General features: G+C 48.7%; 2 long non-coding RNA genes across 2 annotated transcripts; both read right to left on the bottom strand.

The window, feature by feature from the left end:
• Nucleotides 1-19,532: 19,532 nt before the first annotated feature.
• On the bottom strand, nucleotides 19,533-31,017 carry LOC131910588 (uncharacterized). The gene is made up of 6 exons (XR_009379175.1): nucleotides 30,736-31,017; nucleotides 29,705-30,189; nucleotides 22,442-22,531; nucleotides 20,393-20,468; nucleotides 20,205-20,319; nucleotides 19,533-19,630 (listed from the first exon to the last, which is right to left on the bottom strand). It is a non-coding gene; the product is annotated as an uncharacterized LOC131910588 (long non-coding RNA).
• A 1,661-nt stretch (nucleotides 31,018-32,678) lies between these two features.
• LOC131910587 (uncharacterized) lies at nucleotides 32,679-34,155 on the bottom strand. Its single transcript, XR_009379174.1, has 2 exons — nucleotides 33,990-34,155; nucleotides 32,679-32,895 (listed from the first exon to the last, which is right to left on the bottom strand). It is a non-coding gene; the product is annotated as an uncharacterized LOC131910587 (long non-coding RNA).
• Between the last annotated feature and the right edge of the window lie 37,934 nt (nucleotides 34,156-72,089).

Here is a 72,089-nt window from a genome sequence, read left to right as displayed (position 1 = left end):
ACTATCCTCCAGGAGGGTTCCTACTCCAGGACAGGACTCCTGGGAAAGAAAGACATTTATTTAGGAACCTACGTCCAAGGCACTAAAAAACAAAACAGTACATCAAAACATAGATTTTAATATTTTTGAATATATGTGTGTACATCAAAAGGCTTCTCAGAGGCAGTTGGAAGGTGCCCGCCTGAAAAGTTTATCCAAGTGAAAGCATCCCCATGTGCTTCACAAATGCCTTTATTTCTTCCTTCGTGTGTATATGTGTGTGTGTGTGTGTGTGTGTGTGTGTGTGTGTGTGTGTGTGTGTGTGTGAGAGAGAGAGAGAGAGAGAGAGAGAGAGAGAGAGAGAGAGAGAGAGAGAGAGAGAACACGGATGTGGAGGCAGACATATCTGCAGCTCCTTTCCTGAGGGTAAATCACAGCCCTCGGGCTAACCAGGTAGGTGCTGTGAAATCTGGCTGACAGGTCAGACTCAAGGTGATGTGCCTGCTGAGTCTCCTCTCTGTTCAGCTAAGCTCCCATCACATGGCTGGTGCCGCCGAGGTAAGTAATTATGACTAAGTGTGTAAGCAGGAGGGTCTGCACACTGTAATTACTCCCCAGCAAGTTCTTGCAGAGCCTGGGAGTTCCCCCAGAGGCCTGTTTGGGCTATTTCTGGAGGGGGTAAGTCAAGGTGGGTCTCCTAGACGGGATCAGCCCAGGAGAACCCGAATCAGAACTTAAGCAACTGCATGGACATTTTGGCAGGAAGATTCAAGTCAAAGTTCTCAGGATCTTAAACTATTAAAAAACCAGTTGAAATGTTCAGACATCTGTAAATGTCTCAAAACACACAAACCACTGTTACCTTAGAGCAATCATTGTGTGCGTGTGTTTGCATCCATATGCAGGTGTTTGTCAATGGATGTGGAGGCCATAGGTCAAGTTCAGATACCATCTCGCCCCAGCCTGGAGCCGACCCCATAGAGAGGGCTGGCTGCCAGCAAGCTCTGGGCAACTCTCCTGTCTTCAGTCTTCCAGCTCTGTAGTTACGGAAGCACACAGCTCTGCCAGGGTTTTCATGTGGGTTCTGAGGACTGAATTTGGGTCTTCATGCTCCCGTGGCACACAACCTGTGACTGAGCTATCTCCCTGGCTCTCAGAACTTTCCCACAGAAATACAGCATGAGCCACATGTGTCCATTAAGATTTTCTAGAAGCTGCATTAAACACACACACACACACACACACACACACACACACACACACACACACACGTAAGATTAGGTTTCGTGATATCTGTAACCCAACTGACCTCAAATACCTCATCGCTCGATCGGTATAAATGTTACTAGTTTTTAAATTTATTTTATTTGTATTAGAGATACTTTACACACTTTTTTGTGAGTGTGTGTGTGTATGTGTGTGTGTGTGTGTGTGTGTGTGTGTGTGTGTGTGTGTGTGCTTTCAGGGTCTTCTAGATCTGGGTGGGTATCACACACGGGTTGTGATTACAAGGGTAAGAGCTACAGGCCAAGTGTGTGAGGCACAGTGTAGCCCCAGAGGCCAAAGTTCCCCTTTATATGTGCTGAAGGGTGTCTGGGCCAAGGTAGGGTCTCCAAAGCATGTCTGATAGACTGAGCTTGTACTATGGGAAATTTGTTTTGATTTAAAGTTCCTGGCTGGATGTGATGGCATGCAGTTAGGTATAATACTAGCTTGGGAAATGGAGGCAGGAAATGAGCAAGCTCGAAGTGAAAAAAGGCTACATGCAGAGACCTGGGGTGGGGGGAATCTAGTGCTTTTCATGACAGAAAACTTTCAAAAACATTTTCAATTTTTGTATTACCTTTACTCATATACAGGGGTATGCATGTCACACCATGCATGTGGAAGTCAGAAGACAGCTTGTAGGAGTTGGTTCTCTCCTTCTACCATGGAGTTCCTGGGGACCAAAGTCAGATCATCGGACATGTCTCCCCTCCGATTGTTTTCAAGTGATCTCAGGTGGGTGTGAAGCCTCGACAAGGTGGGTACTAAGGTGCTCTCTGCAGCAACCAAAATATCCTGACTTAGGTTAATAATTTATTGCCTCCCACAGTGGAAAAATAAATAAGACCAGATTCTGGTCCTATTCGGGTCTGCTCCGCCCTTCGGGTCACTCACCTACTGTGGGCGAGCATACCTGCGGACCTGTACACTCTGCTCTGGTCACAAATACTGTCCTCAGGAACAGAATAGCCTGGGGACAGCCAAGTGGACAAAAGCCTCTGAGGCAGTGTGGACAAGGATGCTTCCTGCATGGGAGGCGCTAGCTGTGGGTCCTGAGGGGTAGCCAGGAGCCCCTGAGAGAGCAGGGCGGGAGCATGTCACAGGGGGTAGAGAATCCTACAGCTGCCAGCAGGCAGGGAGACCTGGGGGATTAGAACCAGCCTTCAGCAGGCCACAAGCTTGGAAGGGACCACGTTACTGTGGGGACAGTTGTCAGGCATCACTGTCCAACTGAAATACAACACCAACCACATAGATGGCATATTCTAGTAGCCGTGGTTATAAAGGTCAAAACACACAGGTGCAATTTATTTTTAGATCCTATTTTATTGAACACATTTCCTCCAGAATATTATTGTTTCAACAGGTGAGAGTGCTCACTTCTTTTTTTTTTTTTTTTCCTTTAGGAACTCTTCGAAATCCATCCCACGGCTGGCACAGTTGTCCGTCTCCATTGGCACAGCTGTGATTCAACTGCTCTGAGTCACATGGGCTTGAGGCTGCCACGTCTGGCTGCACAGACCCATATGTGGGTATACGTCATGAGTAGTAACCTCTGCTCCAGCTCTGGGTCCAAAAGAGAAGTCAGGCCAATGGAAAGGGAAGGGGCCAAAGATCAACAAACGAGGCAAAGCCACCCACCTCCTCCAAGGGACTGCAGGTTGGGCAACCAGGCCCTCTAACCAGGGCAGGGCAGGGGACAGAGAGAGAGCAGCTCCCCTGCCCCCGTGGTCCCAAGGGTGTCAGTGTGAATAGTGTAACCAAGAGACAGAGCCCTGAAGAACATTTGCTAAATTCTGCCAAGTGCCTGGACACCAGATCACAAGGCTGACCCAGAAAAGAGCAATTGTACCTGCAGGGAGGCCGGGCAGGCGAGGCCACCCCAGGTCAGCAGGCGCCTCCCCCGACTGCCAGGGAGGCGTGCAGGTGGCCTAATGTGGAAATGTTTGAATGTGGGGCAGCGAGGCGCGCTTGGGGCTGGCGGGAGTCAGCCAGGGTGACAGGAACCAGTCACACTGGGGCGGGACGATGGAGGACACTTGCCAAGACCCCGACAACATCTTTCCTAATAAGTCTGGCAGGCTCCAGGCCTCGGTCCCCCTCTGAACGACCTCTCCCCTCCACTCCAGCCCTCTCCAAGGAGGAAGGAAGGCAAGCCAAACGGAGCAGGGATTTGGACCCGGGCCTGGTTTTCCCCTAGCCTGGGCTCTGCAGCAACTCTGCCAATTGCAGGAGGGGGTCTTTTTCCACAATGCCACTCTGGACACTTGGCTGTGCTGGCCACACTCCATCTGTCATCCTGGGCTCAGCTGCTGCAGCCCCGTGCCCGGAGAGACCCTGTGGGAGCACCCCGCCTCCCTCCTCTTCTCGTCTCCTTTTGCTCCCTGGACTGAAGCCACCACTCCATTTTAGAAGGAGGTCACCTCCCTGCAGTGGGAGCCTGGCTGCTGGCTGTGGCTCCTGGCTGCTGGGCCTGCTTGCTCAGGAGAGGTTTCCTAAGTCGGATGTCCCAGCCCCACTCGAAGGACAGGCACAATGACAACACATGTGTGTTTGGGTCGGGACACTTTGAACTATGACTCCCAGAAAGAACAGCTTGTACAGCCACTCCGAGTCTCCCGGCAACAAAGAATGTACCGTAGATTAGGCCTGGCTTGCAAAACAGTTTTTTTTTTTTTTTTTTTTTTTTTTAAAGAGGCACAGCCCAGTCCTTTTATAGGGTCCAGGAGCAACGGTGGCTAGGTTAAAAAGCACAGAACGCCAGCGTCACCCGCTGTTCAACAGTTTGTGACCTTGGTTGGCTCATCAGATCTCCTAAGGTTGGCTTTTTCGGGTCTCTAGACGCAAGTGTTGGTGAAGGTCGGCTGCTGTGGGATGAAACCTTTACGGGGAGCTTACCAAAGCCTGTAGATGATTAATGTGATTCTGTTAAGCAGAGTTAATCTTTGCTCGGAGCTCCCTTTGATAACGGAGGACTAGGAGAAAATGAATACGTTAACCATTAATCCTGGGAAACACCATAAAAATCAGGGTGGAAAATGGTGGATCTGGGAGAGGAATTCAGAGGCTGGAGGGGTCAGCCAGGGAAACCTGACCAGGCAAGGAGGAGGACAGGAAGTTAGATGGGCGACCTTAATGTTCATGCATGCTCAGAGCAGAGGGGCAAGCATGTGCATTTGTGTGCTGGAGCACTCGCATGCCTCTGTGTGTGTGTGTGTGTGTGTGTGTGTGTGTGTGTGTGCACACGTGTGTTGATGATGATGTTCGTTTGTTTTTCTTTTTCCTAGTTTCATTGCTCTGTGTAAATACACTGGGAAAAACAATATCACCAGCAAGCAGGGCACATTGCAAGAAAAGCTGATTTTAGTGGCCTTTTGGTTCCAGCTTCCCACAGCTGAGACCAGGACTCATTCCTGTGTAGGTAATACTCTCTGGCTCCTTGGGAGACCAGGGGGATCCCAGGTAGGAGGAGGTCAGTGTTAGTAGAGGCCACCCTGGGGCCACTCAGCTGGGCCCATGCACCATTGTCCCCTGGTTCCCACCTAATCACCTGCCAGGCTCCAGGGTGGCCCTCCTCCAGGTTCTGTTTGCTGTCCTGGAGAAATTCACCAGCACCCCCTCGCCCCAGGTTCCTGCAGCCAGACGAGAGTCGGGGGCAAAATTCCTGCCTGTCATAGACAGTCCCCAGGCTGGGGTGGCTTCCTGGCAGCCATAGCTGAAACCACTGAGAGTCTCTGCAGGGCAGAGAGAAGGCTTTCCTGGCGAAGGGTGTCCCTGAATGGGGACACATTCTCTCTGTGTGCATAGCCATGTGAAGAGCTTCCGGATCATGGAGGCTTGATCCCATTCTAGGGGGGCTTATCAGCCATTGTGGGAGAAGAGGGAGAAGTTTGTGATGGGTTCTGGAAATGTAACAGAAACAAGGAAATTCAAAGCCAAGAGAACTCACTACACCAATGGATGACTGAAGGGTTCACAGGGAAGGTCTGCTGTGTCAGAGACTGGCTCTGAGGCCAGACTGGGGCTTTGCCAGGGAGACAGGATCTGACTAAGTCATCCAGGATGACCTTGAACTCACTCTGTAGCCCAGGCAGCTCTTGAAATTTTGGTCTTCCTGACTCAGCCTCCTAGGTAGCTAGGGAGGCCACCATCAGACCCAGATGCAACAACCTCCTTGGTGCATCTTGGCAAACAGGCCGGAGGAAAGTGAGACAGGAAGAAGTTGACAAGACCCTGAGGAGGGAAAACAAAAGCCTGAACCAGGAGGGGAGCCGTGGGGAAAGAAAATGAGGAGGGACGAGGCTACTGTCTGGTCAAGGCCTTGTCCAAAGGTTCTGCTGTGGTGGTCCACGGCAGGAGATACCGGCCAGCAGAAGAGGATCGATCTCTGGGGGAGTGTTAGTGTTGCTCTAAAGGGCTCCAGGTGACCACCGCAACTCTCCAGTGTCCTCGAAATGGGATTCCTGGAGGTGAAGCACACAGTGGTCTTGTCCAGGTGGACTCTCCCAACGTGTTTCTTTCTCAAGCTCGCGATCTGGTCTGAATTCCCTGACCCTACAGACTGATGACGCGGTAGGGTTTGCAGCCTGATCTGCTTGGTGGGCTTGGGGACAGGACTGTACCCTCCAAGCTCCTGTCGGTACAGGGGAGGCCTTCTTTCCTTTACATGGGCTCAGAGGGTTCTTGTTCTCACTGGAAGTGGGGTGAGGATCAGAAAGGCAACAAGTCTGCTGCCCGTGAATCAACCCCAAGCAGTGACTCTTTCAACAGGACACTGCTTGCCCTGGTTTGTAAAATGAGAAAGAACCAGAATGGAAATGACCCCGTGATCCTGACTTCTGTTTCTTGGGATGACAGCGTTCCTCAAGCCTTCCCTCCTTCTGCCTTTCAAGGCCACCATCGGGAACAAGTGCTCGGTGGGGCTTAGCACAGCCGGCATTTCAGCTGGCCTGAAGGAACAGTCCACAGCCCGATGTACCCAACTGTGGAATCAGGTGTCTCCCCGGAGCAGGGGCATGGGGCCCATGTTAGCTAACAGAGCGCCTGCTACTGTACTCTGGGACACCATAAGGGACTCTGACCTGCTGGGCAGTTACACCAGCCAGTGAGGCCTCTTCCAAATTCAAGTTTGTGGCTTTGGGTAATGGACCTGGGAAAGGATTATAGCAAGACCCAGATCTGCATCTGTGAGAAGAGTGAGCAAAGCTGGGCAGGGTGGTGCATACCTGTAATCCCTTGGAAGCTACAGGCAGGAGGAACCAAAGTTCAAGGTCATTTTTAGCTACCTGATTGTTCAAAGCCAACTTGGACCACCTGAGATCCTTTCTCAAAAAATGCAAAAAAATAAGAATAAAAATAAAGAAGCAGTGAGGGTATGCCTAGAATCCCAGCACAGGTGGATGTGTAGCCTTGCTGCATAGTGAGCTCAAGGCCAGCCTGGGTAGCATAGTGAGACTGTGTCTCAAACAAACAAAAAGGGAAGAGGGGAGAAAGAGAAGGAAGAGAAAGATAAAGGAAAAGAAAAGACAAAGAAAAAAGCGAGATGTGAAGTAAAGAGTTGTCGTTCTAGCGTATCCTCACTGTCAGCCCACCATGCTCAGGCTGACTCAGTCATGGGGCAGAAGGTGGTCGTTTGCAGGCTGAAAAATAGAGATGGTCCCCGGTAGCGTCAAGGCACAGTAGTGGCCTCCACTGGGCAGAAATGGCCGAGGTTCCTGTTGGGCACGTCCCCACCCTCCGCCTAAGCGCGTTCACAGGCACAGCGCTACACAGTTGTTAGGTGATGAGTACGAGAGGCGCTCGCATAAAAGGGGTTTTATGGCTTTGGCCTGGGTTTGTAAGCTGAGCAAATAGAAAAATCTCAGGAATAAAAGGGGCAATAAAATAATTACATAACACTTTGAACTCACCCTAAATACCACCTTTCTTTCAAGGCTCTCGGTGTGTTTTACAGGCAAGTTTAGAACTGTAGACCTGTCCCTTTTTTTTTTATCAGTGAGGAAACTGAGTCACCGTAAAGGTTGGGGATCCTGCAGGGTTTGTTTCAAGGGAGAACTCTAGGAGAGCCACTCTGGAGCACTTTAGGGAAGGGTCAACTAGAGAGTCTCCCAACTACACCTCCTCCCTGAGCCTTTGCATGGCAATGTTCCCACACAGCCGGAGCCATGTCTGGGTGGCTAGGTTAGCGATGAGAACAGACAGAACCTTCCAGGATTCTTGTTTTGTATTTTTTTTTCCTCTGGTGGTGGCGATGGTGGCAGCGGTGGCAGCGGTGGTGGTGGTGGTGGCGGTGGTGTGTGTGTGTGTGTTTCATCCAACATGTGTTGGTCAGAACACAACCTCAGGTATTTTTTTTTTCTGAGACAGGATCTCTCACTAGCTAGGCTTGGAGAGGCCTGGCTTTGTCTCCTTAGGACTGGGATTACAGGTGTGTGCCACTACATAGTTGTTTTTTGTTTTTTTTTTTTTAACATGGGTTCTAAGGATTAAGCTCAAGTCTTTGAGGCAAGACAAAAACTTTACTCTCTAGTTCTTATCCTGGCGGTCCAGCAGGCTCTGTTCTCTACTCCTCACTTAGCCCCCTCTGAGGTTAGTGTCCTTGTCTTTACTCTGTAATGTGGACAGGGAGACAAAAAAAGGGCCAATCCTTGGTCACCTTCACTGGAGGTGATCTCAGTACCCAAATTTACTCTGATAAGGACATGGATATCTTTTGGTTCAAGACCTTTGTTGATCCAAGTCAACACCTTTTCTTGGAGGCCAGACACTTCCGTTTATCCCTCGATTCTTCATTTCAGCCTATGTTGAGGAGGCCTGCTTGCTTCACTAAGAGACTAAGAGCTGTTATGAAGACAAGCAGTGGAAGAACAAAGCCACGATATGGGCCAGGCAGGTGTGCCAAAGTCAAAGGCAGGAAAGGTTGTTAACACGGTAGGGACAATTCAAATACACCGTTTGTTCTTATTTAGTTTTCACTATTCATAATTTGAAAGCCAGCCTCTTGAGTGTATTTACATGGTCCAGTATGGGAAGAACTCAGGGATCCAGGGATGCTCACCACCAACCTCTCAGAACCGTGTGCTTTGACTTGCGTGGTACTCAGTCACTCCTTAGAATTGTCCACGTCCTTCCTACCTCAAAGGAAGCTTGGACAACTGTTTCCCAGGTCCTCCTGGGTCAGCCTAGCTCCCTTCTGCTACCTCCTGGAAGCTCATTGCTGCCCGGGAAGGAGTGCTGGCCGGAATGTATCTAACCAAGGTGCAGACTACTGTTGACCTGCCGAGCTTCCTGGGCAGATCTTCACTGTCCTCCCTGGGTATCAGTACCCAGGACCATCTCAGAAGACACATAGAGAAAATGGCTGACCCTCCATCGGCCTGGACTCCAGGGGATGAATAGAACCCCTCTCCCAGCCCAGGGCACCGACAGACACAATGGTATGACAGACGCGACCAACGTGTTGGCTGCTGTGCTGATGAATTCTGACACAAACAAGGAGTTTGATCCTGGGAGTAGAAGCTCAACATTTAACTACCTAGAGAAAGCCCATCACAGAACAGATTCAGTGGCCGTTAAACGTCACAAAATGTATAGCAACTAGCATTACCTTAGCAGTAGTTAGAATACACCTTCTCCAAGCTAAGAGCACAAAAGCCCATGATCACCCTCCCCCTCCACACACAGAGTAGAATGAAACCTGAAGCACAGAAAGGCCCCCATCTTCTCCCTTATTAGTAGCCCGTGATGAAGCTCGGCTTCTGCAATCCTCTTCCTGAATACTCTAGGCTGGGTGTGTGTGTGTGGGGGGGGGGTGATAGCTGATACTGTCTTGAAGCAGGCCTTCTCTGTCAAGTGTGCGAGGAGGTGGGGGGGGCGCTCTCCCTGAGCTTAGTCCACTGTGTTACCAGATGCCTACTTCAGGGGAAGTCTTTAAGCCTCACTTGGGATGCTGGCTGGTCATCCAGTCTCAGCCTCTTCACTGCCAAGGTTGACTAAGCTAAACTCCCCAGATGAGAACCCTGAAAATCTGCAACTTTACCATATTTTTTCATGGAATGTCAATGCACAAGCACAACCCCCTACCCCCCATCCCCCCACCCATCCCCCACCCCACCCTGCTCCGGATATCACCCAGGATGTGCCTATTCAGGCCCTGCCACAAAGTGACAGAAAATATGAGTTGTCCAGTTGTAAACCCTGGGGCTGCTGGCTGGGATAAGTAACTTCACTTTAGTATCTTGTATGTGAATTAGGTGTCATCATAATATCTTCTTCACAGGGACGTTAGGAAGACTGGACCAGACACTATGACGTATGTGGGAGGTCAGGGGACAACATCAGGTGCCAGTCCTTCTCTTCCACCTCCTCGACACAGGGTCTCTTACTTACCAGGGCACAGGCTAGGCTACCTGTCCCACAAGTCTCTGAAGCATTCATTGTCTTCACCTCCTGTCTCATGATAGCAGTGCTGGCCTTACAGAAGGGTGTGCTGCTATGTCCTGTTTTATGTGGGCTCTGAGGATCCAAATTCAGGCCCTCAAGCGTATGTGGAAAGTGCCTTGTTAAAGCAAGGCAATGAGCACCCTTCCCTGGGGCCTCTGCTTCAGTTCCTGCCTCCAGGTTCCTGCCTTGACTTCCTTTCCTGACTTTTCTCAGTGATGGATTGTGATGTGGAAATATAAGCAAAACAAACCCTCTACTCTCCACCCCCACCCCCCAAAATGAAGTATTTTTCCCCGCTGAGCCATCTCCTGGGCTTGATTACATCATCTTTTGGCGTCTCTAGGAGATGCTTCATCTGAATAGGTGAGTAGCACAGGTACAAACGCGGTTCCCTTGGTGTCCGATATCCTGGTCAGCACGACTCCTGCCTCAGCAGTGTAGATGTCAACGGAGGGCAGGGACTCACTCTGTGATGACTGATGCAGGAGCTGGGCCTCTGCTTCAGATCTAAGCTGGGGTAAGAATCTGGATGGGAAGCAAGGTGCAGGAGGAACCTGGAGGGAGATGGGGGATGAAGCATGTTGATGCTGACTTGGCCATCAATGTGAAGTTACAGTAGCTGGGATGGTAATGCCATGGTGATGAAGGTACATGGTTGTGATGGGATGGGATGGGGATGCTGGAGAGTAATTTCCTAGACCTCTCTTAAGTACCCTCCAGCCTTTCCAGCCTTTCTACTGGTCATCTCCATGTCTGACTCTAAGACTCTATCTCAGTAGTATGAGGAAAGAAAGAAGAAAAAGGATCCCACCTCCTGCCCCATCTGGTGACCACTTACATACAAATCAGCAGCTATCCTGACTCGTGACTAACACCAGAAAGAGGGTTGTCTTAGGGTTCTATTGTTGTGAAGAGACAGCATGACCATGGCAACTCTTATAAAGGAAAACATTTCACTGAGGTGGTGGCTTACAGTTTCAGAGGTTTAGCTCATTATCACATGGCAGGGAGCATGGCAGCTGGGGGTATGGCAGTGTGCAGGCAGACTTGGTGCTGGAGAATTCTACACCTTGATCCAAAGGCAACAGGAAGTGAATTGAGACATTGGGTGTGGCTTGAGCATATATGAGACCTCAAAGCCCACCCCAACAATGACATACTTCCTCCAACAAAGCCACACCTCCTAGTAGTGCCACTCCTTTTGGGGACCATTTTCTTTCAAACAACCACAGGAATAAATAGAAATAGCTGCTATGAACTTACAAATCAACTCAGGACTTTCTGATAATGAGTAAGGAAGCCAAGCAGACTGGGCTGCTGCCCCACAGCCAAGGTCATGGGCAGTGGCAACCTGGGAACAAGAGGTACATGTTCCCAGAACAAGGACCTCTTTGAGACCCTGACTCAGGAGTCATCCTGTGTTCCCACAGTACCACTGCTAACCAGAAAAGCATGCTGATACCTCCACCCCATCCCCCTGGGATCACTGGGTCCCTGTGCTGCTTCTTGTCATTCACCCCTCCCCCGCCCCTCCCAGAAGTCCAGGAGGGCCTTCCACCTGGCTGAGTTTGGGTTCCATGCTTATACTCTGCTGTGTCGGAGGCTAAGAAAGCAGATAGGCTCTTCCATTTCCCTGTGAGTAGCAGAGCTCATTGTAAGAAAGTCAGGTGGTTGGAAAGATGGCTTCACAGTTCAGGGCACTTGCTGCTCTTCCAGAGGACCAGAGTTCAGTTCCAAGCACCCACATTTCATAGCTCATAACCACCTATGACTCCAGCTCCAAGTGACCTGACACCCTCTTCTAGTCTCTGGGCACCTGTTCTCACATGCACATACCCACTCAGACACACACACACACACACACACACACACACGTACATAAAAATAAAACTTTTCAAAAAGAAAAATAAGAAGTGGATAAGAACGCAGAGTGTCTGCCAATAGATTACCCTGAGATGTTCTACACGCAGAAAGGCTGAACACACAGTCTTTCTTCTCAATCTGTGCATCTTTCCATGGGCCACACTAGCTAGGCACCGGCGGCCATGCAGCTGAGGAGAGAAAGCTGCAGGCAGATGATGGGCAGCTGCTCAGCTGCTTCTTCAAAGTGGAGCCTTTGACCTTGAAGTGTGGGCTCTTGGAAGCCAGGGAACCTCAGTCAATCCCAAGGAACCAAGAAAAGGGTTTCCCACAGAACCCAATAGCTCTGTGGGGATCTAGCCATAGGAGCCTAGCTGTGTCTGATCCAGCACATTCTATGGAACAGCTCACCCACTGAGGAGCCTGGAAGTCTGAGCTCCAGCTCAGGCCCTGCCCCTGCCCCTGGCATGGCTTTGAGCAGATCTTTCAACTTTCGTGACTCAGTTTACTCACCTGCCAAATGGAGATAATCATGTGGGTCTCAAAGGATTTTTGTAAGACTCTAATGAGTATTTATAAAGTGCTTTGCAGGAGTTTATGGTTATTTGAGCTGGGAAAGGATTTACAAATTATTCAGAAGTAAACAGTATTTAAAGTCTGGGTTTCCAACAGCCAGCAGGTTCTCCTAAATGTTTACAGAGACGGTTGTGACAGGACACGCCGAGCTGGTCCCCCCTCCGCCTGTCCTGGTTCCCTTCACTGACTCCGTGACCCGCAATGTGAGGCTCAGGAGTCCAAGAGAATGACTGGGCTCAGACTGTAAACCAGATGCTCCAAGTTTGTTTAACATTTCTTTCAGGGTTCAGGAGTGAAGAATTCGGGGATGGGGAATTGTTTTGAAAGCCTGGTAAACTCCATCCCTCCCCAACTTCCCTTTCTCAGATTGATGTCTGCTGTGTTCATCCAAGGGACTCTGTGTTGCCTGAGAGAGGAGCAAATTCTCATGTACAAAGGAATCCACACTTCCTACAGGAGTTCCAAGGAAAACACAGGAAAGACTAGTGTGCAAGGTGAGCCTTCGTGCCGGGTCTCTCCTCACGAAAAAAGACAAAAGAGCAGCCAGTACTATCAGGTATGGTGGCTTCACACTGTAACTGCAGAACTCAGGAGGCCGAGGCAGGAGAATGTTGCATGTTTGAGAGCAGACTGGACTATTCAGGGGTTCCAGGGCAGCCAGGGCAGAGCGAGACTCCGTCTTGGAACAAAACAACGAACAGATAAGCAAAACAGAAACAGAGACTGAGACTCAGTCAGAAAAGTGTTTGCCATGTAAGCATGAAGACCTAATTTGATTCTAGAACCCATGTGAAAAGACACGTGTGGTGGCCTTCCTTGTAACCCAAACGCTGGAAAGGCAACTTCAGGATTCCTGGGGCTTGCTCACCAGCCAGCCTAGCCTTCTTGGCGAGTTCCAGGCTGGTGAGGGATACTTCTCAAAACACAAGGAAGTCAGCACTTTCTGAGTGTGCCTGGGTGAGCTGGAGAAGTGGGGAGCTGTGGAGAAAGAAAGGCTTCCTGAGATTAGTGTTAGCGGAGTTCATCTCTGCTCTTTAGTCTGTTCTGAGAAACGACTGCTGTTGGGGTTCCCTGTGAACAGGAGCAGGGAAATCAGAGCCCAGGACTCTTCTCCCCAATTGTCCCCCCACACTCAGAAAGAGAAGCGGGGCAGCATCCCCCTCCACAAGTCATTTCAAAGGGATGATGCCGTGCAAAACTCAAAGAATCAGAGCTCCTGCAAACAGAGAGGAGATGTCACCAGAAGGAGTGGGTTGAAAAAAGCTTTCCACGAAGCTCACGGCTGCCAGTAGATGTCTGTTCTGCCATAGGTTGTCCGTTCAGACTCACCCCGCTAGCGTCTACTTGGAATCCCTGCCATATGGGTGTATGACAGGATGCAAGGGAACCAAGCCAGCCTCCTGGAAATAACGATCTAGAGGGGAAATGGAAAATGAGTCATTCCAGAGAACTGCTCTGCAGACCGGATGAATAAGGAGCTCCGTGGAAGAATGCTCAGTTCTGCTCACTAACAGGGCTCCTCGTCAATGCTCAAAGCACCACAGGTGATCTGCTCCAGGCCAGCCAGCTCAGCCTGGAATGTCCTCCCTCACAGCCCCCAGTGTTGACGTCTCCTCTACCCTTGGCATACCATAGCAATGCCCCTGCTCCAAGAAGCCCTCTGTCTTCACTGTGCTTCATGCTCTTAGCCAGTAGCTCCTCCCTGGTACCCTGATTTCACCACCAGTTACTTTCACACTACCTGCCTTGCACGGCCCCTCACGTGAGAGTGAGGGGTATGTCCTATACCCAGTAAGTGCTGTGCAGATTCGATCTGTAGGATTTAATTAAATCCAACTGGAAAATGTTATCAGACAAAATAATGAAAGTATGCACTTGTATTTGCTGGCATGGAAGGAAGGATTCCTAGAGGAATCACAGCTACTCAGGAAGCTGACACAGGATCAAAAGTTTGAGACCAGCCTGGGTAACTTAGTCAGACCTGATCTCTAAACAAAAATTATAAAAAGGGGGAGACAGATGGCTAAGTGGGTAAAAGCCAAGGCTGATGAGTTGAGTTTCATCCTCAGGCCCCACATGGTGAAGGGAGAGAACTGACTCCTGCAAGTTGTCCCCTGACCTCCACAAGTGCGTGTCCACACATACAGAAAATACATTTTCAAAAAGGAAATAATAGTATGGAGGAGTGTAGCTCAGCAGTGGAACACTCGCTGAGGACAGAAGGGCAAGTCAGTGCTCAGCACTGAAAACTACAAGGATCTTGTAATGGAAACTATTCATGTCAAAAAGCAGGCTATGAACTAGAATATTCAGGAAGGACTATTTGTGTCCCTGCGGATGTGTCTGTCCTAGTGACAGTCTGGCCAGGAAGTACGACTCATCAAAACAATCCATTTAAAGGTGCTTAGGTGAAAAGGGGGCCCCTTGACGACCAGTGGCAGAGGTCCCATGTGCAAAAAGAACAAAAGGCAGGAGTGTTTCCAGGCCTCGCATAGGTTCGGATCCTCCAGTGGAGACTGAAGCCAGGGCGAGCTATCCCTGTGGCAGAAACTCAGTTAGGGTGCTACTGAACTCCTCCTGACCTTCATTCCATGCTGGACATACCGAAAGGCAGGCAGTGGTACCACAGAGGGGTCACCTCTTGGGAGACCAGAGAGGGTGGAACATGGTTCAAAGTGTGAAGTAGGGACCTCAGAAGGACGTATTCTACAAGGTCGTGGAGAGGTGACTGGGAGAGATGCTCAGCTCTTGTCTTTGTCCTTATCACTTCGTTTTATTTTCACAGTGAGAGGCTGTTATTTCTATAACCAGGGAGAGGGAAGATAGGCATTTCACTTAGTTCTCTGACCCCCCCAGAAATCCACGCAAAGGGGAAACACAGAAACGGCGTGCCTAACGAACAGTGCCCCTGCTCTTTAACGACTCCTTGTTGTGTTTCTGTCTGCAACCTGCAAGATTAACCAACAGTTCTGTTCACTGAACACTTCTGGGCGTGTGCTAGGCAAGGCCCAGGATGTGAAGCCGTTCGCTAACGAGGTAGTTGCAGGCTTGGACCCAAAAAGCCTAAAATCTTGCAGAAAGCTCAGGCACAGGGCAGGGCATCACATGACAGAGAGGAAAGGTTTCCTGTGTCAGGGAGGTGGAGCGAGGGGGGTGTCCTAACACCCAGCAAGTGTGGCCTCTTCCCTCTGCTGAGAAGAATGCTTCCCAACATTAGAAGGGAGGTGCCACCTTTCTCACTGGAGAGGCAGACCCACAAACAAGCCAACACCCCCATTTAGCTCTCCAACTGCAGATTGGGACACTGAGGATGGGACTCAGTGGTAGGACACTTGTCTACATGCTTGAGGCCCTAGGTTCAATCCCCAGCATCACAAAGCAAAAACAAAAACAAAAAACAACAACAACAAACAAAAAACAGAAAAGAAAAAGAAAACTATCAGGGACTAAATAACATAAACATGAATTTTGGTTATGTTTCAGTCTAAAGACTCAGTCAACTGAATGAGTGTTTCATAGTAGGCTATGGTTCTGAGTCCTTATATGTGAATCGGCTGAGTTACTTCTGTACCCTTGACTACAACGCCGCTTGGAGATGGGCCTTGAATTCTGCATAGTATCAACCGTGGCTCTCTTCTCTATAAACGACTCTCATATTTTCAGCTATGGGGGATCCTTTTATTATCCCCCCAATAGGGCAGACTCCCAGGTGTCAGTGGTTATTGCTGTAATATTCCTCTAGATCGAGCTGAGAACACAGATACCACAGGGCACCAATGATAACAGCGAAAGCCTTCCTGGCCTGAAATGAGGTCACTCTTTTATACAGAAATGCAGTCTTCAGAGTGTATTTTGACACAGGTAAACATGTAAACTGTTTCTTGATTCAAAAATGTCTGCTGCAGGAAGAAGAAGACCAAATGCATTCAAGGCTGGGGAGCCTTCTGCTTCCGAGGAAAAATTGGCTTTCTGGAAGTGTGCCAGGTTGGATGGAGGGTGGACACATCCTTGTCTGTGACTGGGAGCATTTGAATCAACACAACCAGAACTAAAGGATTCAGCAGACCCCGCCAAGAGTCACCCCCTTCCCAGCCCCCAGGAAGATGCTGGTTTGGATTCTGAACATGAGCCAAGTATGCTCTTTATTGATTTTCTGTATCAGTCAGGACAGTTAGGTGCCGGCTCCTTCCTCTGTAAAAGAAGGCAGCCAGGGGCTGAGGACCTGCCTCAGTGGGGAATAGTGCTTGTTGTGCATGTAGGAGGACCTGAGTTTGAAACCCCGGTACCCGTGTATTAGTAAAAAGTCAGGTAATAGTAGTGATGTTGGGGGCAGAGATACGAGGATTGCTGGGACTTGCTGGCTGCCAGTCCAGACCTGGGTTCAGGAAGAGAACCAGTCTGGTGGGAATAAGAGGGTGATAGAACAGGACATTTGACACCCTTCTCTGGCCTCTGTGTGCACTGAGGCTCATGAACCTGCACATATACATGCCCACGCACTCACACAGCAAAATAAATAAAGGGACAAATAAAAATAAGGAAGGCAGCAAGTATTGGTCCACAGCCTTCGCGGTTATAAGGTCTGGAAGGATAGCACCTTGCCTGTCTGTGCCTCCAAGTTCACATTCTCTTAGTTTTTGGGTGAGAACACAATGTAACCTACCACCGCCTGCTGCAGTGTTGGCCTCAGCTTCACAATGGAGTCAAAGGGAAAAGATGCTGAAACACCCATAAAGGTATGTTCTGGACCAGCAAGATAGAATGGTGGGTAAGGTGCTTGCCAGCAAGCCTGGTGATCTGAGCTCAGTTCCAGGAATCCACATGCTGGGAAAAGAGAAATAACTCCCATAAGTTGTCCTCTGACCACTACACACATGTTGGGGTACGTGCATACACTTGTGTGTGTGCAAGGGCATGCCGTGTGTGTGTGTGTGTGTGTGTGTGTGTGTGTGTGTGTGATTGCATGCATACCCCTTCCTCCTACACACACACACACACACACACACACACACACACACACACACGCAATAAATAAAATTTTAAAGTGCATTCTGGATCTAAGATGAACAGCAATGCTTGAAGGTGTAGCCAAGAAGGAGGATACATTGAGGTAAAGACTGTTGACCCAAGATGGAAATGTGGCCCAGTGGGATCCAGTAACACAGTCCATCTTCCACCCACCAAGATGCTAAGTGTCAGCTTCTCCTCGAAACTAATTGCAGAGCCACCAAGATCCCCAAATTTCCACTATGACTGCCAAGGACGCCAAATGCATATCCAAGTACTTCTGGATCCATCTCAGATAATCTGTCCTCTGCTGCCCAAGCCAAAAAGGAAACCTGTTCACAGACCTAGCAGGGATTTTTAGAAACTAGGTAACTATTCACCAAGGAGACATTGAGTGCATTCGGCCTGCCTGCGAAATAATTGTGACAGAAAGGAATCAATTATGGCCCATCTGCAGTTCGTTAATACGATCTGTTGAAAAAGAGGCCAAATTCACCAAGTCAACCCAAAAGTCTAAAAATAGGCCCAATGTGAGCCTGGCCCGGAGCATATTAGGCAATAAAAAGATCCCTACATCTGCAGGAGGGAGAGTCCCCGGACACTTCCTTGGTCTTTACTACTTCTCCACAGAGGTAATTGGGAATGGAGACATTTTATTTTCTTTCCAGAAAAAGAGAAAAACATTCCATGAGGATCACTGTGGCCAAAAATAGCATCCTATGTGCATGAAGACTCGGCTCAGAGGCAGAGTTCACTCACACAAATTGTACACGTTCCAGAGATTGCTAGTGTCTCCTCTTAAATCATGCACAGCGCGTATGTCCTCAAAGAGAAGTAGAAGGTTCTAGGGCAGCAATTCCCAAAGTGGGACAGAAGTACTGACTGTGGGAGTTCCATCCACGGACGTCTGCTGGGGGGCGGGGGGCGGGGGGCGTTGCATGTCTTGTCAAGAGTACCCAAATAAAACCTAACTAACTAGCTCCGCACCTGTGACTCCAAGACACTATTCAGGGTGAGGATAGACCTAAGACACACTGTATTTTCATATGTGCAAGTAACTCTCATTTTGTGTGTGTGGGTGTGTGTGTGTGAGAGAGAAAGGGGGAGGGGAGACGGAGGGAGAGAGAGCGAGCTAGTACACACACAGAGGAGGAGAATGTCAGATGTCCTACTCTGTCACTCTCCACTTCATTCTCTTGAGACAGGGTCTCTCACTGATCTAGATTTCAGGACGGCAGCCAGCAAGCTCTAAGATTCTCCCATCTTCTCCCCCCACAGACAGACCTGGGGTTACAGACATGTGCGCAGCCATGTCTCGCTTTTTACATGGATGCTAGAGACTTGACCTCAGATCTTCATTCTTGTTCAGTAAGCACTCTTACCAATGAGCCATCTCCTGATAAGTGCACTGAGCCCTACCCCGTCCCCCCCCCGTTTTGTTTTTGTTTTTGTTTTTGTTTTTCGAGACAGGGTTTCTCCGTGTAGTTTTGGTGCCTGTCCTGGATCTCGCTCTGTAGACCAGGCTAGCCTCCAACTCACTAAGATCTGCCTGGCTCTGCCTCTTGAGTGCTGGGATTAGAGACGTGTGCCACCACCGCCCAGCGCACTGAGCCCCTTTTAAGTGCAGTTCTCCAAACATACTGATAGATGTTTAGGTGGTAGGCAGAGATACTAAACAGAGTATCAGAAGGTGGCCCACAAATAGTTAAGAATTGGAAAACTGTATTCTAGAACTGAAATCAGCTGGTTCCCATGGCTTGGAAACAGTGATGCTGTTCACAAATTCACTTTTGCAGCCCCAATGCCCTCATGACAAGGAGTTGGTGAGGATATACACATGAGGTAACTGAGGAAAACCACGGCATCTTGGTAGTTGTGTCTCCTGACAGTCAGAATGCACCTTCTTGGTTAAGGTGAAGCCTTGGATAGGTTCTTCTTGCTACATCTAAGACTGAAACATCAGGGACACGTGTACAATAAGGGTCTACATCTTCAGAACTCCTGAAATCAGTATAATATCACTTGCATTGTGGTTTTGACATCCCCTTTTTGTGGGATTCATGAGGGAAAAACTTACTCTAAAAAAGGCACTCGGTCCAGCCTGATTTGGGAAGGAAAAGGTCCACCTTGTCATGAATATGCCACCATCCCTTATAATATTCATTAAAAACTTCCTTTAGGTCCATGAGACAGAAGGAGGTGCCACCCTCTATCTTGGGGCAGCCCCCCTCTCTCTCTGTCCCCTCCCCCCTTCCCTTCTACCTCTGAAGTGTTTGGAGTAAAATTCTTAAACTGATTATGTCACTTGACCAAAGTCTTAGTCATTGTTCTATTGCTGTGAAGAGACACCATGACCAAGGCAACTCTTATAAACAAAACCGCTTAATTGGGGACTGGCTTACAGTTTCAGAGGTTTCTTCCATTATCATCATAGCGGGGAGCATGGCAGCATGCATGGCAGGTGTGGTACTAGAAGAGTAGCTGAGAGCTACATTCTGATCTGCAGGCAGAGAGAGAGAGAGAGAGAGAGAGAGAGAGAGAGAGAGAGAGAGAGAGGAGAGAGGGAGAGAGAGGAGAGAGGGAGAAGGAGGGAGGGAAGAAGGGAGGAAGAGAAAGAGCTCAAGCATCTGGCCAGGCATGGGCTTTTGAAACCTCAAAGCCCACCCCCAGGAACACACTTCCTCCAACAAGGACACACCTCCTAATCCTTCTAATCCTTTCAAATAATTCAACTCCCTGGTAACTAAGCACTCAAATATATGAACCTATGGCAGGCCATTCTTATTCAAACCATCACAATTGAATTATTTCCTTCAAGAAGACAGGAGAGTCCCCCTCACCACCACCATCACAAAATAGTAATTGTATCTGTCCAAAGCCTCTTGATGTTGCATAAGCCATTGATATTTGCCATGTTGGGAGTCTAAACCTGAATGGACTGCAGCCCCCAAAGGGACTGCAGCCACACCCTCAAAGGGGAACCAAATATCTCTGGTGCCATGTTTCTCCAGGGAGCTGAGGCTACAGGCACATGATAGGGCTGTGTGACCCCTTGGTTCCACCCATGACCTCACCTTCTGTAGAACATTCAGGGGCTTTGGGACCAAGCTTGTCTACTTCTTCAAACCACAACAGGGGTCTAATGAGAGGCAAGTGAGCTCTTCACATGGGTCTGTGATTTGAAGATACCTGCGATAGGGTAGGAGCAGGTTTAGGGAGCACACATTTAGCTCACAGGAAAAAAAAATGAGAATTCTGGTACCTTGGTAATGATCCTTAAACGTCCTCGTCTCTGGGGAGAAAGAGTGCAGCCGTCCCCACTGTGGGCTTCTGCGTGGCTGTTAAAAAGACTAAATTAGACCAGACACCAAAATAGTGGAAAAGAAAAAGGAGTCACAAAATAACATTTCAGTGTGATTTGCTTTTGTGCAAAGTAGAAGCATTTATATAGCTTGTGTCTGAGCATGGAATATTTCTGGAAAGATTTAGCCAGACTGTTCACAATGGTTACTTATCCAAGCAGGGTGGAGGGCAGGGAAGTGGCTTCTAAGTCCCACTTTATTGCTGTCTGTGTGTTGACCATTTTTTCAATGACCTATATTACTTTTATAACAAAAGATATTTTGAACAATGGCAAACAATGAGGGCACTATTTAAAAGCTTGTGTCAATGCCCCAGCAAGACTGAATCTATGAGACATATGTCTGAGTGAGCTATTCATTTGCATATACATAATAATCACAATAGATAATACATATCACACTGTAATCACTATGAAATAGGCTTGTATTAGCATAATAATCAAAACACAGAATGCATATTGCATAATGGTCATTATGAGGCCTATTTAGGCAGAAGCGAGGCATGGACAGAGAACTGAAAGCAGTTGGGGTGGGATGTATCTGGATTCCCCTGACTCCAGATGGTGAGAGAGCCCCCCTCTCTCTCTGGCACCGGTCACAGCCTTGAAAGTAGCGCCTACAGCATTGACTGTGGATCAGCAGTGCCTCCATGCTGGTGCTGGTTCTCCCAGCAACCCTCAGAAGCAGGCTCCATGTCCTCCATTTAACAGATGCAGAGACTGAGGCTGTGGAGGTTCATGCCATTGTCATAGCAATGAGACTAACTGCCCGTGCACACCCACATAGCCCTTTATATAGTGCAATATTGGCATGGGGTTATATCTCCCTATTACTCTGAGATAAGATGGCAACATGTACTGTCTCTATCAAGTTCCACCTCTAGGCAGAGGTCTCTAAAAGTATAGGGGATACAGAGCCACAGTATAGAAGGAGCCTGGGTTCTTGAGCCATCCACCTACCTAGACAAGGCATACACACCATGCCATGGCTCTGATATGATGGCTTGAAACTGCTGCTAATTTCCCTAAACAATGCAATAGGCACAACATTGTACTATTAGAGTTATTAGGTTTTAAGGGCTGAAAAGCACCACTAGGACATAGGGATCATTATTTATATTGTGGAAGATCCTGTTTATAAACCATACCACAAATCAGTTGTTTACTTATGGTCCCATTCAGCTATCAGCTCTGTGTGGGACCCTGGAGCAAAGCCAAGTGTAGAAACAAATGAAACATGGGCACACAGGGCACCTGTCCACCATGCTACCTCCTCAGACACCCTTCTTTTCATAGGACATGCACTGAGAGTGAGGAGGGCTCCCAGCCAACCCAATCTGTCACAGCCAGCAGTGACCAATAGTGTCACCAGGCATCTTTGGGCTAGGGGGTACTCTGAGTGCCCTGGTTCCACCAGCAGCCCTCCTCCACCCCCTACCTGGGCAACAGTTCAACCCAGGTTGACCTAACCCAACCAAACACAAACCTTACTGTACCTAAAGTGTTTTCACACACTTTTGGCTTACTGGTGGCTTCCTGCCTGCCTGACACAGTGGCTGATGTTAGCCAAGCTCTATCCCATAGAGATGCTTACCCCATAGCCCTGCTCTAGTTACATGGCCACCAATAAGGGATATGAGGAGAATCTTGATGACTCAAGATGGTGACTATCTATTAGAAAGGAGCTGGAGGTGGGTGGCCAGGGGCCAGGCCTGTAAAAATGGCCCACACCTTCAGCCAACTGGGGTGTCCCAGTTCAGTGAGAGATATTGTCTTAAAAAAAAATAGAGAGCAATAGAAGAAGATGCTCAGATGTGATGTGGACCTCTGACCTCTACAGCACACTCATTAGGCACCTTCGATGCCCTGCACTGTTCCCAGTGTCTCATACCTATGACCCTGTCAGATGGATAGATTGGAGCTGACAAAAGATTAGCTAACCCAACATACCATGATCCATCTTTAATCCCCTATGGGCACAGGGTGTGTAGAAATATTCACTGTGGGGCTGAGGAGATGACTCAGGAGACGAGGAACTTGCTACAGAAGAAGCAGAAAGACCAGAGGCAGGAGACGAGGAACTTGCTGCAGAAGAAGCAGAAAGACCAGAGGTCGGATCCCCAGCACCTACATAAATACAAGGGGGTATGGCCTCCCACCTGTAATCCCAAACACAGGGGCCCAGTGTTAACTTCTGTTCTCCACATGCATGCAACACACACACACACACACACACACACACACACACACACACATATGAAAAGAAATGTTGAGTCTGCTGTCTAGTGAGTGTTGGCTCTGTGAGAGCAGATGTGGGGTCTGTTTGTTCATTCTGCTGACCCTAGAACCCAGCACCTTCCTAAAATTTTGTAGTATAGAAATCTCTTACAGAGACAGGAAGAAGTGGACAGCCATCATCTTATAGATTAGGTACCTAGAATAGCAAAATTCACAGAGAAAGCAGAAGGGTGATTGCTAGATGCAAGGAAGAAGAGCACAAAACTTTTTTAGAACCGCAAGCACAGGCTTTGGCTAATCGGATCAGGCACAGACTCTGAGAATTAAAAGATTTGTTTGTTATGCCTGCAAATACTCAGGAGTAAGACTTCAAGCATCCTGGATGAGGAAGCCTCAATCTTTGGGCTTTCTCTGTTGACCCCTGGTCTGTTAATCTTCACAGCATCCCAACATCTTCTCTAAGGAGTAACATGTACTTGTGGTAGGTACCACATCTGTGTGAGGCCCCCAAAGGGTCAACAAGAACCATGTCATCTCCCACTGATGGCTTTGGTAAAGACAGCAAGACTGGCAAGTGTCAAAATACAGAAGTGAGCCTGAGCCCCAGGGTAAAAGAGGAACAGGCTGGTTGGCGCCAAGCATGGGCCGTTGGAGGATGAAAACCATGTACTTATGTGGTAAGCCTGAAGAGAGGCCTTTGCTGATGTTTTTTCCATGACCAAATTCCTACACTAGAGAGCATTACATAGAGGCCTCCAACAGCAGCGCTTCACCAAGTTCTGACAGTTTGTGGAGAAATATCTGTTGACGCGAACCAGTGAACTCAAGAATCAGGGAGTGGGGGTGGATCAAGTGATCCATTTCCTTTCAATTGCAACTTCTTGGTTGATGCATCCATGAGACTATATGAGACACACTAATGCCTGCAGAAGCAGAAAGGTTTTCAGTAATGTTACTTTGAGACAAAACTATGAATTAAATTTGCTTAGGGAAAAAGATGGAAGTGGAATCCTGAGGGACATGTCTTATTAAGTGGAATGAGGAACTTCATTAGTGGCATCAGCTTTTGGTTTCCAGCATGACTTTGTTCTATTCATTTATCCAAAAGCTATTGGCATGTTCATTTCTCTGCCAGCTGCAGATGTTTGCCCTTGGTCCTGGACTCTCTTCCCGATCCTGGGGATATAATGATGAACACATAACATTCATGCGGCTTACACTCTAATGAGATGGGAGTGAACCGAAGGCACAGAGCTCTCATGCTCACAACTCAGTGTAAGATGCTTATTTGCTAAAACACACAGGCTGTAATCTATACCTTAGAGTGCAGAAATACAGTCAGAGACCTCTCTTTCTGACTTCAAACTTTTCCTTAATCCCAGTAGAATAAGTCAAGGCATTCACCTCCCAGCCCAGGAGACTTGAAAGTTACTGGTAATGCATTGGCCTTTGGGGGTGAGGAGCTGGGTAGCCTGAAAGAAAGGTTTTTGCCAGTACAGGTCAGTGCACATGTCTGGAAAGGATTCTTTTGGGCCTGGGCTTCTTGAAGCACAGGACTGCAGGAAGAGCAGGGCTTTGTGGGTATCCATAGAAATAGTTCATGCTTTCCACAGCCCCACAGTTAATCTCATCTGTGAGTCTCCTATTTCATCTCACTGCTACATACCGTGGAAGCAGGGGAGGGTCCTCAAAGAACAGCATCTACTATCATGGTCACATAGTTGATGAACATCACAGTACTAGGACAGAGCCTTCCAAGACAGCCTCCAGAAGGGTTGCACTATTGCCAAGCTGAAAACTAAGGAGAGTCAACCAGGTTTTTCTGGGCCAAGCCAAGAGGTGAATCTGTCAGAGCGTGCAAGGATCAGGGCTGCGAAAGTGCCCTACTGCTTGCCAGTGCTGGGGAGGCAGAACTGGATCTGTGGGGCGTGCTGGCCAGCCAGTCTAACCAATTGGTGAGTCCCAGTTTAGTGAGAGATGCTGTCCTAAAAATAAGGTAGAGAGCAATAGAGGAAGATACTCAGCCATGATGTGATCCTCTGACCTCTACCTACATAGTCATTAGTGAGTGTATACACAACACACACACACACACACACACACACACACGCACGCACGCACGTACGCACACACACACACACACACGCACACAACACACACACACACACACACACACACACACACACACACACACACACCCTTCACTTCACTCTCCCAAGAAAAAGGGATAAAACAAAACAAAACAAAACAAAACAAAAAAGCCACTGCAGATGAACCTCTTCAGTGGTGTCTATGGGCTTATATGTCCCCTATGTGGAATACAGAAGCATCCACACACGGAGGTCTTGCTGTCCCTGGAGGGGAACAGGAACTATCTACGGTGGTTACAGCTCTAACGTCCTTTTCCTGGGTACCTCCTTCCTGCAGGGTGAGGCAGGAAGTGGCCACCAGCTGCCTTCCCTGCCGACTCAGCTGTGCAGCCCTCCACAGTCCCATGTCCTCACTTCCCCACGGGCCCTCCGGGTGAAGGAAGGTGTTCTCCTTTCCTGGTAAAGCAGACATTTAAGGGGCAGGAAACTCAACAGCAGAAGAGAGGAACAGAAGAGTGGCCTGTGGGCATGGTTGGAGGCAGAGTGAGGGCAAGGTACAGGGAACCGAAATGTCTCTCCTTCTGTTTTCTTGTCGTTGATGAGCAACACCCTCTGTGTCCACAAACCCCTAAGTGTTTGTTTTTTGTAACATCTCACATTTTGCGCTAAATTGGTACAGCCACTGCGCTCCAACCATAGCAAGGGTACACTGGCTGTTTTCTTTGCAGAACAGAACCCAAGTTTCATCATATAGAAAGCTCCATACAAACAGAGGTGACATTTCCTGATCAGTCCAACAGGCCTGCCATGAGTTTAGACAGGACCCCTGGCTGACTTCCTAAGAAGTCAGCTAGGCAGATCTCAAAATACCCAGTCACAGTGGGATCAGACATGCAGGATGACAGGAACTCCCGTTTGTGGAAGTGCTGTGGAAGAATAGAAACCTCTGGCTGTGAAATACCTAGCTCTAGTGCATCAGGATAATAAGCATGGCCCTAAAGGCATAGTTGGCATTGAGGATGTCCCTGAGGGTAGTGAGCATAGATCATGGTGAGTACCAGAGAAAATACCAGCCCTTTGGGCTTTGGGGTTTGGCTGGAAGTGTTGAAGGGAAAGGTCACCTCCAGGTGCCTAAATCCAGGCCATGCTCCACACAGTTTAAAGATTAAATTGACTCATTTGTACAGTTTAGAAACCCCAAGTCAGTTAAGGAAGAGTCTCAATCTGGTAACATCCCAAGGTACTTGGTAGCAAATGGAAAAACTCCCTACAGAAACCGATTCTCAACCTCTCTGCACACAGATTCCCAAGGTGAGCCATTTCTGAAATATTAGCTCTCAACCCAAATCTACAGAACATGAGTCCACTATAAATGAGTCAGCAGACGCAAGGGTGTAGCTCAGTGGGAAAGCACCTACCCAGCTTGTGCAAAGCCCTGGGTTCAACCCTAAGTCAAATACAGCAGCAGGTCTAGAATAAATCCCCAAAGGCATAAAATACATCCTATGAAAATCCAGCAATCAGAAAGAGGTTGTGAATTGTGGTCAAAATAATTAGAATTGTAAAGGAGGGGGAATTAAAATTATGAGAAAAGAGGGCTGAGTCAGTAAAGTGTCTACCACTCAGCATGAGGACTTGAGTTTGGATCCAAAGAAGCCACATAAAAGTTGGATGAGGTCACTCATGTAGGTAACACCAGTGCTGGGGTCAGGGAAGGCAATAAGTGGATCACTGGAGCTCATTGGCCAGCCAGACTAGCTGGAAGGATGAGCTTAGATTCAGTGAGATACCCTGACTCAAAACGTAAGGCGGAGATCAGTCAAGGAGGGCTCCTAACACAGACTGCTGGCCTCCACAAGCACACGCACATAACACATACATGTGTAACCACCCATACAGACCCCCACATGATCGTGTACCTACATTGCATACAAAAGAAAAAAACAACAACAACAAAATAAAACAAAAAAATGAAAAAGTTATAAGAAAAGAAATTCATTTCAAAAGACCAGAAGTGTTTTTAAGGGGACCATATATAACTTCTAGAAGTGAAATATGTACCAATTAAAAACTTAATATGTAGGTGAAAGTTCAGACTAGAACACTTAAGCAAATACAGGCTGGTGAGGGAGAGGACAGAAAGACAGCGAGATCACTGAGACAGAGGGGAACCTTGGTGTGCTTCACACAGGAGCTCAAGAAGGCCAGGGAGGGGGCCAGTGCTTCCAAAGATAACCCCTGAGACTTTTCTAGAACAGGGGAAAAAAAGAAATTAGGGAAGCATTGTTATCAAAGGAAAACATGAAAATCTGGACACATTGTAAGAAAAAGCTGCCAAAGGCAAAAATCAAAACAGAAAAACGGAGGAGAAAGAAAGATGAAAAGAAACAGCGGTTCACTCAACGGCAGACTTTTCAGTCCCAACAATAGAAGTCAGAAGTCAGTGGAACATGGAGGCTTGCAGGATGACCTCATTTACTTTGCCAGCTAAAAATAAGGAGGAAACAAATAAAGGCTCAGCCACAGAGCATGCCTAGGGGCTACTCCAAAGTTACAGAGACTGGAAGAGCTGGACTCACGGGGTCGTGACCCAGGCAGTTACTGGGGCCACTCCTAAACCAAGACTCTGACGTCACTGACTTGAGACTTTAGTTTTTGAACAGGAGGTTCCATGGCTGCTTTTCACGGGGTCTTCCAAATCATGTAGACAGTCCTATACGTAGGGTCTGAGAAACCGGTACAAGTCAGAAGCAAGTGAGCGAGCAGCCTTCTGCGCAGTGTGGGGATCGGTTCAGTAAACAAAGCCATCATGCAGAAACATTAAAGACAAACATCCTTGATGGACTTTTCCAGCCGATAGTGCTCCGGTTCTTGGTCGTAGGAAAGGGAGAGCAGACCAAACACCTTTAGGGACAATGCCTGGAAGAAGGGAGCGTCACCCAGAGCTCACATCTGTTAAGCCAGATGTCATGCGCAGTGCTCCCAAGACCTGAGCATAAAAGGGAAGGCAGAAAAATGGATGGTGTCACCAGAAAGAAAAACCTCTTTCTCGGGCATGTTGACACACACACTCGGCACTGTGGTGTCTGAATGTTAGCGTCCACCAGGCAGCCAGAGACCCAAAAACACCAGCAGAAAAGGAATCCCTAGGAAATCACCCTTGTGGTACTTCAGATGGGATAAGGAGCTGGCAAGGGAAAGCTGCAGGAAAAACTTCAATGATGGGCCCTGGGGAGATGGCTCAGTACGTAAAATGCTTACTGTGCAGCAGATCCCCAGCACCCAGGTACAGGAGGCGTGTACCTGCCATCCCAGTAGTGGGAGAAAGAGACAGGAGACTCTGGGGCTCAGTGGCTGGCAAGTCAAGGCCATCAGTGAGTTCCAGATTGGGTGTTACCGAAAGAATCTGGTAATACCGAGAAGGTATCTTTAAAAACAGTATTAGTATGAAGCTCTCTGATTTATTATTTTTTCTAAAGACTTAACCTAGCCTTGAGTGATGATGGGGCCCATTCACTAAAATTTTTTCTCGCTATTACCCTCACTTACAACAGGTAGTTAATTGGTCTAATTGTATTATATTTGCAGGTGTCTTGGTCCATCAGGCAGAAAGAAGTATTCACAGAGCAGTGAGTGAGTGAGTGAGTTAGTTAGTTAGTTAGTTAGTTAGTTAGTTAGTTAGTTAAGGAGTGAATGTTATTTTTGGACAAACCATTCTGAGCCGTAAAGTAGCCTTGAAATATCAAAGCTAAAACAGAAACCTCTCACCTTCAGTTTTTGTGACTGGGGGGGGGGGGGGAGTGATAAAAGCGGGTGACGAGTTAAGACAGAGTGGGAGAGAAAGAGAGACAGAAACTATGAGGGTCTCTGGGTTGTAGTTGGTGTCAGGGTCCAATATGTTGGAGCTCTGCAAACAGTTTTTAGAACAACCCACGAGAGCCTCGTTGAGGGGGAAAGTAGAGACTTCCTAGTGAAGGTAAGTGAGAATTTATAAACAAACGAACTGATGGGCTGGGGACATAGCTTCCTTGGTAACATGCTTGCTTTACAAGCACGAGGGCCTGAGTCTGAGCCTCAGAAACTATGAGAAGAAGCTGGGGATGATAATGTGGGGTGCTTGCAACCCAGCACTGGGGAGCCGGAAAGGGCAGTGTGCTGAGGCTCTTGGCAAGCTGATCTAGCCTAGACGAGTTATAGGCCGGTGAGAGACTGACCCTGTCTCAAACAGCAGAGTGAGTGGTGCCTTTGGAACACACCCCAGGTTAACGCCTGGTCTTCACATGCACGTGCACACATAAGCACACGCGTGCGCGCGCTCTCACACACACAACTGCCAATAAGTAATGTGAGTCAATTGTGCACGTGTAAGCAGGACCTCTTCTTTGAAAAATCTATCAAAATGAATTTCCCCAGTGGACCCAGGATGCCTTTTCTCAGGCAGGACATGAGGAACAATGTTGTAGACGGAAGGGAGATGGTCAGAAAACCATCTTCAAATTAGCTTCGCGTGAGCATGGCCGTGGCCCTCTTCTCCTTCCTCTGCTTGTTCCTCTCATCCCTGTGGTGAGATCCTCTGACCGCCTCTCTCCTACTAGAACCAGCTGCGGTTCTCAGAGGTGAAGATACATGCAATGTTTGGTAAGGGACAGAGGAGTGGAGCTTGCTAAGACAGGAGAATGGCCTTTGCCTCCTGCACTCCTCTTGGATCCTTCAAGTCTTCCTCCTTTGAAGACTCCTTTGGACTGGCTCTGATGGCCCAATGCCCACTCTTTCTTCCTTCAGGCTCTGCTCAGCATCTTGAGTGAGCGATGACGTTCCTTCCCAGCACTGTTTCTCCCAGGGCTTTAGAGATGCACATTTCAGGGAAATAAAAAGGAGAACAAACCTCTTTCTTTCCTCTGCTTCCCAGGAGAGGAGGCTGACCACAGAGGCTGACTTGTTGGCCGATACCCAATGCTCCAGATGAACCACATGGATGACTGTTCCTTCCACTTCTAGGAAACTGAGCCCCATGAAACAAGAGTCACGCTGCAGACATGCTAGACAAGCAATGGACCGTGAGGACTCTGGAGAGAAAGGGGACAAGAGGAGACCATATGGAGCACTGGCTGCTGGGGGTGAGAAAGACGCGCCTCTCACTTTCTCCACACAGGGTCCAACCTTTCTGAGGGAAAATCTTCGTATTCAGCTGGGAGACGGTCTCGCTGGACAGAGAAGTCATTTCTCCAGGTGTGACAGATGTTGGATAGGCTGGGACATCTCCAGGTGATTGCAGGTAAACAAATCAGAAAGCAATTTTCCTTTTGCACCTACTGCTTGGTTCCGCTCTGGGCACACCTGACTAGGAATACACAAATCCCAGGGCCGTGTCTGCAGGAAGAATGGTTATTTGTTTGTATCATTTACTTATTTCGAGTCAGAGTCTCATGTAACTCGGGGTGGCCTCAAACTCACTCTGTAACAGATAATAAGCTTGACCTTCTGATTCTCCTATCTCTGAGAGCTGAGATTACAGATAAGGTCCACTGAGCCTGGCTTACTCGGTGCTGGGAATGGAGCCCAGGGCTTCCTGTATGGTGGGCAAGCACACTACCAACTGAGCTATACCCCAGCCTGATTTTTTTTTTTTTTTTTAAGTAGAGGGAAGTTCTTGATACTTGGATCTGAAATCCACCCCAGGTTGTTTCAGGGGATGGTAAAACATAAACACAAAAGCACAGAATTAACCCCGGTCCAGGCCCTCCTGAGTGAGGATGTGTGGCTGGAGAGGTGCTCAGTGCTACAACCAGCGCCGCCTACAGGATCTGGTGGAAGAGACTTCCAAGAACACTGGCTGCTTCTGCTCCAGCTGTCCCACCCTCTCAGCAGGCTCCTTGGAGAAGCTTCTCCTTGAGAAATCTGCACATGACTCCTTACCCCAAAGTGGCTACTGAGGGCTGGATTTCAAACAAGACTGTGGACATGCCACCTCTGAAGCTTCTTCACATCTGAGCCTCTGGCATTTGTAAGAGTTGGAGCTGTTGGGGGATTCCAGGGTGAGACAATGTGCAAAGGGTTTAGAGTCCTAAACCCAGTATGTACAATGGTTAGCAAATACTGCAGTGCCTTCTTACAGTCTCCAGACATTGAATATTGCCGCAGCCTGAAGGCCAACAATAGGGTTCAGTGGTAGAGTGCATAAGGCTCTGAGTTCAGTTCCAAGCTCTATCAATGAGAGGGGCATGAGGAGGAGGGAAAGAGAAGGGGAAGGGGAGGGGAGGAGAAGACAAGCAAGCGGGGACAGGAGATCACCTAGTTATAATCTGAAACTCACATTCATGTGTGGGAGTGGCCTTCAAGATCAGTCAAGTCACACGCTACCACTGGCCAGTGTCCCTCTGATGATGGGCATACTCAACTCCAGCTTGGAGTAGCTGCAGAACCTGTGAAGACTTCCCCATATGGGGAGGTATCCTTCCCTCAATCCCTGATCAAACTGTGAAAAACCAGTTGACCAACATTCAAAAGAGGAGCAGAGCTGGTGGGGAGACCCAGCACCCGCTCAGCAGAGCAATAGTCTCCAGCAGGCCATCCATCTTCATTTAAAAGCTTAGTGTGATCTCAATGTTAGTACAAACTCATTTGTAAGGGCTGAAGAGGATGCTCAGCAGATAAAGCCCTTGCCATGCAAACATGAGGACCAGAGGTGAGATCTCAGAACCCATGGAAAGGCCCAGTGGGCATGGCAACTCTTCTATATTCCCAGTGCATGGAAAGGCCCAGCGGGCACGGCAACTCTTCTATATTCCCAGTGCATGGAAAGGCCCAGTGGGCATGGCAATCTTCTGTATTCCTAGTGCATGGAAAGGCCCAGTGGGCACGGCAATCTTCTGTATTCCTACTACATAGGAGGCAGAGGTGGAGATACGTGATCCCACAGAGAAGCTAGCTAGCCAAATTTGACAAAATCTGAGCTCTGGGTTCAGCCAGAGACCCTGCCTCAATAAATAATGTAGAAAGCAATCAAAGAAGACTCCTCATGTCAACTGCGCGCGCGCGCACACACACACACACACACACACACACACACACACACACACGGGGGGGGGGGGGGGCGTTTACATTTTATGCAGAAAATGAAACACGCAGGAATACCTGGGATTTTTTCACAATAGCTAAGACACAGTATCATCTCGGTGCCCACCAGAAAATGACTAAATAAGGAAGATGTGACAGTGGCTGGGGAGACGGCTCTGAAGGTAGAGTGCTTGCTGTGTGAGCATGAGTTTGGACTCTTAGAACCCACATCACTGGTGCAGTGATGAACATTTGCGGCCCTTGTACTGGTCGGAGATGGTAGAAAAAGGCAGAACATGGAGCTTGCTGACCAGTCCGTGCAGCCAAACCTGTAATCTGCAGGAGTGAGAGACCCTGTCGGAAAGAATAAAGTGGGGAGCAGCTGAGGAAGACATCTTTCATTGACTTTTATCCTCCGTACACACACGAGCCTGCACACACACACACACACACACACACACACACACACACACACACACGGCTCAATCTTACTGAAGAAGAGTCATGCAAATTTAAGCTGTGATGAGTCCGAGGGGTGAGAAAGTGGACTGTGCATAGCATACAGCTCCTCCTGGGGTAACTGGAAACCTTATCAAAAGTAAAAATACACTTACTCTTTGCCCTAATTATCCTGCTTACTGGAATTTGTCCTTCAGTTGCAGCTGAAACATGGAGGAAGTGCCCTGGTTTACAGTTTGCAGTAGCAAAAGATAGGAAGTAAACCAAACACCTACAGGTAACCGGCGATAAGGAAGATCAATTTATTGTGTGGCCATAAATAAGATACTCTAAGGCTGTAAAGATGAGTGAGGACATTTTTATGTGCTGTACTGATTTGAAAGATGTCCAAAATAGGCAGCTCAGTGAAAAGAGCAAAGTCCCCCAGCATTCTTCACGGAACACTCACTGGTGTCAGCCTTGACAACGGTGACTCCATTACAGTCTTCACTTACACTCCGCTGAGTGCAGTGAGACTGAGCCTCCTTCCATCATCCTAAGAGCCAGTGAGTCTCTCCATTCCTGTCAAAGAGAGGAAAGAGAAGAAAAGATTTGTGTGTGCGTGTGTGTGCATGCAAACACACACACACACACACACACACACACACACACACACACACACACACACAAGTCTTGCTTGTATTTAATAAAGACATCCAAAAACCTAACACAAGTAACCCCATTGGATCAGAGCCGATAGCAGCAAAGATAAAATCCATGTTTCCTATCTTTTTGAGCTGTGAGACTAGAAAATGAGTTATTGGTTCAAAAACAAAACTGAACTAAAGTAAGCCTTTCTCCCACCAGATTCTCGTGGTAAGCAGATCATTGTCACACTTGCCCACCGCCAGTCCCTAGACTCCACTCCTGGAGGAAGGAGGCTTAGGCCAAGGAGGAGTGCGTACACAGGGAGGCCAAGAGATCCAGAAGGATCTCTGCACACGGACCAACTTCTGCTTGTTTGCAAGACATGATTGCCAACAGAAGGACTGCTGTGCTTCTGCAAGCATGGCCCATGCCCGCTTCCTAATGACACCAGCCAGCCACTAGCAGGGACATTTATTCAAACCAGCTTCAACAGATAGCAGGTCCCTGTGATTGGCTGAGGAAAGAAAAGACTAGTAGCCCTAGAATATTCCTCTCCAAAGGCCAGTGTGACGGCTGAATCCACCCTGACCTGCGTTCCTTGTGGGCTGAGCTTTCCCCGGGGGTTTTAACTGCTTCCTTCCATCCCCTGTGGCTCTCTCAGCCTCAGGCTTCAGATGTTTCACCCCAAGGGCCCTCTGGTCACAGCTTTGCTTCTCTGTCTGTAGAAGAGCAATGCTTTTCACAAGATGCGATGACGCTCTCTCTGAAACCCACAGAAAGAAAACAACTGCCTCCCCCCACTCCCCCCCCCCCCCCCCCCCCGCCACCCCGGCAGGTCGGAGTGCTTATAGCTTCTCCCTAGGATTCTTCCAAAGCTACCCACTCAGAACTCGTGTTAGAAGTTAGCAAGCCACTGCCTCGGGGAAGAACGTGTGGACCATTGTAGCTGACTTAAAGGGAGAGGTCTGAACAGCACGGGTATGGGCAGGGAACAGGCACCAGGCCTCTCCAGAGCCTCCAGTTCGCACCAGCCTGAGCTCTCCTGAAGGAAGCAAGCTGAGTCAGTTTGGTGACACTCCAGGTCCAGGGCTCTTGTAGTGATGTGGAGAGAGTGAATTTGTAGCAGCTGACAGAGGCCTTGGGTTCAGCCTCCAGTCCCAGCCCGCACTGCAGAAGCTAAGCAAGGGCCACCATCCCAGGGACCCTAGCAGCATGGCTGCCCCCTTGGAAAGGCTTCTATGGCAAAGAGCTACAGGTTGAACATGACTGTGACATCACAGCCATCACCTCTGTCCTCTCCCAACCTATCTGCCCAAGGGACATCTGAATTCCTTCTGTGACAGTGTCTTAGCTTGCGCTTCTACAAGGCCACTTTTTTTTTTTTTTTTTTTTTTTTTTTTTTACTACAATTAAGAACTTCAGAAGAAATGACTCGGGGTGTGACTCACAAGATCAATGACCAAGAAAAGGACACGAGGACCTCTGGTACCAGTGACTCACACGCTTCCCAGGAGTGGTAGGGCTCTGTGATGTTTTTCCTGATCTTTTGAAAATGTTAAATGTCCATTATATCAAGTAAGACGTTGCCATTTAGAGTAGGCAGACCACACACAGAATAGTCACAGTGAGCTTCCTAGAGGACAGGATAGTCCCTCACCCAACACACTTGACCTTCCACTCCAGGGCCACCGCAGAATACAGCCTCTGCAGGGCTCCTGTGCACGTGGCTCATGGACCAGAGCCACGGCCACTCCAAGAGGAACGATTGGTTCCACACACGAGCCCCTGTTTCACATGGCTGAGACTGAAGAGCCCCTGAGACAGGCAGCATATTCCCTCCCGAGCACCATGACCTGCCCTAAAGCTAACAATGTTCTCCTCCGGGTGGAGTTCACATGTGTTCACCCAAGTCCCTCCTCCCTCTCAGCACCTTGAACCAAAGAAGGGGAGCTAAATTTTTCTAAGCCAGGAAGCCCCTGCTGGTGACGTCAGGCAGGACATGCCTGCAAGTCCTCACTGTAGAGTATCAGCCTCAGTTCCTTCACCTCATCTCACAAGTCAAAAGTCCCTGGCACTCACCCCCGAGGCCTGCTCCAGTTTCCCTGTGCAACCGAGTCAGAATCACAGGGAAGCCCTCACCTTGAGTTCCTCCAATCAGAGCAGAAGGTAAGAGACGCCTACCCTTCAGGCATCATGTGTTCAACTGATGCTCACACAATACTGGCTGCACGCCAGATCATGCTTTCACCGTGGCCGCTCAGTGGCTCTCAAGCATAGTAAAGCTCTGCTAGTTCTCAAGGGTCACTAGTCCCATCTCTCTGACCGGGAAGCATGCAACTCAAGGACCCTCATTAGCAACTGTGGAGACCTGCTCCTCATAGGTTAGATGAGACCCAGAGAGCTCTCCGCAAAAAAAAAAAATCCTTAGCAAAGGGAAGCCCCATGCCACCGCTTCAGTCTGAGATGCCCTTGAAGGATCTTGGGGGCTTGGTGGCCAGCAGTGAAAGTTAATGTTGGTTGTCAATATGGTAGAGCTAGACTTACCTAGGAGACAAGCTCTGGGCAGGCCTGTGAGGGATTATCTAGAGTATGTTAGCTGCGGTAGGAAGAGCCACCCTAATTATGAGTGGCACCCTGCAAGGGCTGACGTCCTGGACTGCTCGAAAAGAAAAAGCGAGGGATGGTGAGACGGCCCAGTGGGGGAAAGGTGCTTCCTGTGCCATCCTGACAACCGAGTTCGAGCCCCAGAACTCAGGAGAAGCTGACAGGAGAGAAACTGCTCCAGGAGTTGATCCTCAAACCTCCACATATGCACCATGGAGTGTGCATGTATGTCACCTGTGAGCATGTGTGGGAGTGGGCACACACAATGACAATTATAATGATAATAATAACAACAATACATGTTGGAAGGGGGAAAGTGAGCTGAGCACCAGCGTTCATCTCTCTCAGCTTCCTGACTACAGACACGGTGTGACCAGCTGATTCAAGCTCCTACTGCCATGCCTTCCCCTCCACGATGCCCTTGAACCATGAGCCAAAATAAATCCTTCCTGCTTAGGTTGGTTTTTTTTAGGTGTTTTGTTGCAGCAATGAGAAGTAACTAATACATCAGCTGATGGGCTCTGGGGAAGTGATTAAGGACTCTGGCCTAATCAATGATTGATCCCTTCATGGATTCATAATTTAACAATACTATTGGATGGTGGTAGAAAGTAGAAGGTGGGGAATATTGGAGAACATACATCACTGGCATGTGTCTCCTGCCCCCTTTTCTCTGCTTCCTGGCTGCCACAAGGTGAGCAATGTCCCTCCACTACATTCTTCCGACACTATGCCTGCCCTAATCACACCGCTGAAAGTGATCAATCTGGCTGTGGACTTTCAACCATGAAACCATGACTCAAAATAAACTTTCTCTCCTTTCTAATTGTTTGTCTCAGGCGCTGGTCACAGAGTCAAAGGTTAACACCTCAGATAGAGGTGACGAGACTCCAGGGGCCGTGTGCTAATGTATATCCTCCTGACAGCATGCTGCCCACCTCTGCCAAGTCCCACAGTGAATATCCACTGCCAGAGGGTCCCGGTGGTGTACCAGCTCCTACACTACTCTGGTGGGAACTTCAGAGCCTGGAAAAGAACACCCCAGGTCCCTGCAATGACTCAGGTGGAAGGGATGGCCAGGCATTGAGGGCCTCTGCGAACCTGCGTGCCAACACCAGCATCACAGGGTAGGGGTGGGGGCAGCAAATACAACACAGGTGGCATGAAAACACCAGAAGTGAGAACTGTAGGTGAGTCCGGGCTGAGCTGTACCTCCTGGAGCAGCTTTGCCCAGCAGGTCAGACTCAGACTCTTCTGTGTGCTGCTGTGAGTCAAGGGTACCATCATCTCAAGGTTTGGCTGGGACTGGAAGATCCACACCCAAGATGGCTTCATGGTTGCCCATCTGACAGGTTGGTGCTAGCCACTGGCAAGGGGTCTTAAGTCCTTCCTACATTGGACTGTCCATGCAGCTGATGGAGCGTCCTTCTAAGGTAGCAGCTAGCTTCCTCCACAGTGACCCAAGCAAACAGAATAGAAGACACCATGTATACGTGACTCAGCCTCAGAGGTCACACATGGTCATTTCCACAGTATCCCGGTGGTTACCATGGTCAGCCCTCCTCCATGCGGGAGTGGGCTCACAATCTGAGTACTAAGAAGCAAGAACCTCTTGGGCCATTTCAGAAGTACTAGCTACCACGGAATGTGCCAGAACAAAGACCTTAGCCCAGATATCAATTATTCCACGGGGACCTTGTAGTCCCCACACTGCTCTGCTTTCTTATCTGTGGGTTTTCTTGCATAACTCACGAGTTATCAAATGGTTGTCAAGGGACACAAAAGTCTGCTCAGAAGAGGAGTGGAGGCTGCTGAGTATTAAAGAATAATAGGTCCAATGTTCAATTCACTTCTTCAAATGGATCAAGTAGCACCACAGAGGGCCAAAGGTCACCTGCAGCCCAGCCTCTCTCCTTCCCTCTCCAAGGGCCCATTGAAATGTTTGAGCTTAATACAGGCCAAATATCAAAGAGATGGGACAACTTAGGATATAAAAATGCTGGGGACTTCACTACATAGTCTCCCAACCTGATGGCTTAGTCTTTGTCCTGAGTCTGGGGAGTCCCAGGAGAATTGAAAGAAACAGAAAGAGAGTGGGTGACAATAACTAACCCATGTGCTAACCCTGCAGAAGCAGCCTAGAGTCCACAGGTCCCAGGCCCTCATTATGTAACAAAATGTAACAAAATGTAACAAAATGCCTGGCAAAAGCAACCCACAGAAGAGAAGGTTTGCTTGGCTCACAGTTCCAGGGGACACAGTCCATCATGGAGGAGAAGGCAGTGGGGGGGGGGGGCTGGGGACTGGGGAGTGCTGGGGGAACAGGAGGGGATTGGTCACATGGCAATCACAATCAGGAAGCAGAGACAGATGGATGCTGGCGCTTGCTTTCTCCTTTTATTTAGTCTGGGACCCCTGCCCCAGCCCAACAGTGCCACCAACATTCAAAGTGGGTCTTCACACCTCAGAAAACCTAATCTAGATAATCCTTCACAGACACGCTTGGAGCCTTGTTTCCATGGTGACTCTAGATCCTGTCAAGTTGACAATCAAGATTCATCATCACAGATGGACTGAGTAGCTGGCTGCCCATGGTCCAGGGCTTGGAGCTGTGGTTGGGTGTCAAGAGACTTGGCCTCATAGAGGCTTCATATCTATCAATAGTGAAGGGACTCCCAGCTGAGAAGGGAAACAGCATTTTACAGAGTTTCGTAGAGCCAAGACTGCTGTTGACTCACCCACCATAGACCTTCCTTCCTGGATCCCCATGTCCCCCAAAGGCCCTTTATACCTGCCCCCACACAAGCTGCCCAGCTGACCCCAGCAGCCCCAGTCTCTCCAGCTCTCTTGGCCTCTTAGGCTGCTGGCTGACACCTATAGACATCCATCTGGCTGCTTCATCAGGGTGCTAGTCTTTGTCCAGCCTTCCAGAGTCTCTGATCGTATGACTATGCCCTCCACCTTGACTCTACTCATCTCTCTTTGCTCCCCTCTCCCCAAGGAACCGAGAAACCCACTCACCCCTGAAATGACTTCTAAAGCTCCACCCCAGTCCCACCTGGCTTGCAAATGCCAGGTTCTGACCCCAGCTCTGACGTCCATGAACCCAGCTTCCCCCATGCCTCTGAAAGGACCCCAGTGCACTCTCCACATCAGCCTCTGCCTGTTCCTCCCTGCACCCCTGACCCCACCCAACCATCTACCAGTCTTTTCCTACACGGGGGGACACAGTCCATCACAGAGGAGAAGGCAGTGGGGGTAGGGGGAGCAGGAGGGGATTGGTCACATGGCAACCACAGTCAGGAAATCACAACCAAACTCAAATATTGGAGTTTAAATCTAAAATGTCTGCCATGGGCTCCTATTTTGAACACCTGGTCCTCAGCTGGTAGCGTGGTTGTGGGAAGGGTATAGAACCTTTGGGGGGGGGGGTGGCTGGCTGATGGAAGTAGGTCACCAGGGGACAGGTATTGAGGGCTACAGCCCCAGGCCTGCTTCCCATCTCCTGTCTGTCTCCTGGTCAGCCGCCTTCATCTCCCGCTAACCCTCCTGCTACCATGTCTTCCCCATCCTGGTGGCCTGAAATCCCCCAAAACCTTGAACTAAAATAAACCTGGCATCGTTTCAGCCGTGAGAAACACCATTAGGACATCAAGACAGCCTTTTCCACAGCTCTTCCCTGTCTGGGGCAGGGTTCCATATGATTCACACACCCAAAATCATGTGACACTCACAGCCACCCAGCGCCAGGCCAACAGTTCACAGCCCTATAGATTCATTACTCAACTGTACAGATAAGGAGACTGACTGAAGCACAGGGTGGCTGTGTAAGTGACCTGAGCCGTACAGCCAGTAGTGGAGTTCACATTCAACCCAAGGCTATCGGACTCTAAGGACGGTAGGCCTAAGTGGACAAACAAGCCTGTTTGTACAATTGCCCATTATGGTTCAGAATGTTAGCATTCCCAAACCGGTACATTGTGAAGATTTTGTAATACAATTCCTGGGGGGAAAAAAGTTTTCTGACTGACCTTGGAGCCTGAAGAGGGAAGATGAAACATTAAGTCATCCTGCCATTAAAATTAAGTTCAATCACCCCTAATGGAATGTCACCTCCAAGATAGCCATTAAAGCCACCGGCCTAACCAACTGGCAGGCCCTGCATATATCACCATTATCCTGTCGCTGTAACAGCCATTTGTCCGAGGCCGAGAGAGCCCCAGGAGACGCTGAGTGCTGCTGTCAATGTCGTGTGGAGGAGAGACAGACAGCTGCTGCTTTCTCCCATGCTCCATCAGTGCGGTCAGGGACGTGGCAGGAAGGCACAGTGCACAGACACAGATGTCACAGGCTTCGACCTTGGGCCTCCAGGATAGAGCAATCAGGATGAGAGAGGTTACGTCATAGTGTGGACTGGTGTGGCTGTCACAAGACGCTACACCTGCCACTCAGCTACCAGCACCTGCCGCTCTCCAGAGGCGGAGGCTCCTGCCCGCCCTGCCGTTGTCCAGCCAAGAATCTGGGCTTGAGGTGGGGTCCTTACTAACCAGCTTCCTCTGAGAAGCTCTTGTCCCTGCCTTCCTTCTGAGGTTGAAATTACAGGCAGGCCACCATGTCAACCTGGTGTTTACGTGGGTTCTGGGGATTCAAACCCCGCTCTTCGATGAGCCATCTCCAAGACTTAGACTCTTTCTAAGCTAGAATGCAAGAAATGACGTTCCCTGTGACATTTTGATGTGTGTACATCGTTCTATTGTGTTCTTTTGTTTACTGTTTTGGGGTATGTAGCTCATGGTGAACTCTTCGTAGAAGGGGATGACCTTGAACTTGTGATCCTCCTGATCTCATGCCCTGAGTGTTGGGATGAAAGGTGCATGCTGCCACATCCAGCTCATATTTACACCTTTAAAGTCTGGCCTTTGTCCTGTAACATAAATAGACAGGGAAACTGAGACCCTACTAGGCCAAAGGAAATGCTGTAAACACACCTGTCAGTCACCAGAGGCAGGGCTAGGGAAAGTTGGCTTTCTCCTCAGCATGGTGTCCTTGGACAGCCACACTTCAGCAGACTGCTTTCCCTCACTGGAACCCCCTCACCCACTAGCTAGAAGCACTGTGTGCCTAACACCACGTCCTCTGAAGTAGGGTTTGTAAGAATTTAAGAGAACAATGTTGGACCGTGGACGTGTCTTGGCAGATAAATGTGCATGCCTCTCAGCCTGACAACCTGAGTTCAGTCCCTGAGACCCATATGGAGGAAGGAGAGAACCAACTCCTGAAGGTTGACCCCTGACCTTCACATGTGGGCAGTGGTACACACACAGCCCCTTCCATGTCTGAAGTGTGAGCATTTCTTTTCTTTTTTTTTTTTTTTTTTTCTGAGACAGGGTTTCCCTGTGTAGTTTTGGTGCCTGTCCTGGATCTTGCTCTGTAGACCAGACTGGCCTTGAACTCACAGAGATCCACCTAGCTCTGCCTCCCGAGTGCTGGGATTAAAAGCATGCACCACCACCGCCACCCATGCGAACATTTCTTTATAGTGGAAACTGGATGTTACCTGGGCCCAGAATAAGGTGAGGATGCTGAGTGTCTCCCCAGAGAGTCTATGATGACCAGCCTTCCTGTTGGACAGATTACCTAACTTTCATGGAGCATTATTTTATAAAAATCACATGTGGGGTATGTTACCTGACCTGTCTCTGGGGATATTGTAGCCACGTTCTTCCCTCTTCTTCCAGAAAATTCCTATGTACATTTCAAGATACAGGGTACAGGCCACCTCTTATGGGTAGCACCCTAGCACCCCAGCTGTGTGAGATGGGTGCCCTCCTGTCCCCTGTAACACGGGGTGTTCTCCCATCGTGGTACTAATGGTGTTTCTCTGTAATTCAGTGGTGATCTTCTGGCCACAAGTGGATCTTGGACTCTTAGATCTTAGGCAGGGTCTAACCCAGGGTAGAGTCTCAAAAAAAAAAATCATTGAACAAATAAGCTACAAAGCCAAATTTTGCTTGCCCAAGCTGTGTTTCCTCACCCCTTCACAACGTAACATACAGATGACACCTCTGAAAATAAACGCAGAGGGGGCAAGATGGAGTGAGAAAGCAAGACAAGGGGCAGGAGCTGTGCCACTTGGATGCCCTGCCCTGCTTCAACCGCCACACTCGACGACACGTCAAACTGGAGAGAGGAGGGTTGCCCTCCTGCCCCAGCCAAGTCGTAAAATGTAACGGCTAGAAACTGTGCCCTACTTCCATGCCATATAAATCCCCATTGGATGATGCCTGTTGGTGGACTTCGACCAGAAATATCAATAAGCCTAGGAAAAAAAAATGGAGGGCAAAGTCAACGTCTACCGTAAGCCAGGTCCTGAATGTCCAAACTGCAGTGTCACGGTGAATGTCAAAGGTCATCTGGTCTATCCTCTGCCCTGTACCCAAATGCCTCCAGTCCCAGCAGTGACTTCCAGGCCCCAAGGGTTCAAACTCTTAAGAACTAAGGTTTTAAGTGGCAGAGGTGAAATTTGCTCTGTGATCCCTCTAAGAAGTCATGTTGTCAAGCTCAGAAGCAGAGTATGCCACCTCGGAGATCACAGAGGTTCTACTTGCTTCAGAAAGCCCATGCTCCATTCCAGAGAAGACAAACCTATGCCACAGTGGGCAAAATTGAGGGCACTTATAATAAAACACTCTTCTGGCCAACAAAGTAGTTCTCAGCCATCTTTGGACTCCCAGATGTTAGGCGAGGCCTAGCTCTGGGTAAAGTCTCAAAAAATGGCTTGCAGAACAAATAAACCATAAAGCTGAATTAGAAGGGCATACATGAGAGGCCAGAGCCATGTGCAAGGAGTGGCCCAGGAAAACTGACCCCAAGCCTTCAGTGGAATCTGACCATGAACTTGCTTTCAAATAAACAGTCGTTAGAAGGATTGGAACAATTGGGTTTTGTTCTGTTCTGTTTTGTGACGCATAGTCATCTGCCCGTGTTCAATGGGTGCGCTACCACTGAGCTACATCTCAAGCCTTTGTTTGTTTTGTGTGTGTGTGATAGGGTCAAACAATACAGCCCAGGCCAGGCTCAAACACTTATCTCCATCTCCTGAGAGTTACACAATCCACCTGAGGATCTTCAGTGTGTACTGAGCGTTGGGTAATAGTGAGGAATTATGGTAATTTGGGGGACCTAATGACAATCAAACCACTCTGTCTGTGAAATACAGAATATAGACACTGCCATGACGTTTTCGAAGGATTTGGGGGAGGCAGACAGATACAGGTGATGCAGATGCAGTGACTCCTGGGTGGCATGCCATGGCCAGGTCACACTGCTTTCTACTTCTGAGAACCTCTGGGACGTTCATTCAGTAGAAAAGCTGAATGGTGGGGTGGCCGATGGAGGAGGAGGCATTTCTCTTTGGACTTGGAAGCAAGCAAGATCTCAAGACATTAAAAGCCAGGAATGTCATGGCGGTCCCTAGGCCCACAGAGGCAGGATGGGCCAGTTGTGGCTCAGGAACCCCAGTCAGATATCCAAACAGGTGGCCCGTGGAGAATGAGAGCCACCTGTGTGGCTGACCTGTTTCTCAGGGATGTGGAAAGTCTTGACGGCCAAGATCCTGGCAGAAGACTTGTGGGCACTGGGTACTTGATGCAGGCCAGGGGCAGGTGCCCCACAACTTTCCAAAACAATCTATTTGCTCTTCTTGTTCCAGCCCTGACTCAAGGGCAGTCCCTTGTCCACTTCTGGCTTTGCGCACACACTTCTTCAAGCTACATCTTCCTCCAGAGAAGCCATAGCCCAGGTGGTGCTGCACCTTCCCCCTCTGGGGCACTATGGTCACCTTGGGATGAAATTCCTACTGTCTCCTTCCAGACCCTCTGCATATCTGGATAGGGTAGGTCAGAGGCTAGCCCAGAGTGGACCATGAGGTCCCCTGCCCAGTGGAGAATCTACCTGCTTCTTTCCCGGCTCCTCCTGCCCACAATCTGAACCTCTCTTTTCCTAGCACTGTCTATGGAATAAAGTGGGGTTCCTGGGGGCTAGCCCGTTACTACTACCTTCTCAGTGTGAGGGACTCCACCCCTGTTCATCTTCCCAGAGGCCACCAGGGCCCTCTGCTGGGGAAGGGTAGGGCCTGAGGGCCTGTCACACCACACAATCACTTCATCTCTAGGACTTATTTGCCTCTGGTTTCTTATTTACCTCTGAGATCATGGAAAAAATGAACCTGGTCTAATCGACAGCACAGCCTTGACCTTCACCTCTGGTGTATGACCATTGAAGCTCTAGAGTCACTCAGAAATTGCCCATGGCAACATTGGGTGAGGTGGGCGGTTCCCCTCCCACAAACTTATCTCCACTCTGCAGTCCTGGTAACTAACTGCCCAGTATTGCACAATCAGATAGAAAATATTTACAATGAGAGTTGACCCAAAAAAGACTTCCATGAGATCAACTTGACCTGACCTCCTTCAGGTGAGATGACTTCAGACAGGGGATACAATCTCTCCACATTAGGGCAGGGTGGAGTGACACTTAGCAGGTACAAAGAGCAGTAGCCTTGGAGTCATACCTAGGCCTGAGTTCAAATCCTCCTACGCCCAACCCCACCCCTCTTGCCTGGATGTTGGAACACAGAGTTCATCTCAGCTTGTTTTCCACATCAGACCATTCTGCAGACTATATGGGAACACCTGGACAGTGCTTCTCAAACTTCGGGCTGGGGGCAGCGGCTCTCCCGATAGAACTGTAGGTCTTGTGAACATGATTGGGGAGGTAAGAACCCTTGGACAGATACGGGGTACAATGTTGACTCCAAGTCAGACTTCTGGGAAGTGCCCTGGTCAGTGAGCTCCTGTTGTCCTCTTGAGGCACCCCAGGTAGATGGTCCTCTTCAGCCACTGTCCCAGCTCACCAAATTGTCAGCTTGACACAGCTTGGAGTGATCCAAGAGGAAAAGCCTCGGTGCTCAGATTGGTCTGTGAGAGATCGTCTTGAGTATAAATTGATGTAAGAGGGCCTAGCCCACTGTGGGTGACAGCATTTCTCAGGCAGATGGGACAAGGCTGCATGAGAAAGCCAGCTAAGTGTGGGCCAGTGAGAGGGCCAGAAAGCCGTTTTCCTCCATGGTTGCCGCTCCAAGCTCCTGCTTGAGTTCCTGCTCTGGCTTTTCCCGAGAGTGAACTGTGACACGGAAGTGTAAGTCTCCCCTAGGTTGCTTTTGGTTATCATATTTGTCCCAGCAACAGAATAAAACTAAACTGGTCACACATGCTAGGATTTTTTTTTTCAACTGGGAGATAAAAACCTAGCAAAGTGGCCAGCCACCTTTCCACAGGGAACCAGTACATATTCTGTCCCCTGTCACACTCTCATGGCCTCTAAGTGGGTGTCCTCGTGTCCCCTTGACCCAGTTTACCAGGCTGAGTGCCATGAAGAGAGCTCAGCCTTCTTCCATTCTCAAGTGCAGGCTGCACAAGGGTACTTGTGGTCACTGTGTGCCTAGGCCAAGCGGCCCCACTGCTGACCTGCCTGCCAGCTGGCGACGCGGCATCGTTATGCATGGAGGATTTTTCAAGAGGGGTGGGACCCTTTAGACACCAGCTAATTTGAGCAGGTGTGACCCTCTATTTCAGGCCACAAAGTGGGGATGGCTTTCAAGATGACAGCTAGGACACAGGGAGGTACTGCCCAGTGCGCTGGTCAGTCCCCCCTCTGGAGGGAACACAGTTCATGGCAGTCCTGACCACTTCCCCTGGCTCATCAACTTTGGACCAGACTAATTCTTTTGTTTGTGTATGGGGAAGTGTTTTGCTGCTGGTGGTGTATGTGAGATGAGGTTTCAGTCTGTAGCCCAGATCTCAAACTTACCATGTAGCCTGTGCTGGCCTTGAACTCGTGGCAATCCGTCTGCATTAGGGTCCTAAATGCTGGGATTACAGGTATGAGCCACCACTTGGGAAACTGACACCTGACAGTATCTGTATGGGGTCTATGGCCTCCCCTTTGGAACTGTCAGGCTGGCTGCTGCTCCTAAGTCCACAGAAACCACGAGGAAACCAAACAAACTGAAATACAGTCCCCCGGCGGAGAGCCAGGGAGACAAGGAGGACCTGCTCATACTGGCTGTGGATTTTGACCTGTTTTTCTTCCCCAGTGGCCATCTCCTGATTTTCTAGCAGGGCCTCAGAAGGAACAAGTGTGTCCCCAGATGCTCAAGTTCACCAAGATTCTTCAGCAAGCTGCTTGGTTCACTGAGGACTTCCATTCACAAGGCTGAGAGCATGGTCCCATTTCACAGCTGGGCCAACTAAGTTCAAGTAAGGAAAGGAGATGTGGTCTTTAGCTGGACAGAGCATCAGGCTTCCTTGCAGAGACATCCAAGCCTTTGAACATGTTGTCTCACTTGCACACTACTGCTCTTCAGGGGTCCTCTTCGGTCCCTGCTAGAGTCTCCCTCATAACACAGTCTATTTACACCAACATTAAACACGGCTCTAGATTTCATTCATCAGGCAGGGCAGTAGCCGCTCGGAAGAGCCAGTGAGGGATGAAGTAGCCATTATCTTGGGCTTCTTGCCTTTTGGATACAGCAGACAGAACACTGTCCCCTGAGCCCGGCCCTGCCACCTACAACTGAGTCCCCTGAAGACTTTTCCTGCTCCTTGTATCTGGAGGTAGTCAAGCCAGAATGCTCCTTCTTCTAGATTCTGACTATTCCTCATAAGCTGACCAATGTGAGGGCCCCATAGCCAACCCCACCTGACTATGGAAAGCGCACCTGCAAAGCCTAGGGAAGCTGCCTCTGCTGAGCACCCTGTTCTTCCTCGCTCTTGGAGGAGATTCATTCTGTTTCTCATGTACACGTAGTCCAAGTTCTCTTTATTATTGCATTTTGTTTTCCACATGTGTACATACTTGTATGTGTATGTGTGTGTGTGTGTGTGTGTGTGTGTGTGAGAGAGAGAGAGAGAGAGAGAGAGAGAGAGAGAGAGAGAGAGAGAGAGCTAGAGAGACTGACATCCAATCAGATGTCTTCCCCAATGTCTCTCCACCTTATTTTTTTAGACAGAATCACTAAACATGGAGCTCTATTATCCGGCTAGACTAGCTAGCCAGCAACCCAGGGATCCTCCCCTCTCCACCTCCCCAGGGCCAGGATTACAGGCACATGCCGTCACACTAGGTTCTTTTTGCATTGGTGCTGGGAATCAAGCTCAGGTCCTCGTGCTTGCACAGGAACAGATACTTACCCCCAGAGCCATCTTCCTAGCCCTAGCTACGGTCATTCTTAATTAAGACATAACTACATTCAGCACAGCTGCACAGGCCTCTTATCCTAGTTACTCAGAAGACTGAAACAAGAGGATTGTTAAGTTCACAGCCAGCCTGGGCAACCTAATGAGACCCTGGATCAAAAATAAAGAGTAAAGAAGGGTTTTGAGGATACAGCACAGGGGTAGATCACTTGTGTAGCGTGTGCATGGCCTAGATGTAACCCTAGTTCAACAGAAGGGGGGAAAGATGTAACAGTAGTGATATACAGTGACATTAAGATGTCACATGATGCCTTCTTCACAGATCTACACTGAGATAAATTCAGAGAAGTCCACTGTGATCATATTGTTCAGATTGAGGAAGCTGTGACCCAGAAGGCTGGGGAGGGGGTGGCAGCCAAGGTCACAGAGCTGTTCCCAATTATTGTCTGCTGTGACACTGTGTCTGTTCTGCTCTGTCACCAGCCAAAGAGGCCAACACATTGCACATGGAGCGTGACTGCCAAGAGGGACTGACAGTCTCCACTGGCCCAAAGTGATGAAGATGGAGGTCCTGGATCAAACAAGTTCAACAATACTGAATGGCAGCGTGTTTCAAGCTTTTTGACGTCAGGAGCTCTGTTCATCCTTAAAAATAATCAAGTTCCCCGAGAGCTTTTGTTTGTCAGCATTTACTGCCAGACACCTTAAACTCAAAGTTTAAAGAAAAATTTGCTAAACCAGCCCAAGGCCTGTAACCTCAGCACTTGAGGAGGTAAAGGAGGAAGATGAGGAGTTCAAGGCCAGCCTTTGGGTACATACCAAGTTCGAGGCTAACCTGGAATACATGAGACCTTCTTTCAAACCCCTTCACTCTGATTTCTTCCTTGTCTTTCTTTTTTTCCTCTAAATCATTTAAAAATAGCAATAATAAACCTGCAACTTGTTAACATATATTTGGGGAGACGAGAACTATTTCCCAAAATAAAAGCAGTTAGTAAAAAGAGTGACCTTGTTTTGCACATTGGAAAACAACTTCTGCTTCTAGTACCACTCTACTGAACTACCATATTACTTCTGGAAAATTCCACTGTGTGCTCATGACAGAGTGAGTAGAAGACACTCAAGCATTATGGCCGAAGTTCTCAGTCTGGACAGGTTACACCTCCGGCCCTCTATAGCCCTTGTGATCTCAAGGACTCTAGGGAGAGCACCCTTGAGCTGCCTCTACAGCGGACTGTGACATCATGGGGGCAGCCATGTGCACAGGGAACTCAAGGACCAGGAGCTCACCCCAGAGAGACAGCACAGAGTGCATTGGACAAAGTAAGATGGTGGCGGGTGAAGGGGGCCAGGAGTATGTGGGGGACACATCTCCCAGGACAGGGATGGAGGCAAAAAGTCCCTGAGGAAAGGTGAGGAAGTACGGTGACTCACGTGGGAGAGCAATGCCGACTCTGCTGAGGAGGAAAGCAAGGGAGATGGAGCAGGAACTCGAGGGTCACCCTGAGCATGGGGAGTTTATTTTCCTGGTGTGCTGAGAAGCCCCGAAGTGGCGGAGAGCACCACAGGCTGAGTTTCCTTCTGAAAAGGCCGCTGGACGGGAGTGCGAAGACTGGCGCCTGAAAGCGGCAGCCCACAGAATGGAGAGATATCTTTACCAATTACACATCTGATATAATGTCTAAATTATATATAAAGAGCTAAAAAAACCCCGACAAATAAACAAACAAACAAAAAACCCTAAATAATCTCATTTAAAAATAGGGTTCAGAGCTAGGTAGAGAGTGCTCAAAAGAAGAAACACAAATGGCTGAGAAACCTTTAAAGAAAAAAGTTTTAACATCCTTATTCATCAGGGAAGTGCAAATCAAAAATACTGAGATTTTTATCAAACACAGAGAGGCTGAGCTGGTTTCTAACTAGACTGGCATTCGTGGTACTAGAAGGTAGTCTGCATACTACCAGGGGAGAAAAGCAATCATATGTCTTCCGGTTACAATCCCTGTGACCTATGACAATGACCTGCCTGCAAGGTATGCTGGTGATTAGTGGCACAAATGTAGGGGTAACCAACCACCTTCCACTTGGCTTTAAGGACAATCTATGAGATGGAACCCATACCTGACATTCTAACGTGGTCAAGAACCTGAGACTAGATACGTCATGAGCTTAAAGGGAAACGTACTACTATTCTTCTGATAAAGGAATATAGCAATAAAACAACTCCTAATGACATGCCGCTGTAACCGTAAATCAGGGCCTTGCTCAGCCCTCATCAGAGAAGCTTCTTCTTGCAGAAGGTGGAAACTAACACAGATCCACAACTGGACAATGTGAAGAAAATGGGAGACTTCGGAGCACTCAATCCTAAATGGGATGTCTTCATCAAAGCCCTCCCCCTCATGACTCAAGGATTTATGGGGAAGAGGAGGCAGAAAAACGATGAGCCAAAGATGATGGATGACACCAAGGAAACAGTCCTCCAGATGCAACAGATGCAACAGGACTGATGCACATAGGAATTCACAGAGACTGAGGCAATGCACGCAAGGCCTGCACAGGTTCAAACGAGATGGAGTCACAGCACTGAGCGGGGGATGTAGACATGGGCTGCAACCCCTCACCACGAAGGTATCTGCAAGTGACACCTGTTGGCAAAGAAAAAACAATTGGTTTTCTGTAATGGAGTCTCACTGGGTATATCAACCACACTCTGGGGCAGGCCCCATGCAAGAACAACTGGTCAACACAGAATAAAGTCAGTGGTATTTTTTGTAGAATTTTTGACTCATTTTGTTTGGACATTTTTGTCTTATTGGTCTTTTGCTTGTTTATTTTGGGTTTTTTTTTTTGGCGGGGGGAGTGAGGGGAGTATGTCTCTGTTGTTTTGCTTTTGTTTGTTTTAACGACAGAGGTGACACATGAAGATAAGTGGATATGGATGTGGGAAGGATCAGGAAGGAATTGGGAAGAGGAAAACATGATCAAAAAACATTATATGAAAATTTTTTTTTGCAATTTTTTTGGGGGGTGTTGCTTTGAGACAGGGTTTCTCTGTGTATCCCTGGCTATCTTGGAACTTGGTCTATAGATCAGACTGGCCTTGAATTCAGAGATCTGCTTTGCCTCTATCTATTCCAAATAGTGGGATTAAAGTCCTGAGCCACCAAACATGACAAAAATCTTGGTTGTTGCTGTTTTTTGTTTTGTTTGTTTTTTTCTTTTCTTTTTTTTTTTTTTAAATGGCACCTGGATGAGTGACAAGCTGAGTAATTGTTCTGGAACATTCTGGATATGTGGCTTCATTGAGCCTAAGGGAAGACACCATGCAGACACTGTGTACAAGCCTCTTGGGCCCTACAAAGGGGAAGCCTCTTGTGCATGGTCAGAGGGGCCCAGTCCTGGCAAAGATGCCAGAATAAACAGGTCTGCTCTATACTACACCCAAGGCTGGGGGCATAGTCAGCCTGCATGGAAGAGAATGGCAGGAGCAGGTCCAACAGGGTCCTTTCCACTTCCTCCACAGCCCTGGAGAGCCTTGGCTAGCAAGGCCCGACATGCCCTTTCACTCCCCTTGAATGCTAGAGTCAGCAGTTTGTACACGCAGAAGACCCCAAGGGACAGAGACCCCACCAGAGAGAGAGTCCCACTTCCTAGCCCAACAAACTGTAATTCTTCACTAACCTGAAGCCTCCTGCTGCTCCTCACCCCTGACTCTTAGGCCATCACCCTGAGCACTTTACCTGGCCCCAGGGAAGCACTCACACCTTCAGTTAGTGACATGTGGCTGATTCCCAGTCCACCCCTCCCTCTAGCTTTTAAGCTTCCTGCAAAGAATGCTTTCCTACCCTTTGGCTCCTTACTCTACTCTACGCAGAGCTTGGCTGTGTGATGTCATCAGCCCCAGGTATGTAGACAAAGGGCCAGCGTGTCCACTCCAAGCCAAAGCTCGACTAGTCTTACATGTTCTATTTCCTTTCTTCCTTCCTTCCTTCCTTCCTTCCTTCCTTCCTTCCTTCCTTCTTTCCTTCCTTCCTTCCTTTCTTTTTCTTTCTTTCTTTCTTTCTTTCTTTCTTTCTTTCTTTCTTTCTTTCTTTTTCTTTGTTTATTTTTTTTCTGAGAGGGATCTCATATAGCCTTGGCCTTCAACTTCTAATTTTCCTGCCTCTACCTCCCAAGTGCTAAGATCACAGGCTTACCTGCAGATCTAAAAATGTATCCGTTGGCTGTACCTGCTGCTGCCATGTTTGCAGCCAAGTTGATGGCCAACAAGTGCCTCACCCCCAGGTCTGTGCCTGATCTTTTATTCTGGGAGCTACAAGGGAGAGGGAGATACTGACTCGCCTTTGTTCCTTATCTTTCCTTCTTTCTTTCTTTCTTTCTTTCTTTCTTTCTTTCTTTCTTTCTTTCTTTCTTTCTTTCTTTCTTTCTTTCAGAGTAGGGGCAGGTGGTGTACATCTGTGTGTGAGTGCACATACATGTGTACGCAAGTGCATGCACATATGTGCACATGTACTTGTAAGCCAGAAGACAGCCATGGGCGTCATTCCTTGGGTGGTGCCCACTTTTGGTGTGTGTGTGAGATGGGGTTTGAACATGCCAGGTAAGCTAGGCTGGCCAGCCAGTGGGCTTGGGGACCTTCCTGTCTCCCTCCCCAGTGCTGGCATTACATGCTGCACCACCCCCGGCTTTGGGCATAGGCTCTGAGAACCAGACTTTGTGTCCTTGTCCTTGCCAAGACAAGCACTTTACCAGCTGAGCTATCTCCTCTGCCCCTTACCTTCTTCGCAAAGAGCCTAACTCAGGGTGCTCACCTGAGATGTTTTTCCTGAACACCTGAAGAATGCACACATGACCAGTGCATAATTCGACTACCCTAGGAACCAGATCAGCTTCCAAGGCCTCCAACTCCAGGATGGTCACAGACACACTGAAGATGCCTCCTGACACCCCAAGTATAGGCACATTCGAGGGTCTGGCCAGCCCTCCAGATATGCAGGCCCCACAACGTGCCGAGGACTGCGTAGCCATCCTTCTCCTGAGCTCGTGTCTTTAGCATCCCTCCCAGGTTTCAGAGACAAGCAGCCTCTCTCAGAGACTGGGCATGATCATCAGCCGGCCGTTCTGCACCCCAAATTGTTTTGAGTCTCTGAGATCGGCCTTGAAAGAGAGGCCTCATTTACACGTACTTTCTAGCAGAGTGGCAAGTGTACCGAGAGAGAGCTGTGTTGGTCAAAAGCAACAGGAAGCAAGAAAACCAGCCGAGAAACAAAATTGCTGACCAGCCATGCATTTGACATCTGGGCATACGAAGACTTGATACCTCTTGTGGTGGGGAGAAGCCGAAGACTCCCTGCCTAGGGACTCTTCATTCAGGGGGTCTATAGTACAGAACACGTGGTCCCTAAAATGGACTAGCTGAAGGTGGAGCCTGCTGATGGCCAGACCTCAGCTAGGTGTTCAGCCCCAGAGCAAGGTGGGCAGGGTAGAGGACAGCAGGGGCTTCCTTCTTCCTGTGACCTTCCGGGTGCCCATCCACAATGAGAGGCACAGGAGAGCATACATAGTCCCTGCCTCACAGCTGGTGCTCTTACAGGAGTCAAGGCCACTTCTCTAGAGAACCACAAGAGTTGTGATGCCCTGAGTCACCCGGTCCATGTGTCCCTACTCGGGGAGAGCACCATGTTCTGAAACTTGGGCAGACCTCAGAAGTAAGGAGACCTTGACTCCTGGAGATAGTCCCAATATTTTGGAAACTAGTTTAAGGAAAGTGCTCCTAAATTATCTTTTACAATTGAAGGGGCTCTCTAGACCTTTCCAAGGAGGCTATGAAATAAACCTTGGCAATGACCTCCTGGTTGGTTGGGGACCCCTGTCTGGTTTTTGGACTCTCTCTTTCTCTCTGGATGTGTGTATGCGTGTGTATCTGTGCAGTTGTGTGTGTATGTGTGTACATGTGTTAGGAACGTATGTATAGAGACCAGAGGTCAAAGTTAGATGTCCTCAACCGCTTTCCACTTTCTTTCTTGAAACACGGCCTGGGTCTCACTGGTTCACTTAGACTCACTGGCCATAAGCCACAGGGATCCTTCTATCTCAGCCCACACCCATTCCATCCCCCAAACTGGCCTTACAGACATGCAGTCATCCTCTCCAGCTTTTGTGTAGGTGCCGGGGATTGAACTCAGGTCTTCATGTTTGTGCGGCCAGCACTTCACTGGCTGAGCCATCTGCCCAGCCCCTGTGTGTGTTTTCTAAGCCAAGGAACAGTACGGCATCCAACGCATGGAAGGATAGCCTGGGCTTGTCTTCAATTATGAACTGAGCAGGCGGTTCTGTGCAGTATGGTTACCCAGGCCTTCAGGCAGCTGGATGCTGAACACACATCCAAATACAAAATACAAAAGGTATTTGTAATACAAAAGGTAATACAAAAGGCGGATGGCCTACACTGACCGCCTCCCACGGACTGAATAGAAATGGAGGCACAACCCCACCCTGCAGAGAAACGAAACCCGGAATTGAGTCTTACTGCAAGGGTGACGTCCTTCCACCCCCCTGGCTTCTCCACTGAAACGCACTTGCTTGGCTGTGGGTTTCAGAGCACATGCCCTGGGGGTGAGGCTCCTGGGCATCTGGTTCTTCCCATTCACCAAGAACCCTGAGGCCACCCCAAGCTTGGAGAGACATGTTCCTTTTTGTTTTGGTTGTGTTTTGATGCCGAGTTCCAGGCACTGGGAACCAAATGACATCATGTGAGGACAAGATCCAAGCCCTTCTTACCCGCTGGCCCGTGTTGTGCGGCAGATGTTAGGCGGATGAAGTCATCCACAGGAGAGTTATGAGAAGGCTATCATCCCCTGTAACCACGAGACGATCTGTCCCAAGGGGGTACACACAGCAAGTGCAAATGAAAAGCCGGGTGACATTTCGATTTAAAGCTCCAGTAACTTGCAGGTGATGTTTGAAGGATGTTTGGCACATGTAGAGGCCAAAGCTAAGTCAGGATGGAAATTAACCCCTCAGCCTCCACGCTCAGTTAGCCATGACCTTCTCTGTTACAACCAACAGCAGAAGGCACCCAAAAAGGGACTGTGAGGCAGGCCTTCCCTGCTCTGCGATCCAAGATGAGGTTCAGTCTTGCATCACATACATTTAAGAACATCTTGTGTGGTGGGTCTCTTCTTTCAATCTTCTATGCAATAAATATGGAGATGTTAATTTGAAAAAAATCATAAAGCAAAAACAAGCATGGCATTCTCATGCAGGGCTTGTTCGAGGTCCTCGAAGAGATTTCTGGTGGGTCAAGACAGAAGTAGACTCACTCGGGGCAGAGTGACAAGGACAGTGGAAACAGTAACAGCATCTCTCCCTGGGGAGCCTGGGGTGGTCATGAAACCTAGCTTCTTGCCCTCAAGCTGTCCTTCCTCCCATTAAGAAGACTAAGTCACACCCAGCCACATCATGCTTCTGACTGTCCTAAGATGCTCATGTGTACCGGCAGCCCAGCCTCAGCACACTGTGACATCCAGGGACACTTCACACTGTACTGGGCTGGAATGTTATAGAAGGTCCTCCCCACACAGAATCCTAAAAGGGAACCTTGGGTTTAGGAGAGCCGAGGGTAAGGGCTTATGGTTTCCTTTCTTGTCACTATGATAATGTGCCTAACAGTGACATTTTACAGGAGAGGCTAGTCTAGGCTCATGGTTCAGAGGGACTTCAGTTCATCATGGTGGTGGAGGCATGGCAGAGGGAGCGTCCCAGTCTGTCTGTGTGTGTTCACATGGCAGCTTGACCATGAAAGAGAAAACACTGGGACCAAGGCAGGTATGAACTCAGGCCGACTTCTGTCAGCTAGGCCCCACTTCCTGAAGACGCCACAGCTATTCAAACACTACCACAACCTGGGGGCCAAGCACTTAAGATCTGAGCCTGTCAGGGGACGTTGCAGAGTCAAACCATAGAAAGGGCCTATGTCTCAAAATTCCCAGTGAACACTTGAAACTTTGACTCATACCAAACCTGTATAGAATAGGCCCTTTTCTTATATACACATCCCTGCCAATGTAGGGGATTAACAACAATCACTAATAACAAGACAAAAAAAATATAACAGTGCTCACTTTCAAAATGCCTCCATGTATTACGCTCTTCTTTCGTCTTGTGCAGAAAAGGGACAAGTCCACAGATGAATGACACAAGATAGGTGACACAGGTACTTTGCTGTGGAGTTGGGTTACTATCTAAAAGCACCTTGAGCACAAACACTGTAAAACTGCAGCCATTGACCCGATACCCAAGATGGCTACTGAATGGATAATGGGTAGGCAATGTCCTGCGTGGATACACTGTGTGAAGGAATGACGTGTGTGTGCCAAGTGGGGCGGTGTGGGACAGCTCAGGATTTCATCATGCCATTCAGAACACCATGCAACTTAAAAACATATGAACTGTTTGTTTCTGGAATTTTCCACTGAGTGTTTGTGAACTGCAGCTGATCTTGAGTAGCTGAAACCACAAAGATCAAAAGTACAAGGGAAGGCAACAAGTCCTGGCATCAGAGAAAGGACTGGGTGGAACAGGAGTTAGGAGAAAGTCGATGTGTTGGGGGTGGTGAGGGAGAGCTTTGAAGAAGATCGAGGAAAGCCCCTGAAGGACTGACTCTAACCAAACCAGGAAACTAGACCCAAAGGCAGCTGAGTCTCCAGCTGGCCCCTCTCTAAACCCGGTTCACCTGACCACAGCAAGGATCAACTGTGGCAGTCAGTGCCTTCTCTTGGGCTGCGTTTTATGTGGTGATCATGACAGTTGTCAGGTCGAAGTGGGGTGTGTTCACCCTCTTCGTGGGTAGAAAATGGTCCATAAGTGCTGGAGAGATGGTTCAGCCGTTAAGAGCACTGACTCTTTCCCCAGAGGACTGAGGCTGAATTCCCAGAACCCACATGGTAGCTCTTAACAGTCTGTAACTTGAGTTCCAGGAGAGTTGATGCCCTCTTCTGGCTTCCATAGGCACAGCATCCATACACATTTAAAAAGATAAAGAATATATTTTTCCTAAAAGAAAGAACAGAGAAAGAAACAAAGTTGGTGTTAGCATTTTAAAAAAGAAACAGAAAAAGAAAATGGTCAATGGTGGTGCAGACACACATGGCCACGGTCAGTACTGCATGTCGGCCTTCCTGTCATGACTAAGACCTTGTGTTGACGAATTCAAAAGCACAGTTCTCTCTGAGTCTTGAACTTTTCTGAAATGACTGACCCAAGACATCAAAATACTTCCAAATCAAATACTTCCATCCAATTCTAGGACCTTCTACAGAGGGGATCCGTGATGGCACCTTGCCTGTGAGAAAGTCAAGTTACCCAGGCTCACCAGAATGTTCTGACTGAGGAGGTCAGCCCTCCACTAGCCTAGAGTTCTCCCATTCCAGTGTCTTCCTTCCAACATAAGGTGTAAAATAAACTATGTCTGCATAGACGCTAGGCTTTAAGATGGGATTAAAAGGCACCCCGGCCACTGTTTCCTCCTGGAGCCATGTTCTCTCAGAAGCTGCAAGGACGAATTTACAGAAGGACCCAGACTCAGAGAATCTAGGCTAGGCTGGGAAGATGGATCAGTCAGCTGGCAAGAGGACCTGTGGTTGGTCCACTGATCGTGGTAATACATGTTTGTGATTACAGCTCTGAGACCAGAGATAGACAGATCCCTGGAGGGGGTGGGAATCACTGGCCAGACAGTCCACTTAAAACAGTGAACTGAAGGCTAATGAGAGACCTGTCTCAAACAAACAAGACGAGTATCACCTTAGGAATAACACCTTCGAGACAGTGTGTGTGTGTGTGTGTGTGAGAGAGAGAGAGAGAGAGAGAGAGAGAGAGAGAGAGAGAGAGAGAGAGATCCAAAAGGCTTTCAAGGATGCAGAAGTCTGTGGGTATGCATGGCTTCTGCGGCCGTCTGCCCAGGTTGGTCTCTCCCTGGTTTCTCTGGGGGACTAGATGCTGTGTAGACAGTCCCCTCCTCTGTGCAGACTTGCTTATTTAAATACAACTCACATATCCTGCACCATTCTCACACTGCATCAAAACCAGTTGGTCAAATGTCCTTGTTCTGAAGGGAGAACCATCAGTTCCGTCACTCAGTTTGGTGACATCAGTAAACATGCCTTCAAAGAAGTCAGCGTCAAGGTTGCTGGGTCCGGAATCATCCTGCCAAGGACCTCTCCACCAGGATGCTGAGGCGGAAGAACTCACAAAGAACAAACGTGGCCACAGCCATTAATCAAGAAACAGAAGCAACTTCAGACACCAACGTCCTTCCAGGAGGCTCTCTGAAACCTGGTTCCACGGGGCTGCAAAGGAGGGATGCTCAGATTCTCCAGGTAGGAGCAAGAAAGCCAAGACCTCAGAGCCCAGTGAGTTCGGATGACAGAGGCCAAAGGAAAATTAGCTGTGCCGTGAACATGGGCTATAGAATGTAGCCAGAGGCATGAACAAGAGTACTGCACACCGAGGGCCTGATTCCTCAGAAGCTACCATTCCAGCACCTTTCTAGGCTCCCTCATAATGTGGTAAGCACACCTCTGTTGCTGGATGTGTATGTATTTGGTGCTTGAGGTGACCTTCAGGAAACTCCCATGACCACCAGCCGTTTGAAATCTGAAGAAACTGAGACCCTGGGAGATGACACAGCATAGGTCACATAGCTGATGGTCAATATGCCTGCTAATTGCCATCTGTCCTTCTGGGCAATGGTAGCTGATGGTGTTCGTGCCCCTGTGGAATACCTGGTGCTAATGGTGATAGCCACTGGGGAAAAGTAGCATCTGTAGGAGATGCCACCTCACCACCAGAAGCTTAGGTGGTCCCAACCCTTCACCTTCCCCCTGCCACGGCACCCCACCAGAGGCTGGGTCTTAACCCATTCAAGGACCCACCCCCAAGGGACACCACAAGACCAGCCACATGCCAAATGGAAAGCACCTCTGACTTGCAAGTCACTTTACATCCATTTTCTCACTTGGGCTTGGCAGCCAGGCCAGAAGCGATTAACCCTGTCTTACTGGTGGACAAAATGGAGACACTCAGTGACACGGCAGGGCTGGCTGGCAGCCTCAGTCATCTCAGAGGAGCAACATGTCAAGCTTGAAGGAAGGGCACTGCCACCAAGTTCTAAAGGAAAAAGATGGATGTCGTGAACATGCGCCTACCCTTCCAGGGTGGCCACTTCCTGTTTCTCTGAAGTGGTCTGTGTCCCCTCACTGTCCCACCTCGCTGAGTCCTTATGGAAATCTGCAGGCTGGTAGCCACAGTCTGGGTTTTGAGAAAACTGGTGATTCCACCTAATGTGAGGGGCTTCCTACTCCTCATAGCACCAGCCTGTGAGTGAAGCCGTTGTCCCTGAAGACATCACACAGGGACATAAAGGAGCGGTGGCCAGCCCTGGCTGCCTTGCAGTACTTCCCAGACCCCCACACAGCTGTGTCAACAGCAGCCTGGGAAGAAGCAAGAGCCTGGGTGAGGGGGACCTGCAGAGCTGAGCCTCCCTCAGCCGCCTTGGAAGGGAGCCACTTCTCACATTCGTGATGAACAATGCTGCCATATTTCTTTCTTTCCATGGAGGTTTCCAGGGAATAACAGCTGTCAGCAACTCAGGAGGACCCCAAAGTCCCATCCAAGGCTTTCTTCTTCACAAGTGTGCTTTTATAAACATTATATTGCTTATTTCACCAAGGTCAAAAATCAAGGCATGAAGGAATATTCCAAAGATATTTCCACATGTGCCTCTGTGCTATACTTATGTCTGAAAGGCCAAGCAGAGGTCTTATATCAAGAAAATAGCATTCACCAATGATAATATATTGTTGGAGTGGGGAAGTATAGGAAAGACTTCTGTTACCAGGTGCTTCAGAAGGAAGAGGAGGTAGTATTTCACAGTGGCTGAAAATGTGCCCCTGAGGCTGATGTACTTAAACGCTGAGTCTCCAGCAGGGGGAGCTGTCTTTGGAGGCTGTAGAAACTTTCTGAGATATGGCTGGAGGAAGTGGGTCGCTGTGGGGAGGGCGGGGCTTGAGGGCAGGGTTTGAGGGCATATTGTAGCCCCATTTCCTGGTCTGAGCTCTCTCTTTCCAGGTTGTTGCCATGTAACAAGGAGGTTTGCTTTCCCACATCACTGCTTCCCCACTGTGATGAACTGTGTCCCTTGAACTGTGAGCCACAGTCAGCCCTTCCTCCCTTAGGTCACCTCGGTCAGGTATGCTGTCGTAGCAACAAGAAACATCAGCACACAGTTTCTGAGTTTCAGCATGGACAGATAAAGAGGTTCATTGGTGAGGATACAGAGCTCTAGGGTGTGCGCTTCCATCATAAAACTGTACACCTAAAAAAGGTAAAGGGGAAGTTCTCACAATGTATGTACTTTACCATAATCACAGACATGCAAAAAAGCTTCTAGTTGTTTTTTTTTTAATCTCATCAGCATGTTGTAAAGAACCTAAAAATTTTTGTAAATTCATCATGTTTTTCTGTTTAATACTGAGGTATAGCCCACTTGATTCTACCAGGAATATTAACACTATTCAGAGGACCTGGTTTGCTGCCCCCTCCCCGCCTCAGGAACATCAGGCATCTGGGTTGCTGTGGCTCACATACCTGCTAAGGCAGGTCTCATATTTGAGTCATCCTCTCTCTGCCCCCTCCTGCTCTTCTTGGACTGTGCACAGCACTCTGTGGTACTCTCTCTGCTCAGTGCCCCGCCCTCTCGCTACCATAGAGCCATCACCAAGTATTCTAGTGACCCACCTATGAGATCACATGGAAAAGTCAAGACTCGTTCTGAGTCTTGGCTCATGAGCCAAATCTCTTGGTACTGTCCGTCAGCTGGTTCCAGACAAATGGTTCTTAAGTAAAAACATTTGGCGGGCTGGGTAGTGGTGGCGGCGGCGGCGGCGGCGGCGGTGGTGGTGGTGGTGGTGGTGGTGGTGGTGGCGGCGGTGGTGGTGGTGGTGGCGGCGGTGGCGGCGGCGGCGGCACAGGCCTTTAATCCTAGCATTCGGGAGGCAGACACAGGTGGATCTCTTTGAGTTTAAAGCCAGCCTGGGCTACAGAGTGAGTTCCAGAAAAAGCGCCAAAGCTACACAGAGAAACCCTGTCTGAAAAATAAAAAATAAAAAACAAACAAACAAACAAAAAAAAAAACATTTGGTGCAGTGCTCCAACATCCTGAGCACTCCTATGGGCTGGATGGAAGGACTGAGCAATAGCTCCAGGACACCATAGTTAGGCCCCACATCTCTCACTCACCCTCTGAGACTCACTGGTATATAACTCAGGATGGAGAATGTAACCAAAGTCCCAGGCAGTTGCTGGAAGGACCTCTGTTTTCTATTTCTGGAAGCTTCCATTAACAAGTGTGAATCACTCCTCCAGCTACTCTCATGAGACCTTTGCGATGTGTTGTCTTTCCAACTTCTTACTCAGAGGCAAACCCCAAAACAGTAACGAGATAATGGATTGTTTGTCACATGCCAGGCACCCACCTATCCTGCCTCTCATCCCAAGAGCCCTGCAGAATTCCCTTGGTCCCCTTGAGAGAGGAAGGAACTGAGGTGCATCCGTGTTAAGCAGTTTTGCCCAGACCACAGTGAGCATCAGAGCCAGCCCATGCTCTCCTAACCCCAACATCTCACTTTCTCCAGAGATGGGAAATGGAGATGCCTCATTTTGGCACTGAAGATACTGTTTGCAGTCACCCTCCGACTGCTCTGAGTCTCAGGTTCAGAACAGATTATGAAAACTTCTGGTCCAGAGGATGGAGGGATGGCTCAGTGGTTAAGAGAACTTGCTGCTCTTCCAGAAGGCACAGGTTAGAATTCCTGCACTCATAATCATCTGGAACTCCAGTTCCAGGGTATCCGATGGCCTCTGAGGATGCTGCACATGTATGGTACACTGACCAACACGCAGGCAAAACACCCATACACATTAAATATGTTTCTTTTTCAAAAAGAACCTTCAAGACCCACAATGTGCCTGCCCAGTGAATGACAGCCAGCCCAAACACAAGACTACATCCTTTAGGGGTCAGTAGGAGAGCGACCCGGTGGGTAGAAACTCCACCTGTGCCTCTCTCCTAAAAGGCTCTCTCTTGCACACAAGATCCTTAAAATCATCCCACCAATGAGAAGTTTATAAAGGATAAGACTATTACCTGATTCATATGGCTTGAGGTAGCTGTGACCAGAGACAGATAAAAGACTCCCACCCTCTCCCACCTGCTCCCCTTGCTGGACCCCAGCAGGTGCTTTGCAGCTGAAAAGCCAGATCCCAGAAGCACCTGCCAGGTAACCTGAGATGGAACACGGCTTCACATAACTTGTAAGGCCAATGAGCTCCGAGTCACAAAGCCTGATCCAGGTGTAGTGCCTGCAAACATCTCTGCCTGAGCCCCAACCCCAGATACACCTTCATCTGCAGTTCTCAAGTCCCCGGGAGAGACTGCCTTCCTGGGACAAAAGCGAGTGCCAGCCTGTACAGACAGCCCTGGCTTCTGGATCTCTGGATCTCTGTCTACCACCCTGTCTCAGGCAAATCTCTTCACAGGTGGGACTTAAAAGCTGTTCCCAGCACTTCATCTTTGTAATATACTTGTCATCAAAGCTGTGTGTGTGTGTGTGTGTGTGTGTGTGTGTGCATGCTTGCACGCGCATGCACATGTATTCATTATCAGATAGCGTTCACCTTTTTTTTTTTTTTTTTTAAACAGGGTCTCTCCTTAGGACCTTGTTGATGCTCACCAAATTGGCTAAGCTGGCCGGCCAGCGAGACCCAGGGATCTACTTACTTTCACCTCTAAGATGCTGGGATTACAATTCTGTGCCACCAAGTCTGGCTTTCGGCCCCAGAGACGCTCTTGAGGGTGCATCTGTGAGAACTTCAACCCCTACCTGAGAAATAACATGGCCAGGTACCAGAAAGCCAAATATTCTACTGCCATGATGCAGTAAGAGCCTTCTCCTAAATCCTGCAGCAGTCCATTGGTCCAGGATGCAAGGCATTGTCTTATTCCCCACAATGACCTTCTGGTAGGAATGTCTGCGAGACTAAATAACGGACAACAACGCACGGCTGAAGAAGACATTGGCCTCCCGGAGGCTGCCATCTCCCGCAGTCAAGTGTTGTGTCTGGCCTCTTCTGATAACAAGATGTCGTGTGTCTCCACGTAAATGCAATCTCAGGCAGCATATGGCTTACAAAGCACCATTTCCGACTGTTAATGTGCATCAGCCTCTCGCTCCACCAGGGTGCAGTCGTGGGGGTCCACCTTCCCTCACCCTCAATCTGTCTGCCTCGGCTGCCACTGTCGCTAATGGAAGCAAATCGTGTGCACCCAGGGAGATGGAGTCCCAGCATGCAGTGCTGCACAGACTTGCGCAATCACCCACAGTAAAACATGGGATGGAAATAAACCTGCTGTCTCCGGGAGATGTTTTTGGCTAAGGCCGTTTCAAAGTCAAATCCAATCAAAACATCTGCAAAACCAGAGGTGCGGATGTCCTTGGGAACAATCCTACCCCAGAGCAATTTAAATACATTCTGGAGGTGATTTTAGACTCACCTAGTCCTCCTGGGTAGCAGGCTCTATTTATGGAGATCAGTGAGCTGTGTCATGGCCACACTCATACAGAGAGACCTTGGGACAGACCTCCTTCCCCCGTAGGTGGCATATAATGCCTTCTGGTGATCCCCCAGTGACAATAGACAACCACTTGATGTATGTATGCTTCACCATCAACCACATTTTCTGTGTGTGTGTGTGTGTGTGTGTGTGTGTGTGTGTGTGTGTGTGTGCGCGCGCACGTGTTTGGTGTTTGTATGTGTATACACATTTGAGTGGAAGTGAATGCCTATGCATGTGCTTGTAGAGGCCAGAGGTTGATGCAAGGTATAATCTTTTTTCAATTTTTTTTTTTTGAAGTACAGTCTCTCACTGAACTTGCTGCTCTTTGATCGACTAGGCTGGATTAGTCAGCAAGCTCCAAGAATCGACCTGCCTCCACCCCTCCAAGACAGGGGTTACAGGTGTGCACCATCATGCCTAGCTGTCCACATAGGTGCCAGGGATCTGCAACTGGACCCTCGTGCTTGCACATCAAACACTTTACCCGATTTTTTTAAATTACGTGTACGTGATGCATCATGCACACATGCACACATGCGTGTGAGTGCAGGTGCAGAGGTCAAAAAGTGCCAGATCCCTTGGAGCTGGAGTGACAGGTGGCTGTAAACTGCCCAGTGTGGGTGCTAGGAACTGAACTGAGCCATCTCTATAGCCCATCAGCCTTTTTAAAAATATTATTTTAAATTTTGAGTGTGCACACGTTGTATATGAGAATCTATCTCATCATGTCAGATTCTTAGGAACCAGAGTCCGGGGCCTCAGATCTATGTCCCTTGCCCCAAGTCGCCATTGGGCAAAGGCAATTACAAGAGAGTGTCCAGGGGAAGTCATTCAGTGAGTACAGGAGTACAGGGTCTAGAGACGAGAAAGAACAGGAAGTCAGGGCAGGGACACAGGATGAAAGGCAAGTTCAGCGTGACTCAGACTCCATCAGGACCAGCCCAGCCTCCAGATAAAGGCAGCTCCCTCCCAGAGGGATGAGTGAGCATCAGCAGGGGCGGGGCTTGCATCTGAGGCCTTAGCCAGCTACCAAACTGCTCCTGGGCCGACTGCACAACCTTCAATTCACTTCAGCATGACCCAAGAACCAGACAGGACAGAATGAGCCATGGAACAGATCCTTCTGAACCAAGGAAAGTTACTGGTTCAGGCCCAAGCCCTGGCCGAGCCGGGACAAATCAGCTGCTAGGAGCTAAAAAGAGTCACCTAGTGGGAAGTCTTCACTGGGACATGGTTCCTGACACTGTCAGTATATCAGAAGACCTGAGCTGAAGGGACTCTCACCATGCACCCTGTGGTTTGGACAACTCCACCCTCAAAAACACACACAAAAAAATGAAACTTTATCAGTGTCCATAGAACCCTATAGTCACGTGGGATCCAAGGTTTGGTGCAGGTAAAACATGAACACCCACTTCACTAAACATCACCACCATGTCCAAGGAAACACTTCTCTATATTCTGCTCTATGTTTTTCATTGTGGGAGAGGGGCAGGGATGATTCCAAAAAGCCATGGAAAGTCTGAGCACTGTCCTACGTCTAATGTCGGAGGAACTGGCATTCCAGGATGAGAGAAGGCTGGACCAACACAAGAGGAAGGCCAGGTTAGCCTGATGGACCTTTTGTTCCATGCCGTAAGTGAACAGATGAGTCTTGCGTGGCACGTGCCAGCAGACCTGCCCCTCCGCCTGTGTGCCTCCCTGCCCCTTCAGATTTCTGCTCATGGAGATGCCCAGCGAGCAATGTGGCTTCTGCAGCCATTCTATGTGGCAGTGTGAAACAGTGTGTGGTGTTCATGGAACCCGTTGTCCTTGAACTGGTCTCCATGAGGATCTAAATGCAACTCACAGGTTGTAGATCCAGGTCCTGCATTGGCAGCCAGGTGGGAGAGGAACACTGGAAGCGTGAACTGATTGCAGGGTATTTAGCAAGACTTATTTAATTCTCACAAAACTAAATTTAAAACTCAGGTGCGCCTAAGCAGTTTTCATTTACCACTTGACATCTACGAATTCTGATTTGTACTTCTGCCTCCCACTTTAACTTCATATTTTATAATTTAAAGATTTGCATTGAAAAAATGCATTTATATATATGCATAGCTGAATTTTTTATTATTTATCTGTGTGTGCATGATGTGCGTGGGGGGGGCATGTGCACCATGGTGAGTACAATTTTGTGAAATTGGCCCTCCTCTCACCTTTGTGTGGGTTCCAGGGATTAAGATTAAGTGTCCAGGCTTGGGCAGCAGGGACATCTACCCCCTGAGCCACCTGCCAGCCCCGGTGTATACATTTCTAACAGTGCTAGAAACTGAATACCAGGGCTTCACACACACACAAGACAAGCACTCTACCCCTGAGCTTACAGCCCCCACCCGTCCAGAGCTTTTTGATGTTTTTATGTCTTTTCACACTTTTCTTGATGAAAATATATTCAAAATTTGCATAGTTCAAAGGCATTTACATTTTTAAAAATCCTTTAGATCATTTCTATAAATACAATAAAATCCTGTGAAATGTTCATTATCGTGACAGATGAAGAAATAAAGGAAAAATTAATTTAGTGAAATATAAAATAATTATAAATTCAATGTGTCTTTATTTTGTTAGTCGTTCAAGCAGAACCAAAATAATCTATTTAAACATATCCATAATGATTAATTCAGTCATCTTTGTCATCTGCCAATTTTTGGTCTACATTTTTTCAATTTTGCTTTACAATATAGGAATATATAAAAATATGAGTATGTGTTTTTTAAAGTATGGGAACAAGGTATATTTTGTTTAACTGTCTGCATGCTTAAATAAACCCCCAGATACATGAAGAGCATTCCCTTGTCCTCCCACCCAGGCCCTCAGATGTGAGGGGCAGGCACCTGCCCCCAGAGAGTCTGGCCATTGGCCTGTTGTAGTGTGAATCTGAGCTGTCCTCCACCATCACCAGCCTCTGCTGTTCTGAATGCTGTGGAACCTTTAAAAGGTGAGTCCTGGTAACTGAAGTGGGTCACTAGCGATGGACCTTTGAGGGTGACACCAGCCTTTCCCTCATGAGAGCCACTTGGCTTCCCGTCTGCCACCACATAAACAGCTGCTTCCTGTCTTCCTCCCACTGTTTTGGAAAAAACTGTTCCCCCATGCCTTCCTGGCTATGAAATTCCCAAAAACTGTGAGCCAAAATAATTCTTTGCTCCCTTATGCTCTTTCTGTCAGATATTTGGTCACAGATTATGGTGATATATTCTGTACCCTAATAAAATTTACCTGGAGGTCAAAGAAGCAGAACAAGCCACAGCCACCACCTCTCACCTCACACACTCCTCAGCCTGAAAGAGCTCCAGCCGAAAGGGCTTCCTCAGCGTAACAGGGACGCTTCTGCCGAAAAGCCTTAGCCGAAAGGCTTTAGTTTCTGTCTCCTCGAGCCTTATATACCTTTCTCCGCCCAGCCATGTTATTTCCTGTCTCAACCTTCCTAGTGCTGGGATTAAAGGTGTGTGACTCCCAAGTACTGGGATTAAAGGTGTGTGTCACCACTGCCTGGCTCTGTTTCCTCTCCTAGACTGACTCCATCTCATGTAGTCCGGGGTGGCTTTGAAGTTCCAGAGATCCAGACGGATCTCTGCCTCCCGAGTGCTAGGATTAAAGGTGTGTGCCACCACTGTCTGGCCTCTGGGTTTAATCTAGTGGCTTGTTCTGCCCTCTGATCTTCAGGCAAATTTTATTAGGGTACACAACATATCACCACAACAGATACATAACAGTAACTAAAACTTCATCTTTATAGACATGGCACTATCACACCATACCTAAATAGTTTCTAATCTCCCTCAGGTCTTGTTTATAGAAGTTTCTCCTGGACTTGGTAGAAACCTTTCTTGTCTTTCAATTCCTGTGCCCGGCACCCCAAACAGAAGCAATTGAGTCAGCATTTTTTGATGAACTTTACCTTAAGAAAAAAAAAAAAAAAAAAGCACAGCCCATAACCACACACACACACACACACACACACACACACACACACACACACACACACTTCTCTTATCTGGCATGGGAAGAACACAGACCCTTAGCATCATATCGGACACCGTGAGCAGGTACTCACCTCCACACGGGAGTCACACCACCATCAGTTACACAAGCTACTCTTTGGATATGTTTTTTGTTTTTTTAACTTGGAAATGACCAATTGATGATTTAGAGAAAAATAAAATGGCAGTGTTAAAAAACACTGCTCAGATGTAGTAAAATATGTCATTTGAGAACCAAAAGTTTGTAGACAACGGCACTGGACCTCAAAATTCATACTGCCTCACGGAATTCCCAAGCGGTAGCCTAGAAGGACGGAATGGAGGGACTGCTTCCTCTTCTTCAAGTCTGTCCTCAGGTGACGGCTACAGAGTTGCTTACTGTTCCTTCTAGAGATACTCTGCTCATGTATGAAGCATGTCTGTGTGTACACACCACACACACACACACACACACACACACACACACACACACACACATGTGGGTCACCTCTTAAAATACTTTAATCGATCGGGTGTGGTGGTGCACAGCTTTAATCCCAGCACTCAGGAGGCAGAGGCAAGCGGATCTCTGTAAATTCCAGGCCAGCCTGGTCTACAGAGTGAGTTCTATGACAGCCAGAGCTACATAGAGAGACCCTGCCTCAAAACAACAACAAAAATTTTGAGTGTTTTGCTTATTGCTTTGTTTGGCGTTATTAGACGGTGTGCTGTGTGTTACATTGTAATTCACATTAATACATGTTGAGCCTCCTTAGTCTTATTCACAGTTGTCTAATGTTCCATTCCATTGCCACACCTTTTTATCTTTTGCATGCATGCATGATGTGTGCATGTGATGTTTGTGTGTGAGAGGTGGAGCACACTCACCGCAGCACACGTGTGGCAATCACAGGACAACCTCCGGTGTCACCCCTCACCTTCTACCTTGCTTGAGTCAGATTTCTTGCTGTTTGTTGCTGTGAAAGCCAGGCTAGCAAGCACTTCATTCACCCAGTGAGCCATCTCCCAGTCCCAGGACAACCTTTTTAAGAGTCACATGTTGCACAGGGGTCTATAGATATGACCTACCTCCAAGGTGAGGGGAATTTCAATCCACTCTGAGTTTACTCTCAAAAGGAAGGGCCAGGGTGGACCAACCACAGAACGGAGTTCTTCCCAACTATTGAAAGATTAGTAATAAGAGGGTGCTTGGAAGCTAACCTGCTTCATTAAAGCTCAACAAGCTCCAGCGATGTGTTTGCCACGAGAGGACCAATTTACCACAGACGTCGCCTGTGTCCTGTGATGATAACTAGTAGATTCAGTGTTTGGTTGATTTTATTCTTGTTTTTAAATTCTCTGCACCTATTGTTCCCTGACCTTGCCCCACCTCAGCACATCACCACCCATGTCAGAATCCACAGCACAGGCTCCAACTCTGCCTTGGTATTGTGGGCCAAGAGAAGTGTGGATGATTTCATCTGAAGCCAGCCCACATCTTCACTCTGCTTCCTCCACTCCAGCCCCTCAGTGTATGTTCTGAAGTCAAAAAGAAAACCATGTTGTGTTAGTCTCACTGATGCAGCAAAAGACCTGACAAGAGAAACTTTAAAAAGGAAGGATTCGTTTTGGCTCACGGTTTGAGGGTGCACAGTCCACCGTGGGAGGGAAAAGCATGGTGACAGGGTCCTGGACACAGATACGAAGCTGTCAACATTCCCATCTTCCCAGCAAGAAAGTTGAGACTCAGAGAGATGAAATAAACTGCCCCTGATTGAGAGCCAGTGATGGCGCTGATCCTCCAGCCCAGGCATCCCAGGGCCAGGACGAAGCATGAAATCTCAACATCCTGGAATACATATGTTCACTGACACTATTGCATTTCCTTTCTTACTTGAGAGATCAGAGGGGCCAACAGCAAAGCCCTATCAGGAAAGGGAATTTTCTTTCATCTCCTCCAGCCACGACCACCAAGAATGAGTCAGAGGGCTGAGGAGCTGGCTCCGTCAGTAAAGAGCTTGTGTACAGGCAAAAAGTCCTCAGTGCAATCCCAAGGACTGTCTAAAAACAGACTTGATGATGCATGCTTGCGATCCCAGCACTGGGGAAGGAGAGCCAGACAGATCCCTGGGGGTTCCTAGGCGGCGGCAGCCTTGCTTACTGGGTGAGCTCCAGGCCAGTGAGAGACCTTGTGCCAAGAAAAAGTTGATGGTGCCTGAGGAACAACACCTGACTTTGTCCTCTGATCTCCACTCCATACTTACACACACACACACACACACACACACACACACACACACACACACACACAGAATGAGTCAGAGGACCCAGGAAGTGACAAGAGCCAACATGGCTTCTTCATCCAGAACTGAACATGACACACACCTCTATTAGATGTCAAACATCATCTTTGCACCAAACGACCCTCCAGGAAACTTCTTGTTTCCACTCTGGAAGGCACTGCCAAGGAAAATGTCCCCACAGGAAGCCTGGGACATGGCTGGCAAAGCCTGGGTCTTTAAGGACTAGGAGTCTACATGGAAAAACATCTGGCTCTTCCTACCAGCTGAGGGAACATAAGGAACTTGCTCCAATGACATGGTTCCTCCCTGAGAATTCATTTTCTATCAAGGGTGTACTTGGCCCTGCTGTTGGACTGCTTCGTCCAATGTTAGCCTGGTGGTTATTATTCAGCAAGGTGTTGGCCCTTTATTTCCTGAACTGTCCTTCCCCCCAAAGCGTAGCCTCTTCCAGCAAACCTGGAAGCTTCCCAAACAGACAATCAAGGCTCTAACTCTCTTCTGGACCAGGTTCTCAAGTTTCCCAGACTGGCCGTGCGCGGCTGCTGTTTTCATTGCCCCCGGAACACCCCTTTATCCCAGTCATGGCAATACTGAGCTTTGGAGCCCAGATCTGTTCCCCTTCCTGACTGGTCTCTGGCTTCACTTCTCAACACAGTGCCCTTGGCAGAAATGGTCCACGTCTTTTATGAGGAGATCATTGCATGGAAAGTTACACTGAAAACCAAGGCAACCAGTCACCTGGGTAAGCACAGGCCAAACACCCACTTTGGTCTGAGGTACTGGAAAGTGGAGACTGTAAAGCAGTTTGGGGACTTTTTGCTTCCTTTCTTCCCCTGTGTGTGTTGGGTAGTTTTATGTCAACTTGACACAAGCTAAAATCATCTGAGAGGAGGGAACCTCAATTAAGAAAATGCCTCCACAAGATCAGGTTGTAGGCAATCCAACATGTAGACACCCTCCCATGATCCATGCTATGGCCATGACTGCCCCTGACTGTCCCTCAGATAAGCCTGGCCTGGACTGCTAAGCTACATTTCCTGGATCTCCGGGAACCATGTAAAATTGGGGTCAGCTGCATATATCTGCATTCACAGTGCTTCTGTGGAGAGATGGGAGACGGAGGCAGAATTCCAACAAGTTCACGGCCAGGGAGCCTGGAGTCCACAGTGGCAAATAACAAAGAAACTCTGCCTCAAGCAAGGCAGAAGGTAAGGACCGACACACAAGGTTGTCCTCTGACCTCCACACAAGTGCCAGGGCACACATATGCTTTGAGTAGATGGAGACTTGGTACTAGCAAAGAGTCAGGACCTCATACTAGGCCCGGTGAGTGGTGTCTAGCTGTCAGGGGACCTCAGCAATGGCTCAGTAACTGGGAAGTCTGAATAGCAGTCAGCACACAAGGTAGGCACACATTGCTAGGAAAGGCCCTTCCTCTCGGGTGCTGGGCCTTGTTCCCTACTGTGGCTGGACCGTGCCCTGCTCCTGGGTCACACTCTACCCTAGATGTCCAGGTCTGTTTCACCCATCATTTATTCCCCGCTGCAGGTTTCCCGGCATTTCAATAGTAAAGGGAGGCCTCAGCATCCCTGGGCACCACTGGACTCACTCCTAATGAGCACGCCGCTCTAACAGGCATGGAGCCCACTCCACTCGAACCTCTCTTGCCCTACCTACCCCAGCTGTGCTACTTTGGGGGCTTTGGAGCCTTTAGAAAGTGGGGCTTAACTAACAGAAGTAGTTCACTAGGGGGTGGACCTTTCAAGATGCAGCCCTGCTCCTGGTCTGGTGCATTCTCGCAGCCCACAGAAATATAAGGAGCAGCCACAGGGGCCTGTCACTAAAAAGGTCACCAAAACTTTCCCACTGTTGTGAGCCAGAAGCCTACGGAACTTAGAGCTAAATCGAACCATTCTTCCCTGAAGTTTTTCTGCCAGATATTTTGGTCACAGTGACACAGAAGTAACTAACACACAAGATAAAGAGGCCACTTACTGAAGTCATGAAGGTGTGGAAACGGTGTTTTATCATTCTGTTTTTCAAAGCATGCTGCATGGGTGCTACTCCAGCAGAGGAGTTGAGCTCCATGGCTCCCCTCTCCAGAACTTGGCAGGAGAGAAGATGTGCATAGCACAGCAGACAGATCAAAGTGATCAGGGATGAAACAGCGGCACAGATCAAGGAAGGACTGTGGCGGCGTGTGAAGGAAACGGTACTGTGGAGTCAATCTTCCCGGGAAAACAGTGCTCATCTTCAGCCAGTCACTGTGCCTGCTTCTAGAGACCACCACTGTAGGCGGATTGTTAACTGGCTCATCAGAGGTGGGGTGGGGAGGGTCCCAGGACCCTCACCTGAGATCCCAGCCACTCCTCCTAGTCTCATGCATACCAGGGACATTTGACAGCATCCATGGCTATAACAGGAAGAGTCTGAGCCGCGTGATCATCAGATCAACTTGAAAAAATGCAAGCGCTTCATTTTCAAGGGCCGAGACACATTTACCAAGTAGCATCTGTGTCTCCCCCACCTCCTTTGTCCCACCCCAGCACTGGCCACTGGAATCTGGGGTAATTCACCAGAGTCCATAGACAGCAGGGGAATGAACAGCCTGAAGGATCTTTGTACTGTCCTCTTGGTTAGCCCTACTCAGGCCAAGTCTCCCGGCTGTATCTTCAGGTCTCGGCTGGCCATTCTGTAATAAACACAGTAGCTTTGGAACAGCTCTCTGGAGAGCCATTACCTGCCTTAGACATGCTCCCATGAGACTCATGCTTCTGAGAGGAGACTTCCAATTCCCACCCTCGAGTAAATGCAATCTTCAATCACTCTGCAACTGACACGGCCCAAGGGCTGTCGTGATGGACCCATGCATGGTTCAGCTGGATAAATGCACTATGGTCTCTCCATTCTAACCTTGGCCTTTAGGTCCTGACAAATGGCCCTCGGCCTTTGGATGACTTGGCTTTTGTTGGTTTGCTCAGTTTTGCATTGTTGTTTTCCCCAGTAAGTGCAGCCTGTGTCTAGACTCTCACGTTGGCATGGAGGACAGCTTCATGTCATTCAGTCCTAATAGAGAGTCACTCTGCACTGCCTCCTCCTTGCCCCATTTCTAGCAGAAGCTACAGTGAGCACCAACCTCATCCTGAGAGAGGACTGGGCCAGAGGGTTCTGACCGTCTTCCCATTCCACAGAAGGAGGGTGCTATGGTTTGAATATATAATGTCCCCCCAGGCTCAGGGGTTGAAAGCCTGTGCCACGGCTTGTACTGCTGTTTGGG

This window comes from Peromyscus eremicus, chromosome 5 (genome assembly GCF_949786415.1).
Source record: "Peromyscus eremicus chromosome 5, PerEre_H2_v1, whole genome shotgun sequence".
NCBI classification, from domain to species: Eukaryota; Metazoa; Chordata; class Mammalia; order Rodentia; family Cricetidae; genus Peromyscus; species Peromyscus eremicus.
This window is presented reverse-complemented; position numbering and strand designations above follow the sequence as displayed.